The sequence below is a fragment of the Hetaerina americana genome, unplaced genomic scaffold (assembly GCF_022747635.1).
Source record: "Hetaerina americana unplaced genomic scaffold, ioHetAmer1.1.p SCAF_20, whole genome shotgun sequence".
In the NCBI taxonomy this organism is placed as follows: domain Eukaryota; kingdom Metazoa; phylum Arthropoda; class Insecta; order Odonata; family Calopterygidae; genus Hetaerina; species Hetaerina americana.
In genome coordinates, this window is record NW_027286764.1 from 10,357,074 (window position 1) to 10,429,162 (window position 72,089).

Sequence of the window (72,089 nt, forward strand, 5' to 3'; positions counted from 1 at the left end):
AAATTTCCCCTTAGCAGCTTTCTATCCATTCTTCATTTGCCTTCTAGCACTCTCATATGACCTGGTTCCGCGACTGTTCATAGAGGTCTTTTCCACTCTCCTTTCTTGGATTCTTGTGTTTCTTCTTTTGTCTATAAGACCTCTTATTTGAGCTGTTATCTATGGTTTTTAGATGTTTTTGCCTTACTCACAAGGAGCTCGGCTGCAGCTTTGGTAATTATATTCCTTATTTCTTCCCATCGACCGTCAGTGCTGGTATTTTCATTATTTCCTTCTATTTCCCTTTTGGCGGCCTTGGTGAACTTTTCTCTTGCGGTCTTTTCTTGTAGTATCTTGGTGTTCCATCTGGAGTTTTGTCTCTTTCTTCATCTTCTTGGGGATCAAGATGGTGTGGTGGCTACCATACTGGCTTCCCACCCAGAGGGACCGGGCTAAAATCCCGGTGGTGTTGAATATTTTTCAGTGGTATCTCAATCCCTACTCAAGGTGCTTTGTGGAGGGTACTTCGAGTGAGTATGCCGTCCGTTGGATGGGACGTTAAGCTACCTTGGTGCCTTCCGTAGAGAGTAGGCTAATGCCGATGCCGGGTTTCTCTCCACCCTTCATCCTTTCCTGTCCATCCCTAATGATGCAAATGACCTCAGTTGTTGGTCACCTCTCCTAAATACTACTAGTACTCCTCATCTTCTTGTATCGCAGTCTTCTGTCCATGATCATCGGGTTGTGATCACTATTTATATCTGTGTTGAGGCTTACACTTCTTAACTTGGTTCTTGTATCTCGTCCTGATAAGGATGTAGTCAATTTGGTATCGTGCTATGTCCCCAGGCATCTTCCATGTGTATCCTCTTCTAAGATGTTAATCGCAGATGGTAGGCATTTGCTACTAGCTTGTTTTTCTTGTTGCAAAATTCTAACAGCCTGTCTCCCGCAGCATTTTGTCTTCCCTATCCGAAGTATCCCACGCTACTTCCCTCTCGCCCCTTGCCGACCACAGCATTCCAATCTCTCATTACTATGAGGCTTTCCTTTTACTGTTCCTAGAAGCTCTTCCAGTTGTTTGCATACTTCCTCTAATTCCTCATCTGAATGGTTGGACGTCAGCATATACATCTGTGCTATCACTATATCTGTAGGTTCTGCCTCTAACTTTATAATGAGTATTCTTTCATTATATTGTCAGCACACTATCGTTTTCCTTGCCCATTTATTTGCGAGTATGATTCCTGCAATTTTCCGGTCATCTCCCGAGTATGTCACCCAGTAACCGACTTTCCAGAAGGCATTTGCCCTCACCTACTTAATTTTGCTCAATCCCAGGATATCTATCCCCAGCCTATCCATTCCTATCCTTGCATTTTTTAATTTCCCGCAAACCCCTAATGACTTAGTGTTCCATATCCCTATTTTGCATTTATCCACCTTGACTGATGTTCAACTCCCAGTAGTCCGAAACCCGGAGATCCGATTGGGATGCTATTTTACCTCCAGAATACTTTACCGGAAGGAAAGCCATCATGTCACATTTCAATGAAAGGCTGCATCTTCTAGGGACCTAATGTGGTGGTTTCCCATTGGCTTCCACATTGCAGTACTGCGGCCGATACCATGCACTTTACTCTTGCCCGCAGGGTATTTTCTATGCATGTCTATACAAATATTTTGGTTTTTAAACCAAGCATTTTATCATGATTAACCCCATCTCCTGCAGAACTCAATGAATTTCTCCCCTTAGTCATTTCTTGTTCTTAAACAGTATTCTCCCACCTCATCACCCCCTCTTCTTTTGCCTGCCATTCCAGTCTCATATCACTTTTTAATGTTTCCAAGTACAGCCACAGCTTTTTCCTTTTGTTGATCGTATAGCATCGACTTTTTCCCCAAGATTTCCTGGTGGTATGTGGACAAGATCAATCATCTAGGTAATTGATTCAGCTTTTACTTCCATCAACAACATTGTATCACTCACTTAATCTATTTTTACAATTATACACTTTGTTCAATACTATTGGCACCTCTTTTCCCCTCTGCTATATACAAGGGCTGACGAGAAAATAATTTATATTTTGGCCTTATGTGGTGGTGGATAGTGCTAGAGCCATCATCTTGGTGTTTAAACGTCCCTAATCACAGCACGCATCCTCTTTGGTAAATTGTGGACAGTGGCTCTTCTACTTTGCTCACTGCAAACTGTTTGGCCACACTTAAGTTCATGACGAGGCCTGCAGTAGTCAGCCTAGTCTTGTGACAGATGAACTGAGGGTGAAAATCACAAAAAAATTCGTGATAATCACCAATTTAAGATTGCTGATCTCTTGCTAGACTTGCTGATAGAAAAAAAAGGCATTGTGTTGGCATTGATATGTAGATGATGTGTTTTGTGTGTGGGTAGGTTCAATAAGGAAACTGTCTAAATTCATTGAATCACAATTTGGTATTCACTTAAGAAATAGAAGATAACAATTCCCTCAACTTCCTCCACTTGAATATTTCTAAACTGAACAACCACCTGGACCTCTCCATCTAAAGAAAAAATCTTCTAGGTGATTCACTTTAACTCAAGGCTTTGTTTTTCCAAAAAGTTATCCACTTTTCACTCCATGATTCACAGGCTAGTGAACATTCCCATGTCACAAACCAATTTCGAAAAAGAATTAGCTACAATAAAAACAAAGCTGGAAACTGTGGATATAATGAGCAGCTCACAAATGAATTGTATTTTTAAAAACTTAATCAACTGGCAGTCAGAGACATTTATAAATTCTAACCATGACATGACACCACTACCAAATGGCATAGAATCCTATATCTGGATCAATTTTCTACAAGAGTTGGCAAAAAACTGCTGAAAGATTAGTTTAAAATAGCCTATTATAATAAATCAAACCTCAGAAACCTACTTTCCCCACACAAATTTCCATAAAGCGGAGTGTATAAGTTAAGATATGAATGCAACGCAGTGTATGTTGGACAAACCGGCCAAAAATTTCAAGACCCAGTGAAGGAGCACCAAGCCTGTGCGAAGAACAAATAGTCAACGTCAAAGAAACGGAAAAGAAAGGACTTAGACTGGATGCTTTAGAGCTGGTTGATATTTTCAAAAGTGAAAACTCCAAAGAGAATATTTTAATGACCTTTTGTACACCTCCCATTCCCCCCTACTAAACCTAACCCTTCTCCATAACTGTCTTAATGAGGGTAAAAAATCCCTCTACTTCCCCCACACCCTCCCTTAATCTTAGAGATATGTAAAGGGCTTTGTATTTATATCTATGAATCATTTAAAACCCACCCACTTTCCTCTGCCATTAGGAGGAATGCTCCTCATTGGGGGCCTCGTGCTTTCTACCCTTCCCTCAAACTATCATTCCTAACTTCTCTGCCCATCCCACCTTCTCACCTCTCCGCCCCTACCCGAGTGTAGTATAGGTAGATGGATGCCTGTAAGAGTTGTCATCTAAAGATGATGTTGAATGTCGAAACCCAGGTTGTATTGTAATAAATTTTCAGTGGAATTTCAAAGCTACTATTTTTCATTTCCAATATGAATCGTACCAATAATTAACTATCAAGAGAAGAGCTGCCGAATGTATATTGTGAAGTGACATCTGTGATTACGTATCTTCTAACAAAAAATAAATATGAGGGTAGCTAAATTCCAAAGAAGCTGTGGGAGATGCCGGAACAGTAACTTTTAACTGAGTCATCCACTAATGTGCAATTCAATGCAACATTTTCAGTGTAAAAATCACTTGCCTTGACTGGGATTCGAACCCAGATCCCAGAATGATTTTTACACTCTGAAAATGTTGCATTGAGTTGCACATTACTGGATGGCTCCGTTAAACGTTTCTGTTGTGGCGTCTCCCACAGTTTCTTTGGAATTTGTCAAGGTATAAACAGCATAAGAATTTAAAAGTTTGCTTTAACCTTGTGGACTGTGGCACGTCACACACGACTACCAATGCCTGTGACATTGTATGTATGGTATGTCGTCACAACATCTCGTTCCTTTAAAAACCCTAAAATTTCAGAGATTGAGAGGACACCTCGAGAGCTTAACTGGATAAAGCACTCGACCGGATATTGAGGGATCTGGATTCGAATCCCAGTCGAGGCGAATGATTTTTACACTGAAAATGTTGCATGAGGGTTGCTATTTATATTTTCAGCCTTGTTATGAAAAGACAGTAAATTTATTTTTGAAAAAGGCTTTATCGTTTTTTAAAGTAATCTCCATGATAACTAATACACTTTTGCAAGCACTTGGGCAATAACGCACATAATCATCATGACTTTATTTTTACGATCTATAATAAGGTGATGATAATGAAAAAATGCAGTGCCCTCTAAATAATTATCACATTTCAAGTGACTAGTTACCAAATGTATAAGCTAATATATACGTATAAAATCAGTTTTTCCCCATCTGTACATCTAAACGTATCCACAAAGCCACAAATTCAATGTTATGATTAATTATTTTTAAACTTTTCAATTAAATGAGAAAACATTTATTTACTAATAATGTTAATATCTTTACGGAAGAGAAGAAAAGAAATTTTCCCTAATGACGCTACAAAAAATAATACACAATAAAAATAAATCAAACTATTTATGTGGAATATGACAGAACATTCAAAAAACTTGTTATTTTTTATGGAAAATGCATTGATAGATCTTTTTGGTTCTTGAAACACGTATTTGCTACCTGCATTGAATGCATCACATAGATTGCAAATATTCAGACACACACAATTACAAATGAAATTGGAGATTGAATACAAATTATAAGAATCATAAATAAAAAAGGAACAGTAATGGCACACATAAGAATGATATTATTTATTTAGAGAGACGTGAATTCATTCACTGTGTAGACTTGATGTATGCACAGGAACTGATAAAGCTTAAATTTAAATCATAACCACTTTTCCATATCCCTTAGTTTTCCAGAGGCTCACACCAGCATCACAAAAGTTCTTAGCACACAAAGTAATGTACTTTCGGCAATTATTCTGAATCCATTACACCCTCGAGCTGTACCTTTGAAGAGGGTTTGTATAAAAAGTATTGAAAACAGTTTTTTCCTCACATTTGGGTTACCTACAAAATTCAGTCCAACAGTTATTGAGTGTGCATATTATTGATATCGATTGATTAAATTAATGCACACCATTGTCACTTAAAATTTTTCAATGCAAAAGATCTGTACTAAACTCATCCCAAAAGTCTTGACGGACGACCAAAGGCCAAGTGGAGAACATGCTCGTGAAAACTTCCTGCAATGATATTGCAACAATACCCATTTACAGTCCCGACTACGCACCAACTGACTATTTCCTACTCTCAAAAATGTTCCCTCAAAAGACACCACCATGGGACCCTTAGTGCCGTCAAAGAAGCTTACACATGTCCCCTTGAGGACGTGTTTCCATGATCAAGGAATGAACTTTGAAGAATTTTGAGGCAATGATAAAAGTGAATGAGTTACTTTCAGAGGAAAAAACACTATTCTCACTCCATAAGCAGATAGTTCTGTGTTCCTCTTGTACAATTATACATCAATTCACCTATATATCAAAATGGCTGAAAAAAGAAAATTATTGTGATTCGAATAGCCACAAAATTTCAAATGGATCACATGGATTGAAAAAGTAAAGTTTATTCGTTTCCTATTTATATTAACCTCCTTTTTTTAAAACTTTGGATCCACACGAATTGAAATTGTTATTCTATGACCATATTTCCCTGTATTTTGCTAAGCCTCATACATTAGCACCAATAATTGAGATGTTAATGCACTTCCCGAGTAGGAGGCAATACTGCTCAAATGATCCGTTGGATAATTATGGAGAAAAATTTCATTTTTCCACAAAATGGTGAAAAGCCATTTATTATTTCTTCCTGGCAGAGTGAGGGAATTCGTGGGAAGAATTTTTGATTATCAATCAATCCTCAGAGTTCTAGTGAACTTGAAGTCTGTCGCCTTAGCTCTCCTTTGGAGATGGACTCTTTTTGGAGATTCAGTCAGTTATTACCTGTTTGTGCAACTTCTTGTGCCTCATTAGGTCACCTTTATGTTTGAATCCTTTTGAGCATATTCCACATTCATATGGCCTTTCGTCTGTATGTGTCAGCATGTGTCTCTTAAGGCTTGACTTATCTGAGAATGCCCTTGAGCATATTGCACATTTGTGTGACTTCTCCCCATAATGTACCCGAATATGGCGAATCATGGTTTGTTTGAGAGCAAATGATTTTGAACAAAACTCACATTTGTGTGGCTTTTCACCAGTATGTTTCAACACGTGCTGCTCGATGTGTATTTTTTGATGAAAGCCTTTAAGACATACATCACATCTATATGGTTTTTCATCCGTATGTGTCAACATGTGTATTCTAAGGTTTGACGGATATGAAAACGCTCTTGAGCATATTGCGCATTTGTGTGACTTCTCCCCATAATGTAAACGCATGTGATGCATCATGGTTTTCTTGAGAGTGAATGATTTTGAACATATCTCACATTCGTGTGACCTTTCGCCAGTATGTGTCAACATGTGCTGCTTGAGTTGTCTTTTTTGATGAAAGCCTTTCGAACATATCTTACATTTGTGCAGCCATTCACCAGTATGTGTCAACATATGTCTTTTAAGGTTTGACTTATCAGGGAAGGCTATTGAGCAAATTGCACATTTGTGTGACTTCTCCCCCGCTTGCACACGCATATGACCTGATAGACTTCCATCCCCTTCAGGAATGTCAACTTCACTCTCCTCCTTGATGTCCACTTCGACATTATAAGGCAACCGTAATTCTCCGTCTTCTGAATGGTCCTGTAAGATCAAAGAAAATCATTATAAGGTAGAGCATATCTGCAGAAAACATGAAACAAACGTCCCACCAACTGTCATTCTTAGACTGAAATTGTACAAAGGTATACAATTGATATAAAAATCAGTCATAATAATTTTAGCATTTACTTAATTGAAATGAACTATGTTTCTGTCTTCATAAATATTTCTCATCATGAATTACACCTTATGACATCAAATGATAATAAAATTTCCCACATTTTAAACACAAGTAAACAGGGTTGAAGTACAAGAGAGTTCAAGAATGAAAAGTATATTAAACTATGCATTTCCATAGGATTATCACAATTAAAAGGAGTATTTACATTCTCCAAACCATTACTACAATCACAAGAATAGGTACTGCAGCCCATTACGTTTACTTCAGGTGAAGTTAAGAGGCATGAAAACAAACAACAAAGTATGATAGGGATGGCAAAATGGTGGAGAGAGGGCATTGTTGGTATAAATCTGAACGAGGCAGGAGAGAAGACAGATAGATGCAGAGAGCATATGGCAGTGTGATCCGGAACACTTTGACAAAAGACAATGTTTCACGTTCATCTTACCATTGGTAGTAGTATTAGGTGAAGTATTCGTACTTGTAGTAGTAATTAAGTTTTGTAGGGCCCATCAACATCAATGGTTATTTCCACCACTGTCAATAAATTTATACCCTCAATACTCTAGTAAGGAATAGTAAATAAATACATAAATACAAGGTGTGATCAGAAAAAGACAGGACTGATTTTACAACTTGTTTATTTTGACGGATACACCTTGATCGCACTTGTTGCCCTCAAAGTACGTGCCTTGGCTGACGACACACCATTGCCAACGTTTCTTCCAGCTCTTGAACCCTGCCTGGTAAGCCACCTTAGGCATCCTCTTCAGGTCCGCCATACAATTAGTTTTTCATGTCCACAATACAGCCGAATCCGCACCATTTCAAGGTTGATTTTAACTTTGAAAACAAAAAAAGTCTGATGGAGCCACGTCTGTGTAAGGTGGCCGTGGTATCATGGAAGTTCTTGTTCTGGCAAAAAACTCTGTCACTATCAGCGCCGCGTGTGCCCGTGCGTTAGTGTGGTGGAAAGGCGAAGCACTGTTTCTCTACACGTCTGGCCTCTTTTGGCTCACTGTGACCCTCAGCCTCTTCATAACCTTTACGTAGAAATCTTTGACGGTTTGATGTTGAGGGACATATTCATAATGAATCAGCCCTTGCCAATAGGGCCCAGGGCAGAATCCAAAACTAATTGTTCACTTCATCAGCTTTCTCCCTTAAAGTTAAACGGAGATTTTCCAGCACCAAATCATTCACCAATTTGGCATGCTTGGGGTCTGTGAAAGGTTTGCCAATCATCATTTGTCGAAGTTCTGCCCAATTTAGAAGGACTGTACCGCTCAAAACACTGGCTTCCACTCATAGCTTCATTAACAAAGGCTTGCTGAATCATTCCAAATGTCTCCGTAGCACTTTCACTGAGTTTGAAACAAAATTTCATTCGCACACGCTGTTCCTCTAGCTCCTTCATTGCTGCCATTGCACGCAGCGACGAACAGGTTAAAAAAATACCTACCGCTGCTGCTGTGTATCGACTTGACGTAAACAAAAGCAACACCTCTCGTTTTAGGCCTCAGATGTGACGCTAGATGGTGAACTGTCTCGTTTCGATCCGTTCAACAGTTCGTGCAGAATAAAATCAGCCCGTTATTTTTTTATCACACCTTGTACATAAATAGATAAATACATAAATAAATAAATATGTAAATATTCACAACCAAAAGCCATAAAATTAGGATACCACAAATATACTTGTCCCATCAGACCAGTTTCTCTTAACAATGTCAAAACCTTATTTAGAAGTTGGGATCATCCTTTTATATATGAACCAAAATACCCCTTATTTAAAAATTTTTCTTTAGCCCCCTGGTATTTTTTGTAATGTGTCAAAATATGGTTTACCCTCGGGGACAGGGCTCAATCTTTGCCACAAGGTTAAACTTTCTCCTCCATGAAGAGAAATGTCTGTGAGAAGACACAGTACCCTACCCTCAAGCACATGATGGTGACATCTTCCAGAAGATTTTCCCAGAAGGAAGAGTGCCAAAAGTCAGGTGAACACAGTTTCCGCAAAGATAGGGTAAATAAACACATTTGTTTACTCTGTGGAGAAACAGAAGCTGTTCCCTCGCTACCAGTACCTCTACATATTTAGGGTCACCTGGACTTGCATGAAGGCATTTACGAGCCGTAACGACTAACTAAGTATGGCTAGGTAGTCCACAAAGAGTGATGCCAACACCGGGGCATTGATGCAATCCGTCACATTGTTTATTGCGATGGCAAATAACATCATGCTTAGCACTGATCCTTTAGGTACCCCCTTCTCCTGCATGAAAGATGCGGATAAATACTTGCTCATCCTTACTTTAAAAACACAGCTTGTTTACAGTTCATTAGAAAAAGGGCCATTTTGCCCCTAAATGCCCACATATGCATTTTGTTTAAAATTTTTGTCCCAACACACTACTGTAAGCCTTCTATGGGTTGAACTAGATTAGAGCAACGTGTTGGTAGAGAACATGCCACAACGGTAACTTTTAATGGAGCCACCCAATAATTTGCATTTCAATGCACCAATTTCAGGGTGTTAAAATCATTCACCATGACCGGGTGAAAAAATTTGTGCATTATGAATTATATAACCAACTTCAATACTTGGCTGCTTGAATGTTGCTAACCATAATTATGAAGACATGATTCCATTGATTGCAATGGTTGATGGGAAAGTATATCCACAATTACTCAATGGGGAGTGAGAAAGGACATTAAAGGAAAAGAAATCTAGACAGATTGTCCCTTCAGTAGACAACACACTCAAAGAGACTACTTACAGGTTTCGGAACTCTAATGGATGTTAAATTACACTCACCAAATTCCCTGAATCCTCAATGTCTGAGCAGTGACTGTCACCTTCCTGCATTGATGGGGCAATGGACCAATCTATATCCTTCTCCATTGAAGCACAACATCCACTGGCAGCATCAGTGTCTACCTCTTCTTTGACAATAATCATGTCATCTTGGACATCCACAGCCCTGTTGTCAATAGCGTCACTGGCATTGGTGTCATCACCCACGTCTTTCTTGATCCCACCAGAACACTAATTGCAAAGCATACAATGTTAGCATTTAATTATGGCAGATGGTCAAACATTTCAATATAAGAGCACCGGGGCAACGAATCCTTTGACACAAACTATTTTATAAAATTCTGGCATGAGAAACATTTGAGAGTCCCTGATTTCACAAAAAAAGTACCACTTATGACAGACGGTAGTCAAATTCCTTGCAACTAACATTCATAAAAGGGAATACAGACTATTATATGCTGGTCCACCATTTAGGTTCAGGTTTTGGAATATCCAAAGACATGGAATTCTGTTGCTTTTCTTAACTCTGCCTAAGAAGAAAATCCCCTCACACCATAATTTACACAAACAAACAAATTTGGTGAAAGGCATCGCTTATATTTGCAGTGCATAATTACTTAATTCACTCACCTGAATCTCCACTCCATTCCGATTATTATCCACCATCCAATTCACCCGAGAGCCCGCTGAATAAGTGTCCTCCATCTCAACCGTTGCCCTTTCCACGGGCCTGCTGCATGCCCACACTTTCCCTGACGTACCTTCAACCAACTCCTCTCCAGGCCTCTCAACACCCTTGTTGCCATGGCTCGGGACATCACTCTCCTCCTTATAAACCATAAACAATGTAATCAACTGGAAGGTCGGTTTGGTAGGTGACGGCAGAGTTTACCCCATACTAAGGCCCTAATGGCATTCTATGGCATTGTGTGCAATTGACCCATTAGGAGGGCATTTATAAGAGGAGGGAGGCAGATAATTTCTCTGTGTCATCTATGGTTTTGCAGGGAAATCTATTATGCTGTTAAGTACCACACAGCTCGGGTCAATGGCAGGGAGTGCCCATAAAGGCATTCCAGAAATATAAACCATTCCCTCTGGTCAGTACTGTGATAAGGTCACATAAAAATGATCATGATAGAGTATTATTATTTTATATATATATGGGTGACAGCCTCCCACAGACTAAAACATGACATTATCGAAGGGCTTATCCATTCCGATGACCCCTATAGCTGTGCTGGCGGGAGTAATAATAATTGCTCTTATTAGGGTACCCCATGCCAGATAGGTCGAAGGTTAGGAGCCAGACGATAGTAAGTCCATGCAATGTCCGTTCCTCAGTGAGGTGTCTACAAAGGCATCTGACCCCAGTGGGGCGGCCATCACGTGATGGTGTCACGTTGAAAACACTAAATGGGAAACCCCCTCAATTATCATTTCCAAGATTAAAATGATGGACACTACAGAAAATATGAGTCCTGGCCTCTACATGGCTCAGCCCGATTGCCCGCGTGTCATACCCGGCAGCGGGTGAAGCAAGGCTTCTGCAGTAAACATCCCGCAAAGCCCTTGCAAGGCATAAAAAACAGCAGCAAGACAGAAGCCACAAAAGACCAATTTAGTGAGAATAGGACCTTGGAATGTTAGGACAATGTTGAGGACAGGAAAATTGGAGAATTTCAAAAATGGAAAGGGGAAGTATAGATATTTCAGGCCTATGCGAGGCGAGATGGAAGAAGAGTGGGGATTACAGGAGTGATTGTAATAGAGTATTATACTGTGGAGGGGACGAGAGCCAACGTAGGAAGGCCATTGTATTGAATAAAGAGGTAGTAAGAAGCATAGTAATCATAGAACAACTAACAGATAGGATATTATTGGCTGAGATAAAAGCAGAACCAACGAATTTGGTCATTTTTCAGGTATACATGCCACCAGGAAACCATTGAGAGGATGAGGTCGATAGGATATGCAATCAGTTGGAGGACATAATTGCGTGTGTTCCGGCAGGGAAACATTTTATAGTGATGGGGGATTGGAATGCCAGAGTATGCGAAGGAAGAGATGGCGATGAGGTGGGGAACTACGGTTTAAGCACGAGGAATGACCATGGGGAAAAAGCAGTGGAGTTCTGCAGGAGACGGGTTAGTCATCACCAACACTTGGTTTAGACACCACAAAAGCCAAAAGTATACACAGAAAATTTAAGGTGACTGAGAAAGGTATACTCTAGATTATATCCTCTTTAGGCTAAGTTATAGGAACAGTCTGATAAATACACACAGCTTTCCGAGAGAGGACGCAGACTCTCCTGGACCAAAATTCTAGTTGTTATGAAATGTAGCGTACGTTACCAAAGAATTAGGCAGGGGCAGCAGGTTAGGAAATGGAATGTAGAAGAATTAAATGGATTCACCAGGAAGGAGTACCAACAGGCCGTAGAGAAAATCATGGAGGAGAGTAAATATCTGGGTATTATCAAAGAAATGGGATTGTATCAAGAAAGAGATATCGAATGCAGCAAAAGACACTATAGGAACCCTAAACGGGAAAAGGACAAGGAAACAATTGGATCAAGGTGGAGATGATTACAAAGATGGAGAAGAGAAGAAAATGGAAGAATGCAAACACAGAGATAGGCAAAATGAAGTACCAAGACTTCAATCATAAATTGAGATGGGTAAAATATAAAGCAAAATAAGAATGGTGGAAAATGCAGTGCAAGGATATGGAAAGTTTGGAGAGGGACGGTGAAATTGGTGCGCTATACAGCAACGTTAAATCACTATCAGGAAGTAAGAAGGGAAGATCTATGCTAACAATTAGAGAAAAGGCGGGTAAGTATAATAGTTGACACAGAAAAGATCCAAGAAATATGGAAGGAATATGCAGAAGAACTGTAGGGTAAAGAACTTAGGCCAACAAGGTTAGACATAGAAAAGGAACATTACAGAGATGAAGTTAGCTTAGGTCCAGATATACCTGACGATGAGATAGAAAGGGCTTTAAGAGAGATGAAACTAAATGAGACCGTGAGAGTGGCTAACATTCCTGCAGAACTAGTAAAAGGTTTAGGCAAATTTGGGAGGAAGAGTCTATATTGCCTTATTCGTAGTATCTATGAGGAAGGAATCTGGCCGCAAGACTTTGTGAGATCAGTTTTAGTTCCTATTCCAAAAAAGTTAAAGGCTACATCATGTGAGGACTGCAGGACAATAAGTTATATATCCCACGCAGCAAAAGTTGTTCTCAGGATCATAAACAAAAGGATAGAGAGGAGGGCAAATGATTACTTAGGGGATGACGAGTTTGGGTTTAGGAAGGGAAGAGGTATGCAGGATGCCCTTGCAGTAATGAGATTATTAATCAAGAAGAATATAGAATACAACCAGGATGTATTTGCCTCTTTTGTAGATTTTGAAAAACCATTTGATAGAGTGAATTGGGAAATACTAATGGGTATATTGCAGAAAATAGGAATAGATTGGAGAGACAGGAGGCTAATCTGATATTTGTACATGTCTCAGACTGCTCACGTTCAAGTGGGGCATGGAGAGTCCAGATGGGCAGTGTTAGGGAGAGGTGTAAGGCAGGGTTGCCCATTATCACCGGTGCTGTTTAACATTTATGTGGAGGAAATGATTAAAGAGATATGGAAATAACAGGAAGTAGGAATGAAAGTTGGCGGGAAATTCAAAAAATCAGTTAGGTTTGCTAATGATCAAGCTTTCGTTGGTCAGTAAGCCAAGGGTTTGCAAGCATTGCAGAGTGAATTGGAAATTCAGTGCGACAGGTATGGGATGAGAATCAATATTAATAAAACAAAATTTATGCGATTATCTAGAAATAAAGAGGCTAAGGTATGCATTAAAATAGGAGGGTAAAAACCAGATCAGGTAGAACAGTTTAGACGTATTCGAAGTGATATGTGTTACTGATCAACACCGTCAAAGTAGTAGGGACATAATGAGATTGCACTAGGCAAAGAGGTTTTCACAAGGAGGAGGTAGTTGATGACAAGGATGTTGAGTAAGGATGTTAAGAAAAGACTCGTAAAAACTTTGATATGGAGCGTAGCTATGTACGGCGGGGAAACAAGGTCATTGAAGCAGGAAGATAGACGTAAATTGGAGGCTTTTGAAATGTGGGTGTGGAGAAGAATGGAGATGGTGAAATGGACAGAGAAGAAAACAAATGACAAAGTACTTGGGATGGTGGGCAAAGAGAGGGGCTCGTTGGGAGAAATATTATGGATGCAGGAAAAATGGATGAATGGCGTATGGATCGGCAGTGGGATGTTGGAGGCTACAATAGAGGGGAGAATGTTAGGAAAACAAGGAAAGGGAAGGAACAGGATAGGAATGTTGGGCAGGATGAAGGAAGGAAGTACTCAGAGATGAAGAGAGACTTGACGTAAAGGAGGTTGCTGGATTGTCTTGTTAGGAGTCACAAAATATTTATTTGGTATTTGTGTCCATCCAAAAACCTACCTCAACCGGTAGATTACCTCATAATTATATGGAAGACAGAGGTGACAGAGACATTGAGAAAAGATGTTAAGAGAAAGCTCGTTATAACTTATTAACCAGCATAGTTTCGTAAGGCGTCAAAACATGGTTATAAAAGCAATATGATAGGTGTATATTGGAGGCTTTTGAAATGTGGATGTGGGGGAGGTGAAGTAGACAGATAGGAAAACAAATATACTTATACATTTTTCCTTACCGGTAAAGTGAATATTTCCGCAAAGGTCTAAATGCTTTTGAGTGATCATGAAGATATGATATACGACGTTTTTTTCCCGTATTTAAATCAAAACAGATGCTACGAAATGTCCCTTTTGTACAAATGTCTTCGTGAATGACTTCGTTCAATGGAATGGATGAAACTGACCTCCTCTCGATTGGTTATCCAGCCTTTCGTAGTAGGATTGCACCCCTTTCGGATGCGATTGTGGAAAACGAACAAACACTCGGCACATCGACGCTTAAATAGCCGGAATTCCGTCAGCTTCTCCGTGCAGTTAGAACACACCAACCAGGGATAATTTGTATCCTCCACAACCTAAGAAAATATTTTTAAAAATTACAAATATTATCAACAAAATGATCGATTCTTCTGCTGCGAATATCAATTCAATTTTTCCCAACAGCGTAGGGAATCTATACTCCATCTGCTGATTAATTACACGGAAGATCTCCGACAAACGTTATCAAACCAAGGACGTCACACATGCAACTCAACTTACTTTAACATCTATTAAATCTTCTATTGTCTTTTCTAACATGAATTCCAAGTTATTATCCTGCTCGAAAATATTTATCAACAATCCACTACTGTTTAAACACAATCTGCAGATTTCAAAATCGGTTTTATCACACATTCTGATCGTTTCAAAGTACCCCGAATGATTTTCTGGACATTTTAAAGTGAAAAATGTCAAGTCATATTTCAATATTACGATAAGTAGTATTAAAAAAATGTTAAACTGAGAACTAGTATCCCATACAATTAACTTCACACTTTACCTCTGGCATTTCATTCTTCATCTGTTCCCTTTCTTAGTAGTACTTCGAAGGGCGGATTGGTCAAAAGATTCAAAATTCGATTGGTTACGATGCGTACATGTAATCGTTGTCTTACCAATGGAATGGTATAAAAATAAATTGCGCCGTTATTGCATACAATTCCTTCAGGGCGCTATCGCTCATTAACTCCCTGAAGCAGGATTGCAGAACACTTTCGAAAAAGTTGAGAACTTGTGTAGAAGTCTATTGACATGCCTATGAATGTTTTCGTGTTATCATTGAATTATTCGTAGGTTACATTTTTCGCCTTTATTTGACGAAGGACTTATAGACTGATTTAAATTATGCACCTTCTTATCACGCGATCTCCTTTAAGCCCGATACACATTTACCAGCTTTTCTCCACCTTTTTCTAAGTCACCCAAGAAGTAGGAATTCCGAAGGTACTTTCAGACGTCCTAGTTCGAAGTGAATCTTTCCTCTGAGCCATTCTTTTCAAGTTTGGAAATTTAAAAAGTCACTGCTGTCCAGATGTTGTGAATACAGGGGATGTTGTACTCATTAATGGAAGTTTCATTTCATAATTTTCACCATCAAAACTATGCAAGTCTGCATTGTCCAAAGATCTCAAACCTTCTAGTCACTTCTCTTCTGCATGTGTCCATGCAGTTGTGACAAGCATAGTTAGGATTTACTGAATATTACTCACCTTAAGTGAGGATCAACCGTACATTGGATTTTCTTCATATTGAACCTTGAGTGTGATCATTTTAATGCAGTCATGATGTTGCTTCATTCTTGTTGGCATTTACTGCTGAACTTGAAGAATTTAAAACTATTTTTAAATAAAATAATGAGCCCTTTTCCAACAAAGTGAAGGCTATGCACAACAGAATTGTCGATTTGATCTCTAAAGAGTGGGTGGATAAAATTCCCAAATTTCTCTACTATCCAGGTAATGAAATAAAACATTATTCTGGCTGTCCAAAACTATAAATAACTTTTCCAAACATTTCCCATTTAAATAGTTATCTCTCATACAGGGAGAAGTTGAAATAGATGAAACTCTAACATCATGTTCATATTTTCAGCAGCACTCTCCCCTCAAGTCTTTTAAGCTTGAATTAAAACATTTGACTTATGCCATGCATAAACATGGTATTGATTATCATTTCTTACTTGGAAAGGACTGTAATTCATTTATTTTTCACCATAGACAAAAAGATTTTTTCTCACTAACACAAACAGCTGAAGTGCAGTGATTTGTGGTTGGGAAAAATGGTGAGATTCAATTCTGTTAACCTTGGAAAATCAGGTTGGGAAATCAAGAATATGGTTGAGGATGATTACAGAGATAAAGCAATATCTTAAGCAATGGTACTGGCTGGATGGTCATGGCGATGAATCCTTGTAGATGATTCCTTGTGAATTTCAAAAGTCATGCTTATCACCTTGCAGACTAATTTCAACGTCCTTACCACCTTTGGAGCCAGATCGCCTTTAAAAACCCAATCTTTCGACTGTTCCTTTATCTTTTGAGTATAATAGTGTATTCATGTTTGATCAACAGTTATATATCATGGAGGATAAACTTGTCATGACTGCATTAGAAAAGTTTGCAATCAGCCTTCCTTCGAATTGACCTCACAGAAACATTTATTCTCCCCTTAAAGTCAATACATTGCCTTGGACAACACATTATTAGTTCAAAATTACTATCGTTTTCCTAGTATCTCACAGCTTCTGTCGTATGTTTTGATGGAATATATTAGCATTTCTACAATGCTCTAATTGAAGCAAACTATTTCTAATAAATAATTGTGGGGAAATATTTGTGAGTATAGTTCTTAAATCTTACATGGGATAAAGAGTAATATAATAACTACAAAATACTTAAGGGTATAGGAAAATGTGGGTGGAAGAGTTTCTATGGGTTTTGTTGTAAATTGACATGGGGGATGAATTAAATCCACTGCTCTGCCCTATCTTTCTCATAAGGACACAATCCTTGATGACAACTATATTGTGATCCGAGTCTGCTCCTGGGAAACTGTGCAAATCGACCATACTGTTCCTAAATCTGTATTTAACCATAATGCAAGGTCTGTCCCCAAAAGTAGAAAGAGATATTTTTTCCTGGAGAGATGGAAGGATGGGCGCAGATTCTTTTGCTGGTTTGAGAGAAGGGAGTCTCAGGAAAGGCTGAGCTGGTTCCCAGCCTTGGCAGAGTGCACATCGTTGGTTTGTGAATCCTATATAATGTGACCTCACTGCTCTCCATCATGAACAGGTTAATTGAAATTATACTATGGTATTGAATTTTGCCTAACACTGAGCTAAACCAGGAAAGAGACTGATGACATGCTCAACGCAGTTTAAGAGAATTGTGAGTGAGGACATGGGTATGAGAAAGGTATGTGCAAAATTGGTACCGCCAAAGCTCTCAGAAGAGCAAAAGGAAACAAGCCTTGACGAGGGAGCTAAGCAGCATTCTGGGCGCTGCCTTCCAGGTATGCACAAGGGATGGAAAACCTGCTTGCAGCGGTAAGTGGATGCAAAAGGGTGCTACTTCAAGGACTTTTGAGCAAATGTATCAATTCTGGCAATAGATATTTTTTAATCGACTTAGTCCTGCTACTTTTGTGACTAACCTTGTATTATCTCCAGCTAATATTTTTTCTGAAGCGCTTCGAGTATCTTGAACATCTTATTCCATTCGATGTTGTCGAACTCCTTCTCCAAGTCCATGAATGCCACCTATAATGGCTATATTTATGATTCCCATTTTTTCCACCAGGACCCTCAAGCTGAGAATTGCCTCTCTGGTTCCTTTGTTTTTCTGAATCGGTTATCTGAGAGGTTTCTATCCATCCTTCCTTCTATTTTTGGCTAATTATCCGGGAAAGGATTTTTGATGCTTGACTCACCAGGCTCAATGTTTTGTGTTTTTTGCATTATTTGTTTTTAGTTTCTTCGATAATGAAATCATTATAATTTTCTCAAAGTCTTCTGGAATCTTTCCACTGTTTTAGCTATCCATTCCATTGAGGGCATCCTTTGCTTTGACCCGGAGTGCCTTCAGTATTTCTCCGTTTGTTTTGTCAATGCATGGTGCCTTGTTGTTGTTGTATATGTGTAATCAAGTTGCTGTTGTTTTGTACAAGGTTGGTAACATTGTCTCTTTTGGGCTGGCTTGAGCGATGTTTGTATGTGTTTGCTTTTGTCTTTGTAGAATAAAAGTAGGAAGTCGTTTTTTTAACGTCACTTCCGGCCCCACGTTAAGTTGAACATGTCGTCTCAATAATTGCTAAAGATCCTAAATCCTGTTTCGTCACCACGCTGCAAGAAGATCACAACAGGTTATGGGCCCAGAATGTGGAAATAGGAGTGTGAGATCAGTTTGCATGAGATAATTAGGTTCAATTAAACTGATTCCGGCCTTGTAGTCAACCGAGCTGTACTCGTAAATTGTTGCCTCGTGTTTGGATGACAAGTACAATGGAATCAAATGTCATCAACAACATCACGTACGGAGGTTCATTGCCTCAAATTGATAAATTGCGAGGATCGGTGAATTACGAGCAGTGGAAAATGGACGTGGAAATGTACTTGCTTCACGAAGACCTTTGGGACTACGTGGAGAGTGAAGTAGCAATGGACGCGTCAGCTCATGAACGAAAGCAGTCACAGCGAGCAAGGGCGAAAATATATTTGCTACTAGAACAAGGACCGAAAATGGAAGTCATGGAGTGCAAGACGGCCAAAGGTATGTGGGACAAGCTGCAGCACACCTATGAAGATAAGGGTGTGAACAGGCATGTCGCCCTTATAGACCAGCTGTTCGACATCAATTTGGGAACGTGCACAAATATGGAGGACTATGTTCAACGTTTCACAACAGTCGATGCGAAACTAAAAAGCATTGGCAAGAAGATTGACGACGAGCTGCTCGCGGTTTTGATGCTGCGGGGCCTGACGGTTGAGTACAGACCGTTTCGAATGGCTCTAGAGAATACAGTCACAGGGGTCATCAAGTCTGACCTAGTGAAGCAGAGGCTACTGCAGGAAGGGTACAAACGGGCCACAGATTCCAAGGAGCAGCAGGTTGTATTCTATGCCAAGCGGAACCAGAGGCATCAGGGAGAGTGCTCATCGTCCTCGGAGCAGAGTTCGAGTACGTCCGGGGCCAGAGGTAAGCAGAACAAGAAGTCCACCTTCGATCCGAGAAAGGCCAGGTGCTTTAAGTGCGGAGTGATCGGGCACATCAAGAGCGATTGTCCCGAGGAAGGGGCAAAGGTGTCGTGCGGGAACAGCAAATCAAGTGGGGGTGCCAAGAAAGGGAATCCAGTTGCCTGGTTGACAGCCCTTCGTTGTGAAGTGGGGAGTCATAAATGGTACATTGATTCTGGGGCGAATTCCCATATGGCAAGAACTACGGAGTACTTTTCAGATTTTCAACCAGATGCAAGTGACGAAGTAACAGTTGCTAACCATGACAAAATCAAAGTGTCAGGTATTGGTAGTGCATCAATGGTTTTGATTCAGGGAAGTACTGCCACCATATCAAATGTTAATTATGTGCCAGATCTTTCAACTAATTTGTTGTCTGTAAATAGGTTAGTGCAAAAGGGTACTGCTGTTTTATTTGATTCATCTGGGTGCAAACTATTTGATGCTGAAACTTTACATGTAAAGGGAGTCATTCAAGCCTCGGGAACAGAGGAGAATGGGTTGTACAGTCTAGATTTAAAACAGTGTACCTCAGGTGACAATGTTGTCAGGGAGGGTGCTGTGGGATTAGCTGCAACTACTGAAGGGAATCATTCTCAGCTATTATGGCACAGAAGGTTAGCGCACTTGGGGCATAAAAATATGCAGACATTAAGGGGGCGTGCCAGTGGTCTGGATTATCCATGTAATAAGCCTCTTCAACCGTGTGTGGCATGTGTAGAAGGAAAGCTTGTTAAAAAACCTTTCACTGTGGGACCGAGAACGGAAAGGGTGAGTGAAAAGCTGAGTTTGGTGCACTCAGACCTGTGTGGTCCAATGGACCCTCCTGGCAATAGGGGAGAACTGTACATGCTCACATTTATTGATGATTGCACTAGAAAAATTTTTGCCTTCTTCATTAAAGGCAAGGAAACACATGTTATCCTAGAATGTTTCGTAACCTTTAAGGCTAGGGTAGAAAATGAAACGGGGAACAGGATTAAGTGTTTGCGGACAGATAATGGTAGTGAGTACATGGGGCGGGCTCTGCAAGAAGAGCTTAGAGCAAAGGGAATAAAACATGAGACAACGATACCATATAATCCTGAGCAGAATGGGCTAGCTGAAAGGGCAAATCGCGTCATTATAGAGAGGGCTAGATGCATGTTATCCGAGTGCAAGTTACCTAAGAGCTATTGGGTTGAAGCATGTAAAACAGCTGTGTATTTAAAGAATAGAGTACCAGCTAAGGGAATTGGGAATGAATTACCTGAGGAGAGATGGACAGGTCATAAGGTTGACCTTAGTCATTTGAGGGTGTTTGGTTGTATTGCCTATGCTCATGTGGCCAAGGCCATGAGAAAAAAGCTAGATGCCACATCCAAACGGTATTACTTTGTCGGATATTGTGAGGAATCCAAAGGTTATCTCCTGGCGAATCCTGAAAACATTGGACGAGTAACAAAAGCGAGGGATGTAGTGTTTTTTGAGGACAGTTTCAGGGAAGAGCATTTAACTGGGAAAACATTGAGGAATACAATTATTCTGCCTGAACTTTTAGGGGGGGGCGTGTGTTTCACCTCCCAGCCCCAGACAGAGGTCAGCATAAATGATCAGGCTGAAACTAATGAAAACACTAGCACAAGTAGTGAGGGTAATAATGATACCTCAAACATTGAGACTGAAGGAAGTGGTCGTGTCTATTGTGGGCAAAATTCAAGCTCAGGTGATGATAGCCAGAGGGAGGAGAGTATTGATCCGGGAGAAAGTAGGTATCCTGTTAGGAATAGAATACCAAAGGAATTTCCAGATCATGTTTTATTTTTGGCATCAATTAATTCAGCCTGTAATCAACCAATGTCTTTGTACTGTGATCCTCAGACTGTTCAAGAAGCTTTGTCTTCAAATGGGGATGAATGGAGGAAGGCCATGCAGGAAGAATGGGAAGCTTTAGCAAGGAAGGGCGTCCTTTCTTTAGCTGATTTGCCTGAAAACAAAAAAGTTGTAAAATGTAAATGGGTTTTCAAGCGAAAGGTGAATGCAGCTGGGGAAATAGAGCGTTTCAAGGCAAGGCTGGTAGCAAAGGGTTATTCCCAGGAGTATGGTATTGATTACCATGAAACATTCTCTCCTGTAGTAAGTTATTCTGCCTTGAGATTGTTGATTGCATTGTCTGTGGAGCTAGATTTAAATATCACTCATCTAGATGTGACTGCAGCCTTCTTGAATGGTGATCTTAAAGAGTCAATTTACATTGAGCAGCCTGAAGGTTTTGTAATTGAAGGGGCGGAGAGTAAGGTGTATTTGCTGCATAAGGCAATATATGGTTTAAAACAAGCATCCAAGGCATGGTATGACAAATGTCGGAGTATTTTTAAAGGTCTTGGTTTCAAGAATTTGACAACAGAATCATGTATTTATGTTAAGGGTATTGGACTTGATATTTGTGTAATAGCTGTATATGTGGATGATTTTTTGGTGTTTTGTAAGAATGGTGACACTGTGAACAAGTTAGTTTCATCATTAAAAAAACATTTTGAGCTGAAAAATCTTGGAGAGGCCAAAAGTATTCTAGGGATGAGGTTAACTAGAACCAGTGAGGGAATTGAACTGGATCAGGAAGAGTACATCAAAAGCATGCTGGTTAAGTTTAACATGTCTGATGCTTGTGCAGCCTCTACACCCATGGAAGTTGGGTTGGATGTAGCTCCTGGAGATCCAGATAAATGTCCTGATGTACCTTATCAAGGATTAATTGGTTGTTTAATGTACGCAATGACCTGTACTAGGCCTGACATTGCTTTTGCTGTTTCAAAATTAAGTAAGTTTAATAATAGCTTTAATATGGAACATTGGAAGTTGGCAAAAAGGGTTTTGAGATATTTAAAGGGCACATCAACGTATCGCCTTGCCTACTCAAAATCTGGTGGGTTCCTTGAGGGCTATGCTGATGCAGATTTTGCCAGTGATAAGATTGATAGACTATCTCGTACAGGGTATGTTTTTAAATTTGCTAAAGGGGCTGTAGCATGGGAAAGTAAAAAACAATCCTGTGTGGCTTTATCCACAACGGAAGCAGAGTATGTCAGCCTAACTGCTTGTACCAAGAAAGCTATTATATTGTGTCGAATCCTGAGGGAAATTTTGAAACAGGATTGCAGAAAAATATTTGGCACAGAATCTGTGTGCATGTATAATGACAATCAGTCAGCAGTTAAGAATGCCAATTGTGTTGATGTAAAGGAAAGATCTAAGCATATAGATGTAAGGTTCCATTTTGTAAAAACAGCTGTGACAGATGGTAAAGTGTTTGTGAAATTTAAGTCAACACATGAGATGCCTGCAGATATGCTAACTAAAAGTTTATCTAAGAAAAAACATTTTAACTGCATGAAGGATGTGAATGTCTGGGGCAACTAGATTAAGTGAGGGTGTTGTATATGTGTAATCAAGTTGCTGTTGTTTTGTACAAGGTTGGTAACATTGTCTCTTTTGGGCTGGCTTGAGCGATGTTTGTATGTGTTTGCTTTTGTCTTTGTAGAATAAAAGTAGGAAGTCGTTTTTTTTAACGTCACTTCCGGCCCCACGTTAAGTTGAACATGTCGTCTCAATAATTGCTAAAGATCCTAAATCCTGTTTCGTCACCACGCTGCAAGAAGATCACAACAGTTGTTCCTCAGGTCTGCCACGGCTCTCTCAAATTCACTTCTTAATATCTGCGGCCCCTGATCATCTTCACTTCTCATGATTCATCTTTAATTAAGCCATCTTCTAGAGGCTTGGGAGCTTGATAAAGTACTTCACTGTATTTTTTTCCATCTACACCCAATGTCATCATCATCAATTAGTATTTTTCCATTAACTACTCGAATGTTGTGTAATTTTGTTTTTCTTTCCCTGAATTGCCTCTTTGCTGGTATATAATCCACCTTGCTATTTCCCTTTTTCATGCTGTCATAAATGGTGGCTAATGTTCATAAATGGTGGCTGGCTAATGTTCATGACAAGGACTGCAGTAGTCAGCCTAGTCTTGTGACAGATGAACTGAGGGTGAAAATCACAAAAAAATTCGTGATAAATACCAATTTAAGACTGCTGATCTCTTGCTAGACATGGCTTGCTGATAGAAAAAAAGGCATTGTGTTGGCATCAATATGTAGACAATGTGTTTTGTGTGTGGGTAGGTTAAATAAGGAAACTATCTAAATTCATTGAATCACAATTTGGTATTCACTTGGGAAATAGAAGATAACAATTCCCTCAACTTCCTCGATTTGAATATTTCTAAACTGAACAACCACCTGGACCTCTCCATCTAAAGAAAAAATCTTCTAGGTGATTCACTTTAACTCAAGGCTTTGTTTTTCCAAAAAGTTATCCACTTTTCACTCCATGATTCACAGGCTAGTGAACATTCCCATGTCACAAACCAATTTCGAAAAAGAATTTGCTACAATAAAAAAAAAGCTGGAAACTGTGGATATAATGAGCAGCTCACAAATGAATTGTATTTTTAAAAACTTAATCAACTGGCAGTCAGAGACATTTATAAATTCTAACCATGACATGACTCCACTACCAAATGGCATAGAATCCTATATCTGGATCGCATTACTACAAGAGTTTGCAAAAAAACTGCTGAAAGATTAGTTTAAAATAGCCTATTATAATTAATCAAACCTCAAGAACCTAGTTTCCCCACACAAATTTCCAAAAAGTAAAAAAAAAAGTGGAGTGTATAAGTTAAGATGTGAATGCAACGCAGTGTATGTTGGACAAACAGGCCAAAAATTTCAAGACCCAGTGAAGGAGCACCAAACCTGTGAGAAGAACAAATAGTCAACGTCACATTTTGCAACACATTTATTGGAATATAACCATGGTGGTGTCTATAAATTTTTAATTTTACATCTAGAAAAGAAAGGACTTAGACTGGACGCTTTAGAGCAGCTTGATATTTTAAAAAGTGTACACTCCAAAGAGAATATGACCTTTTGTGCACCTCACCACCTGTACACCTATCATGCTTTCTACCCTTCCCTCCAACTATCATTGCTACCTTCTCTGCCCCACGCACCCTCCGACCTTCTCACCTCCCCGCCCCTACCCGAGTGCAGTATATATAGATGCATGCCTGTAAGAGTGGTCACCTGAAGTTGATGTTTACCGTCACAACCCGAGTTGTATAGTAATAAATTTTCAGTAGAATCGTTAAGCTTCTATTTTCTTCATTTCCAATATGAATCGATTCCATAAATTTATGCCAGAAACCATTAATTACCAATCAAGTGAAAAGTTACCCAATGTATAAGCTAATATATGAGGGTAATTCCAAAAGTAAGGTCTCCAATTTTTTAGAAATAGAAAAAAAACCTTTTTATTTACTATGATATATACATCATTTTAAATATTGATCAATCATATATTTTTCTACATAATAGCCATTTTGTTCAATGCATTTTTGTAAACACTGTGACAGTTTTTGTAGGCCCTTGTCGTACCAGCTCGCCGCCATTTCCTCGAGGAAACGTTGAACTTCATTTTTCAACTCTTCATCCAAGCTGGATCGCCTACTGGCTAAATATTCTTTCCACTTAGGGAAGGCCAAAGTCGCTAGGGGCCAAGTCCGGACTATAGGGTGGGTGGTTGACAATGTATTACCCTAAGCTAACCTTGCCAACCTAAGTCTAGCAAGAGAACGATGGCTTGGTAGGCAACGTGTGTGCCGAGTATTGTCATGGAGAATGAATACGGCCTTGCTCAAAATTCCTCTTCTTTAGTTCTGAATTGCCCATCTGAGCGTTTTCAATGTTTCACAGTACCTGTCAGCATTTACCCAGCAGGCATGGAGTCAACCAACAAAACACAGTTGCCATGACTTTACCAGCTGACTGTGTTTGTTTAAATTTTTGCAGCTTGGACGAAGAGGGATACAACCACTCAAGTGATTGTCGTTTGGTCTCAGATGTGAAGTGAAATGCCCAGGTTTCATCACCCGTGACAATTGAGTCCAAGAAATCTATCCTTTTCATCTTCATAGCAGTGAAGAAATTTAAATAAAGAATCAACTCGTTCATGAAGCGAGCTGGTACGACATAGGCATACAAAAGCTGTCACATCGTTTACGAAATTGCATCGACCGAAATGACAATTAAGTAAAAAAATAGATAATTGATCAATCTTTAAAATAATGTATATATCAAAGAAAGTAAAAGGTTTTTCTATTTCTAAAAGATTAGAGACCTTAATTCCGGGAATACCCTCGTGTAAGTACTAAGCCAGTTTTTTCCCATGTGAATACCAAAACGTATCCAGAAAGCCACAAATTCAATGTTATTTTTATTTTATTTTATTCAGTATTAGTCCGAAAACAGCGCATTTTTTTGGCCTTTACATCGAACTGTTAACAACGATAACAATGGTCACATTTACAAACACCCAAGCCCTAGATGGAGGGAAACTCACCCAGGCGGGAATCGAACCCGCGACCCTTGAGATGGCAGACGAGGACGTTACCCCGCCGCCACCGGGGTCGGCAATGATTAATTAATTCTTATGATTAATTATTTTTAAACTTTTTAATTAAATTAAATGAGAAAGTATTTATTTACTAATGATGTTAACACATTTACCAAATAGAAGAAAGGAAATTTTCGCAAAAGAAGCTACAAAAAATAATACACAATATAAATAAATTGAACTATTTAAGTGGAACATGACAACATGCAAATAACTTGTTATTTTTTACGGAAAATGCATTGATAGATCTTTATTGGTTCTTGAAACACGTTTTTGCTACATGCATTGAATGCATCACATAGATTGCAAATATTCAGACAGACACAATTACAAATGCAATTGGAGATTGATTACAAATGATAAGAATCACAAATAAAAAAGGAGCAGTAATGGTACACATAAGAATGACATTATTTATTTAGAGAGACGTGAATTCATCCACTGTGTTATCCAGAGGCTCACAGCAGCATAACAACAGTTCTTAGCACACAAAGCAATGTGTTTTGGGCAATTATTCTCAAGCCATTACACCCTCTTGTGCGGTGCCTATGGAGAAGGTTTGTATAAAAAGTATTGGTAACAGTTTTTTCCTCACATTTGGGTTAACTACAAAATTCAGTCCAACAGTTATTTAGTGTATGCATTATTCATATTGATTGATAAAATTAATGCACACCATTATCACTGAAAATTTGGCCATACGAAAGATCTGCGCTACACTCTTCCTGAAAGTCTTGACAGATGGCCAAGAGCCAAATTGAGTGTATGCTTGTGAAAACTTACCGCAAGAATATTGCGACAATTCCTCAACCCCATTACAGTCCTTACTACTCACCAACTGACTATCTCCTATTCTCTTAAGTTAAAACCTCCCTCAAAAGACACCACTATGGGACCCTTGGTGCCATCACAGAAGCTTACACACATCTCCTTGAGGTGGAATTTCCATGCTCAAAGGATGTACTTTGAAGAATTTTGAGGTATTGTAGCAATATTATAAGTGTTACTTTAAGAGGAAAAAACACTCTGCTATTCTGACTCAATAGCAGATAGTTCTGTGTTCCTCTTGTACAAACAACAATATATAACTCCACCCTGGCTAAAATGCTGAAAAATGGCTGAAAAACAGAAAATTATTGTGATTCGATTAGCCACAAAAACTCAAATTGATCACGTGAATTGAAAAAGGAAAGTTCATAAGTTCAAAAGTCCTCACAAAATCATTCAATCGGTAGTAGCGATGGCTGGCGTGCATAAAAAGGGATGAAATAGTTTTTAATGTAATTAATATTATCACACAAGAGCCAATTATACATACAAGGTCTGTCCAATGAATACGCAAACTCATGACGCAGACTATAGCCCTGCCCACTAGCAGCGCTAGTTGCCTGAGACCCAATGAGCCATCTATGCTTGGCGGATTGTCATGCTGTGTGTATGGTGCCAGTTATGTTAGTTTCTGTTGTCCTTGTACTGTTCGTCAAAAATGTAAATTGACAAAATCACAGAGCAACAAATTAACATAAAGTTTTTCGTGAAGGGTGGTTAAAGTTATCAAAAAATTACTGAAATATGGTAATTCTCTGAAGAAAACATCCGCTTTCAAGTGGATTAAGAGTTTTAAAGATGTACGACAAGATTCCATGGATGATGAAAGGGTGAGACGACCTTCAACCACCCCTGTTAACAACAACATTGATTCTATGTGGTCACGTGTCCTTACCAATCATCGAAAAACTTCCCGAATGATAGCTGATGAACTGAATTTAGGAAAATCAACACTAAACATTATATTAACCAAACATTTGGGTTTAAAAAACAGTGCGCAAAAATTGTGCCCAAGCTGCTGATGTCAGATCAAAAGTTGAAAAGAGATAAATGCAATACTGACTGCAAAAATTCACTAGGAACCCATGCTGGATTTCTCAATAGGGTAATCACTGGTCACGAATTGCAGTTTTACAAGAATGGCATTGAAGTAAAAGCGCAAAGCAAAGAGTGGAAAACAAAAGATGAATGTTGAAACAAAAAATGAAGACAAAGCCAATCGAATATCAAAGTCATGCTCCTGGTTTTCTTTGGTATTAAAGGTGTTGTTCATCATGAATTTCTTCCTGAAGGACAAACAGTAAATGCTGAGTCCTACCTTACAGTTCTCAAGAGTTTGAGAGATCGCGTGCATTGTTAGCAACCAAATTTGACTCAAGGTGATGGATGGATACTTCACAATGACAAGATATCTGCACATTCAGCATTGATTGCTCACCAGTTTCTGGCAAAAAATTCAATCACCATCCTTGATCATCCTCCTTATTTGGCATATCTCGCACCCAGCGACTTTTGTTTCCTGTTCCCAAAATGCAAAAATGTGATGAGGAGACATCACTGGGAAGATGTGGACACAATAAAGCAAGAAATGTTGAGAAAACTAAAAAGCCTAGCTGCCGAGGACTTCCAAGGGTGCTTTGAATAGTGGAAAAGAAGATGGAATAAGTGCAAAGCAAAGAATGGAGAGTACTTTAAAGGGGACAAAATCGATGTAGACTAAATTTTGCATAATAAAGTTTTTATAGCCTCAATTCGCGTATTTATTGGACAGACCTCATAGATTGAATGTGTATACATTTTTATTGAAAATTCCTCATGAAAAATAAGGATAATTGTGGAGAACAGTTTTATTTTTCCACAAAATGGTACAAAGTCAATTATTATTGCTTCCTGGCAGAGTGAGGGAATTCATGGGAAGAGTTTTTTAGTATTGATCAATCCTCAGTATTCTAGTGCCCTTTAATTATGTCACCTTAGCTCTCTTTTGGAGATTCAGTCGGCAATTACCTGTGTGTGCCCCTCTTTGTGCAAAATTAGGTCGCCCTTATGTTTGAATCCTTGTGAGCATATTCCACATTTATATGGCCTTTCGTCTGTATGCGTTATCATGTGTCTTTTAAGGCTTGACCTATGTGAGAATACTCTTGAGCATGTTGCACATTTGTGTGACTTCTCCCCAGCATGTACACGCACGTGACGCATCATGGTTTGTTTGAGAGCGAATGATTTTGAACAAATCTCACATTTGTGTGGCCTTTCACCAGTATGTGTCAACATGTGCACCTTAATCCGTTGCTTTTGATGAAAACCTTTCAAACATATCTCACATTTATACGGCCTTTCATCAGTATGTGTCAACATGTGTCTTCTAAAGTTTGACTTATCGGAGAATGCTCTTGAGCATATTACACATTTCTGCGACTTCTCCCCCGCATGTGCATGCATATGACCTGCTAGGCCTCCTTCCTTTTGAGGAATGTCAACATCACTCTCCTCCTTAATGTCCACTTCCTCATTAAATGACAACCATAAATCTCCCTCTTCCGAACAATCCTGTAAGATCAGAGAAAAGCATTATAAGGTAGGTTATATCAGTGGAAAACATCAAGCAAACATCCAACCAACGGTCATTCTCAGATGCTGAAGTTGTGCAAAGCTTTACAATTAATATTAAAATCTGAAATAATAATTTTATTTACTTCACTGAGATGAATTATGTATGTCTTTAAAAATCTTTCTCCTCATGAATTGAACCATCCAACATCAACTGATATTAACACTTCCCACATTTGAAACAAAAGTTAACAGGTTTCAGGTATAAGAGCGTTTAAGGACGAATAGTATAAAAGAATATTTATTTCCATAGAATCAGCATGATCAACAGGAGTATTTACATTCTCTTAACAATTACTGTAATCAGAAGAATACGAACTGCAGTCCTTTAGAGTCACTTCAGATGAAGTTGAATGAAAGAAAAACGAACAACAAAGTGTGAAAGGGATGGTAAAATGGAGGCAAGAGGGCATTGTTGGTATAAATCCAAAGGAGGCAGGAGAGAAGAGGGACAGATGCAGAGAACATATTGATTGGCAGTGTCATGATGAACACTATGACACATGATATGTTTTCACGTTCTCCTAACCATTAGTAGTAGTATTATCAGTCGTGTTAGCAGCAATGCTAGCAGTAGTGTTAGTAGTAGTACTAGTAATTGAGTTTAATTGACATCTATGGTCATTTACCGCCACTGTCAATAAGTTTATAATCTCAATACCCTAGTAAGGAATAGATAATTAATACATAAATAGATAATTACATAAAGAGATAAATACAAAAATAGATGAATACATAAATATTTAAAACCAAAAGCCCTAAAATTAGGATACCACAACTATACTTGTACCATCAGACCAGTTTCTCTCAAAAATGTTAAAACCCTATTTAAAGAGTTGGGGTCATCCCATTAAATATTACCCATATCACCCCTTATTTTAAAATATTTCTCTAGTCCCCTGTTATTCGTTGCAGTGTGTCAAAATATGGTTCACCCTCAGGGACAGGGCTCAATCTTCACAGTGAGGTTCTGCTTTTTCCTCTATGAAGAGATGTGACTGTGTGAGGACACAGTGCCCTATCATCAAGCATGTGATGGTGACATCTTCCGCAAGATTTTCCTAGAAGGAAGAGGGCCACGCCAAAAGGACTGGCTTTATTGCCCTCAGTTTCTTGTTATCCACGGGCCACCAAGCTTCCTTCCACTGGTTTAAAATCGAGTCTCAAAAGGCAGCCTTAAGGTCCTCCACAGCTACCAAAATGGAATCAGTCTCCAACTTTCCCAGGGTTTTCTCGGCTGCTTTGTCAGCTTTTTAATTGACAGGTATTCTTACATGACCAGGAGTCCATATACAAGATACTGTGTTCCCCTTTTTTGAGGAAATGAATGCATTCATTCCTTCATTGCCAGGGGTTCGCATGAAGTACACCAAATTCCCCTTTTTTTGAAGTGAGAGCTAAGTGGAATGGATCTCCTGAACCATCAAGTGCATGGATGAGAATACCAGTCTTGATTGTACGAGTCCAAGCAAATGAGGAAGAATTGTTATTTCCTTTTACTTCACATAGAGCTATCCTGATTGCAAACAGTTTGGCTGTGAAAATACTGCAAAAGGTATTCATTTTTTCTCTCGGGGAGACCACGGCATAGGCACATGCGGATTCTGTCTTTGACCTATCAATATTGATAGGGATGAATTGCGATCAGAGGAAGCCGCTTAAAAGTAGCTGGTATTCCGACTCGGTGATGAATGCTTCAGGGTGCGTGTGTGACATGGTCTTCCCATCAGGCTTTGGTGATAACCAAAGCAGAGATTTAGCATAAAAAACCAGGTATATTTCGGGGAAGGTAAAATTAAATTAATAGATAAAATCATTAAAATGAATGGCCAGGGGTCTAGTGGCCCTTCTCTGTCTGTTCAGCAAGTCAAACAGTGGATTAAAAAGAATGTTGAAACATGGGTGGTTAGTCATGGATAAAACTTTTCAGGGATAATTGACCATCAAAAAGCTCCTGTAGGGTGCCAATGGAGGCTCTCCTGTATTAGCATACATGCTTGAGACTAGGCTGGTCCTAAATGCCCCAAAGGCCACCTGAAGCCTGGTGTAGTGAACACTTGTTGGGGTCTCAAATACGACACTACCTAACCAGGATACTAAAGGAACCATAGCCCAATTAGGAAGGGACCAAGGCACGGTACAATAAAAGCATGCTAGTGCGATCTGTTCCCAAAGCAGAATGACTTAAAAACCTTAAAACATTGATGGTTTGATGACACCTCTCGTGTAATACGCGGATATGCTCCCGCCAATTTAGTTTGCGGTCAAGGACCATTCCAAGGAAATGGGCAAATACAAGAAATGTGAGATTCCTACCAAGCAGTCTTAAAGTTGGTGGTACACAGTGTTTGCAAAGACAGTGGAAATGAACGCATTCATTTTCTCTGTGGAGAAACAGAAGCCATTTCTTCCCTACCGGTATCCCAAAATATTTAGGGTCATCTGGACTTGCATGAAGGCATCTGCCAGTCATGTTTAGTGGCCAAACGTAGCTAGTTTGTCCACCGAGGGTGATGCCATCCCCAGTGCATTGACGCAATCTGTAACATCGTTTATCGTGATGTCAAATAACACTATGCTCAGCACTGATCTTTGAGGTACCCCATTCTCCTGCATGAAAGATCAGGATAAATACTTGCTCATCCTTACTTAAAAAGCAATTAGTCAAAAGCTCCTAATAAAAAGGGCCATCTTGCCCCTAAATCCTCATGCATGCATTTTGATTCTAATTTTTTGGCATCAAATGCTATTTTAAGCATTCTAAGGGTTGAACAAGACTATAACGACATGTTGGTAGAGTAGAAAGGATTCCTGGACAAGATTATCAGTGCACGCCACATGGTCCTTAGTGAATCTCTACCATCGAGAACCATCCTGAGTGATGAAAAGTTGTCACCTATCCAAGCACCAAAAGAGAAGTCAGTTGACCATTCTTTCTCTTACTTTGCAGAGACATCTGGTGAGAAAGGAGGGACCATAGCTATTCGGTTCATTTTTTTTCTTGCCCTATTTAAGATCAGATATCACTATGGACTCCCACCAGGAGCTTGGGAAACTATCCATGATCCAACAATGGTTGATGGTATTGAAGACCTGCACCAATGCCGCTTCCAGAATATGTCTGAGGAAAGTGTTGTGGATTCCATCCATACCTGGCTAAGTGCTATTGGAGTCTGAGATGACAGATTCCAGTAACAATATATGTTTCAACCCTGGGCTCCCACACCCACCACGGAGCCACACACTCGGGATGACACCCTGCTTGATTGGAGTGGTCCCCAGGGCTAACTCGAGGGATATAACACTTCTGGAGTTTTGGGGTGGACCTTCAATGCAAGATCTCACCAAAACCACACCGGAATGAAAGGGTGACAGACGCCAATTGACCCAGAGTAGATAGCTCCCGACATCCCATTTACATGAAATCTGGGACTTAAGAGGGGTTCCCAACAGTGTCCTTCACAAGGCATTGCTGGTTGAGGGTTTGCGATTAAGGTTTTCTCTGCACCCTTTCAGTCGCCCCTAAAGACAAGCAGGGATATGCAGGAGTATCCTCAATCCCCGTACCCTCAGGTATCCTAGCCATTAGTGTACTCGGAAGAACAGGAAGTGCAGTCATTCACCCTAAACTACACCCTACTCACAAAAATTAGTTATTTTATCATTTTGTTAATGTGCATTTCAATGCAACAATTTCAGAGTGTAAAAATCATTCGCCTTGACTGGGACTCGAACCCAGATCCCTCAATATCCAGTTGAGTGCTTTAGCAGATGACTCCGTTAAAAGTTACCGTTGCGGCATCTCCCGCAGTTTCTTTGGAATTTGTCAAAGTATAAACACCATAAGTGTTTAAAGTTGGCTTTAACCTCGTGGACTGTGGTGCCTCGCGCACGAATATGAATGCCTGTGACATTGTATGTACGGCATTTCGTCACAACATCTAGTTCCTTTAAAAGCCCCAAAAATTTCAGAGTTTAAGAGGATGCCTCGGTAGCTTAAGTGGCTAAAGCACTCGACCGGATATTGAGGGATCTGGGTTCAAGTCCCAGTCAAGGCGAATGATTTTTACACTCTGAAATTGTTGCATTCAAATACTAAACAATGTAGAATCTTCACACTTGAAAAGTAAGCATTATAGATTGCATACTTTCTAATCCAGTGTTATTTTTCAATAAACTACCGCCATCTCTAGGTCAGGCAGGGTACTTCTGGGCCTTCCCTTGTACAATGAATACTGAGCATTACAACTATACATATTTAAAGGTCTTTAGCCATAATACTTGCCTGGTCGAAATGAATTTACGAACATATTTTCTTACCTAATTTCTGCAATACACTGACTATAAATATTAACCAAGATTCAGTTCTATTTCCTCAACAATTAAATGTACCATCCTCATTGCCATTGAATCTGTTCTTTCATTAACCAGGCATGTACTCAAGTGCTGACACCTTCAGGCATGGGTCAGAGAGGGCAATTTCTATGTAACTATGCATATAGCTTTCAAATTGCAATAAGATCTAGGCAAGGATGCATCCCTAAACTCTATCTATTCATTGTCATTAGAACTTATTCACATTTATAAACATAGTAAACATTACAGGCAGATGGGGTATATGATCTATAGATGCAATTCCCGGATACATTTATTGTCCTTTACTGAATATGCCCATTTTCATAATGCAAAAATTGGCTTAAATTTTGCCTCACATATTAACAATTCCTACAACTTTGCGGAGCTATGCATTTTATTGCTAAACAATGAGGACTTATTATTTATTTTTATCAAATTTAATATGTTTCCATTTTTTTAACTGTCATCATTTTTGCTTATATCATTCCATCATATCCCCAGGACAATATAGTATGATTTGGTTGGTTGATAAAACAACTGTCTAATAACAATTAGATAACTGATTTCAGTACTCGGCAGGTTGACTGTTGCTGAACATAATTATATAGACTTCATCCGAATGGTTGATTGGAAAGTATACCCACACTTGCTCAATGGGGAGTGACATAGGGCATTAAAGGAATAGAAATTAAGTCAGGCTGTCCCTTCAGTAGACAACATTCTCAAAAGGAACTACTTAAAGGTTTGGGAACACTAATGGATGGTAAATTACACTCACCAAATTCCCTGAATCCTCAATGTCTAACCTACCACTGTCACCTTCCTGCATTAATGGGACAATTGACCTATTTATATCCTTTTCCGGAGCAGCACAGCATCCTCTGGCAGCATCAGCATCATCCTCCTTTTTGACAACGATCATGTCATCTCGGACATCCACAGCCCTGTTGTCAATAGCGTCACTGGCAATGGTGGCATCACCCAAGTCTTTCTTGATCCCACCAGGACACTGATGCAGAGCATTAGCATTCAATTATGGCAGAGGGTCAAACATTTTAAAATAAGAGCACCAGGGCAACAAATCCTTCACACCAAAGTGTTCTATAAAATTCTGGCATGAGAAACAATTTGAGTCCCTCATCTTGCAAAAAAAGTACCACTAATGACAGAGGGTAATTAAATTTTTCAACTATCATTCATAAATGGGAATACAGATTATTATATGCTGGTCTACCATTCAAGTTCAGGTTTAAGTATACTCACAGACGGACTCCACTCACTCACGGACCCTCAAGGGAGACGGACGTGTTTTCAAGCAGCGCATTAGCGACTGCTCGAGAGGATTAGCGACCGCTAGAAGGCACAATCCCGTGGGCAAAATGGGAAAGGGCATGGCAGTGGATGTAAAGTGCATTATTTGCTGTAGAAAATTGAGAAATGGAGTGTAGTGTAGTGGGTGTTGCTCTTGGTACCACTTTAATTGCTCTAAGAGTAAACTGGAGGATTGCGTGAGTGACAATTGGCAGTGCAGTAAGTGTGAAAGTCAGAAGAATTGAAGAGGTTTAGAAGAAAAAGAGGAGGTAATTGAAAAGCTGCAGATGGATTTAAACATCGCTCGAGAGACAATTTTCAGCTTTTCCTCTGAAAATGAGGAACTGAAAGCATCATTAACAGAGATGAGGCGGCGGGTGAAACAGCAAGTCAAGATGATCTCCATTTTGTCCGAAGGTGTGTAAAGAGGAAACCAGAAGATTTAAGGCCAACCAGAAGTGAAACAAGCTCATGTGACACAGATGCCAATCGGGCTGGAGGAATACAGGAAAGCATCCCACGGAGAGAGCAGCCAAAGAAGCGAGGAGATGTAAGGAAGGATAGGATAAATGTGAGACCGAAGAGGGAAGTGCTTCCGATGAGGGAGGTCATAGTGTCAAGGGAGGGGACGTCTCTTGGTGATCCAAGGCCACCTAAAGTGAAAATATTTGGTGATTCCATAATACGTTTCGTCAGAGGTTGTGGCGAAAGTATGAATGAAGGCATTCAGTATTTTCCAGGGATAAGAGTGGAACAATTGGACAACAAAATAGCTAATATGGCTAGTCAAGGTGATGAAAGTGTTGTTATAATTCACATAGGGACAAATGACGTAAAAAGTCCTAAGTCAGAAGACCATCTAATCGGTTTTATTTGGAATTTAGCGACCTTGGCCAAAAATAAGTTCAAAAGTGCTCAAATTGTCATTAGTGGAATTCTTCGTAGAAGGGACATACATTGGAAGAGAATTGACACCATAAACAAAGGAATAGAGTGGGTTTGCGTGCAACAAAGTCTGACATTTGTGGACCCGAATTGTTGGGTCAGTGACAGACACTTGGGTCGCAATGGAGTGCATTTAAACAGGAAGGGATCCCTGGTTATGTCTAATCTGTTTAAAAATGTTGCACTAAAGCTCAGTGAGCAGGGAAACCTGTAATGGGAACAAAAGGTGTACCTCGCAATACCGAAGGAAAGGAAGGTAAGGGCTTAATAGTTTTGCAGGTAAACTGCCGAAGTATTCTAAATAAAGTGTGTCATTTCGAGACGTTGGTTGATGCATGTAATCCAGATATTATGATAGGCACGGAGTCATGGCTAAGTGATCACATTATGTCAAACAAGATTTTTACTCAAAATGTGGCAGTTTACAGAAGGGATAGGGATGGTCGTGGAGGGGGGGATATTCATATGTGTAGATAAAAACTTAATAAGTACATTGGAATGGGTAAGAAATGATTGTGAGATGATGTGTGTTCATGTTAAAGGCAGGAATGGAGGGAAAACTTTAAAAATAGTTGCTATGTACAGAAGCCCCAACGAAGGGATGTACGCAGTCAAGGTATTAGCAGAATTATGCTCGTCTAACCCTGAGGATCATACCCTCATAGCAGGGGACTTGAACCTTCCAGGTATTCAATGGTCGGCAGACGAGGTCACGGTGAGGGGTGGGCAGGCCCAAGAAATCGTTAGTCATCTTTTAAACGAGGAGGGTTTTGTACAGTTGGAGGAAAAAACCACGTGCAGGGGAAACATTCTCGACGTCATACTAGTGAGACTGTAAAATTGGGTAGGGGAAGTCGAGGTCCTTCCGGAATTAAGTGACCATTCAGCTGTGTGCATGTATCTAAACTGGGAGAGGGCTCAGTATAATGGGCTAGCAAACAAAAAGACAGTTTGGCAATATAAACGTGATGTTAGGGAAGGGTTTTAGACCTTTTTAAGGGAAAAGTATTCGGAATGGGTAAATGGTGGGCAGAATTTAGAAGAAATCTGGAAAACATTTAAGGGGATAATGGAGGAGGGATTACAAAAATTTGTCCCGCAAAAAATTCTTAAAGAAAATACTGACCTAGAGTTCTACAACCGCAAAATCAGATATTTGAAGAAAAAACTGAGAGTGATTCACAAAAAATGGAACAAGAGCTCGGAATGGCTTATAATTTACCAAAAATTAGTTCGTGAATTAAATAGAGAAAAGAAAATAGCCAAAGAAAGTTTTTGACAGAAAATAATTGGGATAGATAATGAAAATAAATTTTATAAGTACCTCTGGAGGAGGAAAGACAACAGGGAAAACATAACAGCTTTAAAAAAAGAGGATGGAACATCAATCGTTGACTAAGCATTTAATAATTGCTATGCAAGTTTATTTAAGGTGATGGTAAATAAAAATGATTCTGTAAATACATCGCTGAGTCAACAAGGAGACAAACAAATATTGAATACCAAAAGTATTAAAACAACGAGCGCAGAAATTTATTAAAAAATTATGAAAATGAGGGCAAATAAATCAAAAGGGCCAGATGGTATCTCAATTGACTTGCTTAAAATGGGTGGTACTGTAGTTTCAAATTATATAAATCATTTATTCAGTGTTACCTTAGACAATAATGCCCTGCCAAATGCTTGGAAGGAGGCATTGCCACGCCAATTTTCAAAGGAGGAGATTGGGCACTAGTTGATAATTATAGACCGGTAAGCTTGACATCAGTTGTATGCAAGCCATTAGAAAAGATAATGGCTGATTATCTCTAGGATTTGTGGGAGAGTGAGAATTGGTTGTACAGTCGCCAATACGGTTTTAGAAAAGGTCACTCTTGCGAAACTCAGCTATTAGGGTTCTGCCAAGAAATGTTCGACTCTATGGAGGCGGGAATAGAAGTGGATGCTATAATAGACGACCTGTCAAAAGCCTTTGACAAAGTTGACCATGATCGCTTAGTGCTTAAGATGGGCCAATTGCCACTACACACAGATGGAAGAGTAATCTCTTGGGTCAAAAATTTCATGGAAGGTCGAACACAAAGGGTCAAATTAGGAGAAGTGTATTCTGAAAAAGCAAGGGTAACATCGGGAGTCCCACAAGGAAGCGTACTTGGCCCGCTCTTGTTTTTAATACATATAAATGATCTCCCAATAAATATTAATTCTCAGATTAGACTTTTTGCAGACGACTGTATTTTCTATAGGAAAGTCGAAAATGACAGAGACCGTGACAAACTTCAAAGGGACATTAATAAAATGGCAGATTGGGTGACAAAAAATGGGATGGATATTAATGTTAGCAAATGCAAATCCATCACTTTTAGCAATAAGGTAAATGGAAACAATAGGGAATATAAATTCTCAGAAAATGTTATTCCTAGAAGTGATACTGTCAAATACTTAGGTGTATATTTAACTAAGGACTTAGGGTGGGGGCTAAATGTGGAGTACATATATAAGAAAGCTTTCAAAACTCTTCATTGGGTAATGAGAAACCTCAAAGGGAGCGTTAGAGCAACCAAGGAGAAGGCTTATCAGACCCTAGTAAGACCAATTTTAGAGAACGCTTCTCTTGTATGGGACCCTCATGAAGAAGGTCATATTAAAAAACTGGAAAAGGTGCAAAGAAAGGCTGCCCGATATGTTCTGGGGCAGCATAGGAGGATGGAAAGTGTGTCTGACAAGCTAAAAACGCTGGGCTGGGAACCTCTACAAACTAGAAGGAAAGTAAGCAGACTTGGTGGAATGTTCCGCATTCTGAATGGGGAGAGAGCTTGGGCAGATTTTAGGAAAGAGGCGGGGAACCCAAATTTTATAGGGAGAAATGACCACAAATTTAAGGTAAAATGCCGGGCACAAAGAATGAATAAAAAAATTCTTTTCTAAATAAAACAATTATTTATTGGACCACCTTACCTGCAAAAATATTTGAGCCCTTTCCTAACAGAGTGCATACTTTTAAGAATATATGTAAGGAATATATGTAATAATTTGATTGATGTGTGGTGTAAAATTATATGTAACAGCTTAACTTTTTTTTATTTGTCTTTTTTTTCTTGCTGATTGATTGATGTAAATGAGATGGGGATTCTCTTGTTTTGTTAAAGTGATTTTAGTTTGGAAGTTTCCTTTAAGTGAACTTTTGTTTTAATGACTGATTTTATCAATGATCTTTTCTAATTACTTGGGACTTGTGCACCAACTGACACTGTCTATCAGCACATGTGGATATTTAATGATAATAACATGGAATGCTGTTGCATTTTTTAACTCTGCCTAAGAAGAAAAACCTCACACTCTTAACACACTATAATAATCAAAATTGGTAAAGGCATCGGTTATGATTGCAATGCATAATTACTTAATTCACTCACCTGAATCTCCACTCTATTCCAATTATTATCAGCTTTCCAATTCACCCGAGAGCCCGCGGAATAAGTGTCCTCCATCTCAACCGTTGCCCTTTCCACGGAACTGCTGCATGCCCACACTTTGCCTGACGTACCTTCAACCGACTCCTCTCCAGGCCTCTCAACACCCTTGTTGCCATGGCTCGGGACATCACTCTCCTCCTTATAAACCATAAACAATGTAATCAACCGGAAGGTCAGTTTGGTAGGTGAAGGTAGAATTTACCCAATACAAAGCCCACTATGGCATTGTGTGAAATTCACCCATTAGGTGGGCATTAATAAGGGGAGGGAGGCAGATAATTTCTCTGTGTCATCTATGGTTTTGCAGGGACATCTATTATGCTGTTAAGAATCACACAGATCGGGTCAATGGAAGGGAGGGCCCATAAAGGCATTCCGGGAATCTAAACTTTCCCTTATGGTCAGTAGTTTGTAAAGGTCACATAAAAAATGATCTTGAATGATTTGTATTACTTTTTATATATGAGAGACAGAGATTACAGGGACATTAAGAAAAGATAACTTATCGTTAAAACTCATTATCCAGCATAGTTTTATATAGTACCAAAATATGGTCATAATAGCAAAATGATAGGCATACATTTGAGGCTTTTGAAATGTGGGTTTGGGGGAGGTGAAATAGACAGAAAAACAAATATACTTTTCCATATTTCCTTACCCTAAAATTGAATATTTTCGCTAAAATTCTGAATGCCTGTCATTGATCATTATGATATGAGATACGGGAATGGCTGTTCTCCTTACAAATCAAAACAAATGTAATGAAATATCGCTTTTCAGCAAAACATGTCTTCGTAAATGACATCATTCACTTTAATGGATGCAACTGACCTCCTCTCGATTGGTTATCCAGTCTTTCGTTGTAGGATTGCAGCCCTTATAGATGCGATTGTAGAAAACAAACAAACACTCGGCACATCGACGCTTAAATAGCCGGAATTCCGTCAGCTTCTCCGTGCAGTTAGAACACACCAACCAGGGATAATTCGTATCCGCCACAACCTAATGATATATTTAAAAAAAACAAATATTAACAACATAATGCTCAATATTCCTGCAGCCCAAATATCAATGTACTTCTTCCCAACAGTGTACGGAATCCATTAACCACTTGCTGATTAATTTAACCGAAGATCTCCAAAAAACGTAATTAAACGAAGGGTGTCACACATGCAACTCAACTTACTTTGACATCTATTAAATCTTCTATTGTCTTTTCCAACATGAATTCCAATTTATTATTCCGTTCTAAAATATTTATCAACAATCCACCCCTGTTTAAGCACAATCTGCAGAGTTCAAAATCGGTTTTATCACACATTCTGATCTTTTCAAAGTACTCCGAATTATTCTTTGCACATTTTAAGGCGAAATATGTCATGTAATCTTTCAATATTACGTTAAGTAGCATTAAAAATTCTATACTAAAGACTTACACATCACACTGAACTTCGGCATTTCATTCTTCACCTGTTCCTTTTCTTGGGTCGACTGCCCGAACCGCGGGATGGGTCAAAAGATTCACAATTCGATTAGTGAACATGTATGCATAACTATGAATATAAGCATGTAAATACTGTGCCGTTGTTCCATTCAGATCCTTCAGGGCGATATCTCTTATGAACGCCCTGGAGCTGGTTTTAAGAACACGTTCGAAAAATTTTAAATCCTGTGATGATGGCTATTGACATGCCAATGAATGTATTCATGCTAATATTATTATTGTTTGGTAATCTACCGGTTAAGATAGTATTTTTGGATGGACACAACTACTAAATAAATATTTTGTGACTCCTAACAAAACACTAAATCCAGCATCCTACTCTTCATCAGGTCCCTCTTCATTTCTGAGTGCTTCCTTCCTCCTTTCATCCCGTCCAACATCCCTATCTTGTTCCTTCCCTTTCCTCGTTTGCCTAACATTCTCCCCTCTTTTACAGTATTCAACATCCCACTATTGCCCATCAACACGCCCCTTCATCCGCTTCTCCTGTCTCCATAGGATTTTTCCCAACAAACACCCCTCTCTTCGCCCACCATACCAAGTACTTCCAAATTTGTTTTCCATCTTTCGGTCCATTTCAACTTCTCCATTCTTCTCCAGACCCACATTTCAAAAGCCTCCAGTCTACGTCTATCCTCCTGCTTCAACGACCACATTTCCGCACCGCATCCATACGCTACGCTCCATATCAAAGTCTTTACAAGTCTTTTCTTAATATCCTTACTCAACGTCCCTGTCATCAACTCCCTCCTTCTTGTGAAAGCCTCTTTGCCTAGCGCAATTCTTCCCCTTACGTCCCTACTAATTTGATACCGTGTTGGTCCAAAACACTTCTGAGATACGTAAACTGTTCTACCTGCTCTAATTTATGCCCTCCATTTTAATGTTTCGTTTAGCCATTTTCTTTCAGGAAAATCGCAAAACCTTTTTTTTTATTAATATTGATTCTCATCCCGTACCTGTCGCACTGAATTCACAATTCACTCAGCAATGCTTGCAATACCTTGGCTGACTGACAAACGAAAGTTTGGTCATCAGCCAACCTAACTGATTTCACAAATTCCCTGCCCACTTTCATTCCTACCTCCAGTTCTTCCCATGTCTCTTTAATCATTTCCTCTGAATACAGGTTGAAAAGCAACGGCAAAAATGGACAACCCTGCTTTACACCTCTTCCTAACACTACCCAAACCGACATACCATTCCCCACTTGCACCTGTGCAGTCTAAGACATGTACAGGTTGCGGATTAGCCTCCTTTCCCTCCAATCTATTCCTATTTTCTGCAATTTTCTGCATTAGTTTTTCCCAATTCACTCTATCAAACGCTTTTTTGATATCTATGAAACAGGCAAATACCTCCTGGTTGTATTCTATGTTCCTCTCGATTAATGATCTCATTACTGCAATGGTATCACGCATACCTAAACCCAAACTGGTCATCCCCAATGTAATCATTTGCCCTCCTCTCTATCCTTTTGTTTATGATCCTTAGAACAACGTTAGCTGCATGGGATATCAAACTTATTATCCTGTAGTCATCACATGAAATAGCCTTTACCTTTTTTGTAATAGGAACTAACACTGACCTCACAAAGTCTTCAACTACTACTAGATACTACGAATCAGCCTATTTAGCCTCTTCCTCACACATTTTCCTATACATTTCAGAAGTTCCACGGGAATGTTATCTACCCCCACGGCCTTATTTAGTTTCATCTCCCTTAATGCCCTTTCTATCTCATTGTCTAGTATGCCTGGACCTAAGCTGTCTTCCTCTCCGTCATTTTCTTTTTCCATGTCTAACTTTGTTGGTCTGATTTCTTTACTATACAGTTCTTCTATATACTCTTTCCATCTCTCTTGGATCTTTCCTGCGTCAACTATTATCTTACCCGCCTTATCTCTAACAGTTAGCACAGATCTTCCTTTTTTACTTTCCGATAGAGATTTAACTCTGCTGTACAGTGCACCGATTTCACCTTTCCTCTGCAGACTTTCCATATCCTCGCACTGTGTCTTCCACCATACTTCTTTTACTTTATTTGTTGCCCACCTCAATTTATTGTTTAATTCTTTGTTCTTCATCTTGCCTAACTCTGCATTTAAATTCTTGCATTTTCTCCGCTCATCCATCTTTGTAATCATCTCATCCGTGATCCATGGTTTTCTAGTCCTCTTCGCGTTAACAGTTCCAATAGTGCCTTTTGTGGCTTTAGACAACCTTTCCTTGATTCTTTCCCATTTTCTTCAGTAGTACTTAGCTCTTTACCATCCTCCATGATTTCCTCTACAGCCTGTTGCTACTCCTTCCTTTTAAATCCATTTAATGCTTCGACATTCCGTTTTCTAACCCGCCACCCCTGCCTTATCTTTTTGAAACGGAAGCTACATTTCATTACAACAATATTGTGGTCAGAGTCCGCATCAAATCCCAGGAGGCTGTATGAATTTATTACATTGTTCCTAAACCTGTGTCTAACAAGAATACAATCTAGCTGATACCTTTCTGAGTCACCTGGCATTTTCCATGTATACCTGCATCTTTTGTGTTGTCTAAACCAAGTGTTGGTGATGACTAACCCTTGTCTCCTGCAGAACTCTACTGCTTTCTCCCCACGCTCATTCCTCGTGCCTAAACCGTAGTCCCCGACCTCATCAACATCTCTTCCTTCACTTACCGTCGCATTCCAATCCCCCATCACTATCAATGTTTCCCTGAAGGAACACACGCGATTATGTCCTCTGATTAATTGTATATCCTATCAACTTCTTCCTCTGCATGGTTGCTCCGTGGCATGTATACCTGATAAATTACCAAGTTTGTCAGATCTGCTTTTATCTCTACTAATAGTATTCTATCTGTTACCTGTTCTATGTTGACTACGCTTCTTCCTACCTCTTCATTTAATACTATGGCAACCCCTAATTGGCTTTCATCCCCGCCGCTGTATATTATTCTTTAATTATCACTCCAGTATTCCCCGCTATCCTTCCATCTCACCTTGCATAGACCTAAATATCTATTTTTCCCCTTTCCATCTCTTAAATTCTCCAATTTCCCTGTCCTCTTCATTGCCCTAACATTCCACTTTCCTATTCTAACTAATGTGGTCTTCTTCTCCTGCGTCTTCTGTCCTGCTGCTGTCTGTGTTCCCTTGCATGGGTTTCATGGGATGACGACTGCGAAGCCTTGCTTCCCCCGCTGCCGGGCATGATACACGGTTGATTGGGCCGAGCCTTGTAGTTGCCAGGAATCAAAATCTCTGTATTGTCCATCATTTAAATATTGGGAATGATAGTTGAGGTGGTTTCCCGTTGCCTTCCTCAATAGTGTTTTTAACATGACACCATCACTTACTGGCACACTGGGGTCAGATGCCATTGCAGCCGCCTCACTGAGGAACAGATGCTGTGTGGACTACCTTTCGTCTGGCTCCTAACCTTTGACCTATCTGGCATGGGTGACCCTACCAGGAGCAATTATTATTACTTCCGCCAGCACAGCTCTAAAGGTAATCAAAATACAGAAGCCCTTCCACCACGTCAAGGTTGTAGTCTGGGGAGAGCATGCTAATATTAATAATTAATATATTTTAGGTTAGCACTATTTATGGTCTGTCCTTCGGGCAATCAATCCATGTAGATGATTCCTTGTGAATTTCAAAAGTCATGTTTATCACTTTGCAGACTAATTTCAACGTCTTTACCTTCTTTAGAGCTGGATTGCCTTCAAAAACCTAATCTTTTGACTGTTCCTTTATCTTTTGAGTATAATAGCATATTCAGGTTTGATCAACAGGTATGTATCATGGAGGATAAACTTGTCATGACTGCAACAGAAAAGTTCCCAATCAGCCTTGCTTCGAATCGACATCACAGAAATATTTATTCTCCCCTTAAGTCAATACATTGCCTTGGACAAAAGATTATTAGTTTAATATTCTCAACGGTTTCTTAGTGTATCACAGCTTCTGCCACATGTTTAGATTGAATATATCAGCATTTCTACAATTCTCTAATTGATACAAACTATTTCTGATATATAATTCTGGTGAAAATATTTGTGAGTATAGTTATTAAAACTTTCAAGGGATAAAGACTACTACAATAACCACAAATTACTTAAGGGTATAGGAAAATGTGGGAGGAAGAGTTTTTATGGATTTTGTTGTAAATTGACATGGGGATGAATTTGCTCTGCCATATCTTTCTCATAAGGACATCCTTGATGACAACTATATTGTAATCCGAGTCTGCTCCAGGGAAACTGAAAATCGATCATACTGTTCCTAAATCTGTATCTAACCATAATGCAAGGTCTGTCCCCAAAAGTAGAAAGAGAAATTTTTACCCGGAGAGATGGAAGGATGGGCAGCAGATTCTTATGCTGGTTTGAGAGAAGGGAGTCTCAGGAAAGGCACAGCTGGTGGTGATTAGCTCCCAGCCTTTGCAGAGTGCAGATTGTTGGATTGCAAAACCTCTATAATGTGACCTCACTAAGCTCCATCATTAGCCAATCAATCGGAACCATACTATGCAATTGAATTTTGCCAGAAACTTAGCCAAAACATGGGTTGCGGTAGTCCAGTGGGTAGAGCGTTGGACTGCTGACCAAAGGGTCCCGGGTTCGATTCCCGGGCAAGGCACTCTGGGCACCTGTAGCTCCACCCAAGCTAAAGTGATTTTTCGGGTACCAGGTCTGCCTGGGAAACCATAACCAGCAAAGGGAAAGGAACTGGCCCCCTACCCTGATGTGTGAATTTTTACACGCCGTATAGGGCTTAGTACTGGGTGATCTCTACCATCACCTACTAAACCGACCTTCGGGTTGATTACTGTGTTTATGGTTTTAGCCAAAACAGAAAAGAGGCTCATGACATGCCCAATGCAGTTTATGAGAATTGTGAGTGAGGACATGGGCATGAGAAAGCTTATGGAGATAATGCCATGGGCACATCAGTATTTTTGAGTCCCACAAGTTGTATCAGGAGGGTAGAGAAGATGTTGAAGATACCGAAAATTCAGTACCCCCTTGGACCTCAAAAAAAGACAAAAATCTTTTAAGAGTGAAGGATTTTTTGAGAAGGTGTACAGATTAAGTGTCCGCAAGGTATCTGATGAACTTGACATCATTAAAAGTGATCTACATCGAATTGTGAGTGAAAACATGGGCATGGGAAAGGTATGTGCAAAGTTGGTGCCGCCAGTGCTCTCAGAAGAACAAAAGGAAACAAGCCTTGATGAGGGAGCTTATCAGCATTCCAGGCACTGCCTTCTAGATGGAGTACGAGGCATGGAAAACATGCTGGCAGTGATAAGTCTATGGACAAAATGGCTACTTGGAGGACTTTTGAGTGAATGTATTAATTCTGTCAATAAATATTTTTTAATTGACTCAGTCCAGCTACTCTTTGACAGACTTTATAATCTCCAGCTAATATATTTTCTAAACACCAAGATATTTTCCATATATGTCTATACCAAATTTCTGGTGTTTAAACCAAGTATTTTGTTACAAATTACCCTCAGTCTCCAGCAGAAGTCTATTTATATCTTTCCCACAGTCATTTCTTAGATATTAAATGGTTTTCGCCCACCTCTTTCCCCCCCCTCTTCTTTTGCCTACCGTCGCATTCCCATATCACTTTTTAAGGATTCCAGCCAGAAAATGGCTTTATCTTTTTTTGAAGTATTCTCCATGATAATTAATACAGTTTTGCATGTGCTTGGGCAATAATGCACAAATTCATCAAAATTTTATTTTTATGATCTATAATAAGGTGATGATAATAAAGAAATGCAGTGCCCTCTAAATAATTATCACATTTCAAGTGACTAGTTACCAAATGTATAAGCTAATATATAAGTATAAAGTCAGTTTTTCCCCATCTGTACATCTAAACGTAACTACAAAGCCACAAATTCAATGTTATGATTAATTATTTTTGAACTTTTTAATTAAATGAGAAAATATTTATTTACTAATACTGTTAATATATTATTACCAAATAGAAGAGAAGAAATTTTTGCTAATGATGTACAAAAATTGATACGCAATGTAAATTGAATAATTTACATGGAACATGCCAGAACATTCAAAAAACTTGTTACTTTTTGAATAAAATAAATTGATAGATGTTTATTGGTTCTTGAAATACGTTTCTGCTACAAAATGGAATAAACTGCATAAATAGCAAATATTCAGGCAGACACAATTACAAATGAAATTGGAGGTTGAATACAAATGATAAGGGTCACAAATAAAAAAGGATCAGTAATGGCACACATAAAAATGACATTATTTATTTAGAGAGACGTGAATTCATCCACTGTGTTTTCCAGAGGCTCACACCAGCATAACAAAGGTTCTCAGTGAACAAAGCAATGTGCTTTGGGCAATTATTCTGAAGCCATTACACCCTCTTGTGCTGTGTCTATGAAGAAGGTTTGTATAAAAAGTATTGGTGACAGTTTTTTCCTCATGCTTGGGGGAATTAATGAATTCAGCCCAACGGTTACAAAGTGTGTGTATTATTGATATTGATCGATAAAATTAATTCACACAATTGTCACTGAAAATTTAGCGATGCAAAATATCTGTGCTAAACTCGTCCCAAAGGTTTTGACAAACAACCAAGCAGCAAATCGCATGCACGCTTGTGAAAACTTTCTGCAAGGATATTGCGACTATTCCCCAACCCCATTACAGTCCTGACTATGCACAATCAGACTATTTCTTATTCCCAAAAATCTTCCCTCATAAGACAACACCATGGGACCCTTAGTGCCGTCAAAGAAGCTTACACATGTCCCCTTGAGGACGTGTTTCCATGCTCAAGAAATGTACTTGGAAGAATTTTGAGGCATTGCAGCAATATCATTCGTGATTGTATTAATTTCAGAGGAAAAGCACTCTGCTATTATCACTCCATATTTCTGTGTTCTTCACCCAAATGAATTGAAATTGTCAAAATATAACCCTATTTCCCCCATATTTTGCTAAACCTCACACAATGGCACGGATAATCGAGAGTTAATTGTACTTCCCAAGTTAAGAGGCAATAGTGCTGAAATGAGACGTGTTGGTTGAACATAGTAATATTCATATCACAAGTAGCTACATTTGCAAGGAGAAATGCAGCTGACATCAGTAGGCTGTAGAGAAAAATGTTTCCAGGACACCACAGCTTGGCAGAGAAGAGTTAGTAGTATTTAAATGATGTTTGCAAACTTAGACACTATCTCTGGCCATGGAATTCCAACTGAATCTGCAAATCACAGCAGATGGCTTCAAAGGTTCGTCAAATTGCTAATGCATATGGGATAAAAAGGGATGAAATAGTTTTTGATGTAATTAATATTATCACACTAGAGCCAACTATACATATATTGAAAATGTATCCATTTTTATTTAAAATTTCCCGTGAAAAAAATAAGAATAATTGTGGAGGACAATTTCATTCATCTACATCTTGCTTCCTGGCAGAGTGAGAAAATTCGTGGGAAGAGTTTTTGAGTATCAATCAATCCTCAGTGTCCTAGTTCACTTAAATTCTGTTGTCTTAGCTCTCTTTTGGAGATGGACTCTTTTTGGAGATTCAGTCGGCAATTACCTGTGTGTGCCCCTTCTTGTGCCTCATTAGGTCACATTTATGTTTGAATCCTTTTGAGCATATTCCACATTCATATGGCCTTTCGTCTGTATGCTTCATCATGTGTCTTCTAACGCTTGACTGATCTGAGAATGCCTTTGAGCATATTGCACATTTGTGGGACTTCTCCCCAGCATGTACACGCATGTGACGTATCAGGGTTTGTTTGACAGAGAATGATTTCAAACATATCTCACATTTGTGCGGCCTTTCACCAGTATGTGTCAACATGTGCACCTTAAGCCGTTGCTTTTGATGAAAACCTTTCAAACATATCTCACATTTGTGCACTCTTTCACTGGTATGCGCACGCATGTGCCTCGTCAATTTTGCCTTGTTTGAAAAATCTTTCAAACATAATGCACATTTGTACGACCTCTCACAAGTACGTAACAAAATGTGCTTGCTCACGTCTCTCTTTCTCGAGAAAACTTTCAAACATAACTCGCACTCGTACAACTCTTCAACTCTGTGTGTTGCCATGTGCCTCTCAAGGCTTAGTTTTTCTTTAAAACTTATCAAACATATATTACATTTGTGTGGTCTCTCCAAAGTATGTTTCAAAATGTGCCTTTTAAGAAGACCATTATAACGGAAACCTTTCGAACATATATCACATTTCAATTGGCTTTTCCCAGTATGTGTCGACATGTGGATCCTGAGTTCACTTGGATTTTGGAAGTATCTGGAGCACTGTTGGCATCGGTGCTTCTTTTTCGCCGCGTGCACCGATTCCAGATGTCCGTCAAGGTCACTTTTGCACTCAAATGCATCTGAACAAATGCCACATTTGAGTTTCATTTCCTTCACTGGGTGCACACGCATAATGTGAGCTTTAAGATACCTCTGTTTTGCAAATAGCTTGTTGCAAAATTGACACAAGTGGAAGACACTCCCTGCACCATCACTGACTGCAGCAACATGCCCTCGACCACCATCTGAAAGAGTTGAATAATACCATTGGGTTAGCTCTAAGTTTGTGCTCTTCAGGCTCTACGTAAACATACAAACACATTCATGTGTGAGTGTATGTGTGTGTGTGTGCAAGTGCATGAGTGTATGTGGATGAGTGTGTGTATCTACAGGGTACAATGCTTAAATCCAGACGAGCATGCATTTCCTCAAATGATATTTCCTCGTCGGGTTAGAAAAACATTCCCCAGACTTCTCTGAAGCAGTATACTTAGCCACAATATCGTAAAAAGTTGATCTGGGGAACCAGAAGAATCGAACTATTTCAAAATATAATGCCAAGGACAAACACTTTTGATAATAGAAGCTCTTCGATTGTACACTGCAATAGTAAGTAACATCTCGACCATTTTGAGGCAATGACTGTTTAATAGATACCTATAGCTTGCGAGACCATATATTACGACCTTAAGTGGAATTACGACATAGCAGGAAATGCAAATTAAAATTTGTTCAGATTTAAATGCCAGACCCTGATATATATATATATATATATATATATATATATATATATATATATATATATATATATATATATATATATATATATATATATATATATATATGTACATATATATATATATGTACATATATATATATATATATATATATATATATATATATATATATATATATATATATATATATATATATATGTATGTACATATATATATATATATATATATATATGTATATATATATATATATGTATGTACATATATATATATATATATATATATATGTATGTACATATATATATATATATATATATATATATATATATATATATATATGTATGTACATATATATATATATATATGTATATATATATATATATATATGTACATACATATATATATATATATATATATATGTACATACATATATATATATATATATATGTACATACATATATATATATATATGTATGTACATATATATATATATATATATATATATATATGTACATACATATATATATATATATATATGTACATACATATATATATATATATATATATGTATGTACATATATATATATATATATATATATATGTATGTACATATATATATATATATATATATATATATATGTATGTACATATATATATATATATATATATATATATATATATATATATATATATATATATATATATATATATGTATGTACATATATATATATATATATATATATATATATATATATATATATATATATATATATGTACATATATATATATATATGTATGTACATATATATATATATATATATACATATATATATATATATATATATATGTATGTACATATATATATATATATACATATATATATATATATATATATATATATATATATATATATATATATGTATGTACATATATATATATACCACGATTGTACGGAAAAACTCACACGAGTGGCACAATAATGGGCTGACACAATATAACACAAATAGAAAAGAATAGACACATTTAAAAGAACACTCACACGGTAAATTGTTCGAGCTTTCGGCCCTCTCAGAGGCCTTCTTCAAGAGAGACTGAAAATATGCTATGGCTGAGGAGAGGGGAAAGAGCTATGTGCGTGGAGGGGAGGTGTGGAGGGAATGCTGGGAGGGAAATTAAATATGGCGGTTTAGGGTGGGAATTTTAAAGGAACGGAAGGAGACGTATAAAAATTTCGACAGGATGGTTACTAGGAAGGGGTTTTGGCTCATGAGTTGAAGCCATTGATTGAGTTCATTGTTGCAAATTTAAATCCATTTCTGAAATTGTAAAAAATCGCCAACACACACAGAGATAGATGTACTCTTGGCTACGTAACTTTTGCAAATGTCAAGTTATGACACTAAGATTTAAAGGGAATATCAACAACAGATGTACCAATTTAACAAAAAAAAACAGAACTCGAATCGGAACGATGGGATCGCCACACGGTGGTTATTCCGGGAACTTTTTGATCAAGGTAGTATAACACAAATAGAAAAGAATAGACACATATAAAAGAACACTTACACGGTAAATTGTTCGAGCTTTCGGCCCTCTCAGGGGCCTACTTCAAGAGAGACTCTCTTGAAGAAGGCCCCTGAGAGGGCCGAAAGCTCGAACAATTTACCGTGTAAGTGTTCTTTTATATGTGTCTATTCTTTTCTATTTGTGTTAGGTTGCGTCAGCCCATTATTGTGCCGCTCGTATGAGTTTTCCGGACAATCGTTATATATATATATATATATATATATATATATATATATATATATATATATATATATATATATATATATATATATATATATACATATACATATATACATATATCGGAATTCTCTCCCCACCTTCCCCTTCCATCCATCGCTCCGGCCCTCGTATTCCCTTCAGTTCTGTCCCTCTCTTCCTTGATAAAGGTGGCAACGACCACCGAAAATTCGAAAAATAGTGAGTCTCTTTTTTGTGTGTTTCTGTGTTTTTGTCTGTGTCCATTAGTGCTAAGTGTTATACATTATTATTCACGTCCGTGAGACTTTCAAAAAGTGTTATATATATATATATATATATATATATATATATATATATATATATATATATATATATATATATATATATATATATACATATATCTATATATATATATACACACATATATATTAATATATATATATATATATATATATATATATATATATATATATATATATATATATATATATATATATATATACTCATTTATATAGAAACAGATATAAGGAAAAGGGATAGGAACACAAATAAAGGACGAACACAGGAGAGGTGGGGAAGGCGGAATCAAGGAGGTCTCAAACGTAAAAGTATTTCCTAGACCGGGATTTGAACTCCAGATGTTTCCACTTGCCGGGCTGAGGCTCTTAACCACTTGAGCAATCCAGGAAACGTAATTTACACTGAGATCTGCAATGCTTTATGCAACCAAGTGCCCCGATTCTTTGGCCAAGAGATGGCGTTAGGGAGCTGTTTCAACCACCAAAGGAGAAATAGACAAGACACACAGAGGAAAGGGTAGTAGAAAAGGAATCATACAACATCATAAAGGATAAGAACAGTGCGTTTCGTGGCACGCATAGCCAGAAGAATAGACGAGGCACATTGGCCTAATACACAATCAAACACGAAATCCGACCAAACGGGGAACAAATACTCATTTATATAGAAACAGATATAAGGAAAAGGGATAGGAACACACATAAAGGACCAACACAGGAGAGGTGGGGAAGGCCGAATCACACAGATCACGAACGTAAAAATATTTCCTAGACAAGGATTTGATAGGATATAGGATAGCTCAAGTGGTTAAGACCTTCCACATGGCAAGTGGAAAGATCCAGTGCTCAAATCCCGGACTAGGAAACATTTTTACATTTACATAATCGCGTGTGTTCCTTCAGGGAAACATTTGATAGTTTAGATGGTTTAGGCATGAGGAATGAGCTCTGGGAGAAAGCAGTTGAGTTCTGCAGGAGACAGGGGCTAGTCATCACCAACACCTGGTTTAGACACCAGAAAAGAGGCAGGTATACATGGAAAATGCCAGGTGACTCAGAAAGGTATACGCTAGATTATATCCTGGTTAGACACAGGTTTAGGAACAGTGTGATAAATTTGCAAAGCTTCCCGGGAGTGGATGCGGACTCTGACCACAATTTAGTTGTAATGAAATGTAGTGTCCATTTCAAAAAGATAAGGTAGGGGCGGCAGGTGAGAAAATGGAATGTAGAAGCATTAAATTGTTTGAAAAGAAAGGAGTACAAACAGGCGGTAGAGAAAATCAAGGAGGATGGTAAAGAGCTAAGTACTATCGAAGAAAAATGGGAAAGTATCAAGAAAGGGTTGTCTAAAGCCGCAAAAGACACTATTGGAACCGTTAACGCTAAAAGGACTAGGAAACCATAGAACACGGATGAGATGATTACAAAGAGGGATGAGCGGAGTAAATGGAATAATGTAAATACAGAGTTAGGCAAAATGAAGTACAAAGAATTAAACAATAAATTGAGGCGGGTAACAAATAAAGCAAAAGAAGCATGGTGGAAGACGCAGTGAGGATATGAAAGTTTGCAGGGGAAGGGTGAAATTGGTGCGCTCTACAGCGAAGTTAAAACTTAATCGGGAAGTAAGAAAGGAAGATCTATGCTAACAGTTAGAAATAAGGCGGGTAAGGTAATAGTTTAAACTGGAAAGATCGAAGAGAGATGGAAGGAATATACAGAAGAACTGTATAGCAAAGAACTTCAACCAACAAAGTTAGACATTGAAAAGATTATGATGTAGAGGAAGATAGCTTAGGTCCAGGCATATAGGGGATGATCAGTTTGGTTTAGGAAGGGGAGAGGTACGCGTGATGCCAGTGCAGTAATGAGATTATCAGACTCAGACTGCTCAGGTGCAGAAAAGGAACGGGGAGTCCGGATGGGCAGTGTTAGGAAGAGGTGTAAGGCTGGGTTACCTATTATCACTGTTGCTGTTCAACCTGTATGCAGAGGAAATGATCAAAGAGGCATGGGAAGAACTGGAGGTAGGAATGAAAGTGGGCAGGGAATTGGTAAAATCAGTTAGGTTCGCTGATGACCAAGATTTAGTTTACCAGTCAGCCAAGGGGTTGCAAGCATTGCTTAGTGAATTGGAAATTCAGTGTGACAGGTATGGGATAAGAAACAATACTACTAAAACGAAGGTTATGCAATTTTCTAGCAAGAAAAAGGCTAAGCTAAACATCAAAATAGGAGGGCAAAAACTAGAGCAAGTAGAACAGTTTACGCATCTTGTTAGTGTTTGCATATCTTGTTTGTGTTTGACCAACACGGTCAAAGTAGTAGGGACGTAAGGAGAACAATTGCGCTAGGCAAAGAGGCTTTCACAAGGAGGAGGGAGTTGATGGCAGGGACGTTGAGTAAGGATGTTAAGAAAAGACTCGTAAAAACTTTGATATGGAGCGTAGCTCTGTACGGTGCGGAAACATGGTCAATGAAGCAGGAGGATAGACGTAGACTAGAGGCTTTTGAAATAGGGTGTGGAGAAGAATGGAGACGGTGAAATGGACAGAGAAGAAAACAAATGAGGAAGTACTTGGTATGGTGGGCGAAGAGAGGGGTTTTTTGGGAGAAATCCGATGGAGGCAGGAAAAGTGGATGAAGGGGGTACTGACCGGCAGTGGGATGTTGAAGGAGGTGATAGAGGGGAGAATGTAGGGCAAACAAGGAAAGGGAAGGAACAGGATAGGGATGTTGGACGGGATGAAGGGAGGAAGAAGGTACTCAGAGATGAAGAGGGACCTGATGTAGAGTAGGATGTTGTGTTTTGTAAGGAGTCACAAAATATTTATTTAGGAGCTGTGTCCATCAGTACCCCTAAACTGATGGATTCAGACATCTCTTCCATCTAATCGCATATGCCCAAAGCATCTCCAACATTCCATACTAACAGATGAAACCATGACAAAGAAACTACCTTCATACATCAATCAATATTCACAGAAGTGAATAAAAGGTTAGAGACCAGTACCGAGGTGACATTTACAAGTTATCAACCAAAAGGCGGCAATTGCAATATTAACAAACCGAACGGTATTAGGGTTAACCTTATGAAATTTATCACTGATGGAAAGGAAACAAACTATGCAAATTTCACTTGAATAGAGATTTATTCACGACCGGGGTTTCAAACACTTAATGTCATCTTCAGGTGAAGATGAAATTAAGTGTTTGAAACCCGGGTCGTGAATAAATCTCTATTCAAGTGAAATTTGCATAGTTTGTTTCCTTTCCACCAATTGCAATATTGTTTTACACATATTTTTGTGGATTATTCACAAACAGTTCTACATCAACAGAAATGGGCAAGAGTGAAAATGCAGCAGAATTCTGAGCCCTCCTTACCTTGCGACACATCACCTCCCAGGTCTTCTTCCTCTCGAGAAATGTCAATGTCACTCTCCTCCTTAATGTCCACTTCCTCATTAAAAGTCAGCCATAATCCTCTGTCTCCTGAGTGGTCCTAGAAAGATCAGAGAAAAACTTATAAAGCAGAGCGTATCAATGCAAAATATCCATCATATGCTTCACCAAACTTTCAAACTTTTTGAAAAAGTAAATATTAAAAATTGACATTAAAACCTAAAATAATAATTTTAGCATATTTTTTAATAGAAACAAATTGTTTATCTCTTAAAAAATCTTTCTTCTCGTGAATTGAACCTTCCTTAAAGTTAAAATTTCCTTCCTTTGAACTTAAACAAAAGTTAAGCCGGAGAGAGTTCAAGGATGAAAAGTATAAAAAATTATTTATTTCTATAGAATTACCATGGTCAACAAGAATATTTACATTCTCCTATAAACTACTGTAATTAGAGAATAGGAACTGCAGTCTTTTTGGGTCACTTCAGGTGAATTTGAATGAAAGAAAAACAAGCAGCAAAGCTCGAAAAGGCATTTCCATTTCATATAAGTTTCCATTATTTTTATTATCATAACTTTGGCTTATATCATTCCATCATATCCCCAGGACAATATATGATTTGGTTGGTTGATAAAACAACTGTCTAATAACAATTAGATAACTGATTTCAGTACTCGGCAGGTTGACTGTTGCTGAACATAATTATGGAGACTTCATCCGAATGGTTGATTGGAAAGTATACCCACACTTGCTCAATGGGGAGTGACATAGGGCATTAAAGGAATAGAAATTAAGTCAGGCTGTCCCTTCAGTAGACAACATTCTCAAAAGGAACTACTTAAAGGTTTGGGAACACTAATGGATGGTAAATTACACTCACCAAATTCCCTGAATCCTCAATGTCTAACCTACCACTGTCACCTTCCTGCATTAATGGGACAATTGACCTATTTACATCCTTTTCCGGAGCAGCACAGCATCCTCTGGCAGCATCAGCATCATCCTCCTCTTTGACAACGATCATGTCATCTCGGACATCCACAGCCCTCTCGTCAATAGCGTCACTGGCAATGGTGGCATCACCAAAGTCTTTCTTGATCCCACCAGAACACTAATTGCAAAGAATACACACTTTAGCATTCAATTATGGCCGATGGTCAAACATTTTAAAATAAGAGCACCAGGGCAACAAATCCTTCACACCAAACTGTTTTAGAAAATTTTGGCATGAGCAACATTTGAGAGTCCCTCATTTAACAAAAAGATAACCACTTATGATTGAGGGTAGTTAAATTGCCTTCAACTAGCATTCATTAAATGGAATACAGATTATTATATGCTGGTCTACCATTCAAGTTCAGGTTTTGGAATATTCAAAGACATGGAATGCTGTTGCATTTCTTAACTCTGCCTAAGAAGAAAAAACCTCACCCTCTTAACACGCTATAATAATCAAAATTGGTAAAGGCATCAGTTATGATTGCAATGCATAATTACTTAATTCACTCACCTGAATCTCTGCTCCATTCCAATTATTATCAGCTATCCAATTCACCCGAGAGCCCGCGGAATAGGTGTCCTCCATCTCAACCATTGCCCTTTCCACGGGACTGCTGCATGCCCACACTTTGCCTGACGTACCTTCAACCGACTCCTCTCCAGGCCTCTCAACACCCTTGTTGCCATGGCTCGTGACATCACTCTCCTCCTTATAAACCATAAACAATGTTATCAACCAGAAGGTGATGGTAGAGTTTACCCAATACTAAGCCCCCTACGGCATTGAGTGAAATTCACCCATTAGGAGGGTATTAATCAGGGGAGGGAGGCAGATAATTTCTCTGTGTCATCTGTTGCATATGGTTTTACAGGGACATCTTTTACGCTGTTAAGAATCACACAACTCAGGTCAATGGCAGGGAGTGCCCATAAAGACAATCCAGGAATCTAAACCTTCATATCTAACATAAATGATCTTAAATGATTTGCATTATTTTATATACATGGGAGACAGAGATGACAGGGACATTGAGAAAATATGTTATGGAAAGGCTCGTTATCAATTATTATCCGGCATAGTTTTGTAAAGCATCAAAACATGGTCATGATGGCAAAATGATAGGCGAACATTTGAGGCTTTTGAAATGTGACTGAGGGGAAGTTGAATGAAGCAGGGAAACAAATATACTTTTCCGTGTTTCCTTACCCTAAGAGTGAATACTTTCGTTAAAATTCTGGATGCCTGTCATTCATCATGAGCATATGAGATACGGGAATGGCTTTTCTGCTTGTAGATCAAAACAGATGTAACGAAATATCGATTTTCGGGGATATCTTCGTGAATGACATCGTTCAATTTAATGAATGCAACTGACCTCCTCTCGATTAGTTATCCAGTCTTTCGTTGTAGGATTGCACCCCTTTCGGATGCGATTGTAGAAAACAAACAAACACTCGGCACATCGACGCTTAAATAGCCGGAATTCCGTCAGCTTCTCCGTGCAGTTAGAACACACATACCAGGGATAATTTGTATCCTCCACAACCTAAGAAAATATTTTTTTAAATTACAAATATTATCAACTTATTGATCGATACCACTGCCGCCAACATCAGTGTAATTTTTCCCAACAGCGTACGGAATCTATACACCAATTGCTGATTAATTACACGGAAGATCTCCGGCAAACGTTACTAAGCCAAGGACGTCACACACGCAACTCAACTTACTTTAACATCTATTAAATCTTCTATTGTCTTTTCCAACATGAATTCCAACTTATTATTCTGTTCAAAAATATTTATCAACAATCCACCACTGTTTAAGCACAATCTGCAGAGTTCAAAATCGGTTTTATCACACATCCTGATCGTTTCAAAGTACTGCGAAATGTTCTCTTGACATTTTAACGTGAAAGATGTTTTGATACATCGCAATATGACGTTACGTAGTATTAACAAACGTTAAATTGAGAACTAGCGCCCCTTACAATTAACTTCATACTTTACCTCTGGGATTTCATCATTCATCTGTTCCCTTTCTTGGAGTAGTACTTTGAAGGGCGGGTGGGTCAAAAGATTCACAATGCGATTCGTTACGATGTCAGCATGTAAAAATAACTATGAATTTAAACATATGATCGGTATCCTACCACAGGAATGGTATAAAAATATACTGTTCCGTTATTCTATTCTGTTCCGTCGGGGCGATATGTTTCAGGAATGCCCCGGAGTGGGTGTGAAGAACACATTCCCGGAATGTTTTAAAGTCTGTGATGAAGTAGTTAAATGAACTTATCCACGAAGAGCTAGCCCACGACTATCTACCGGCCGTTGGAGCTCTGGATTTTTCTGTCATCCCTATGTTAACATTTTTGCACGAAATAACTAAGTAAATCCCCTAAACCAATGCAGTAATTTCACCACAACGGGCATATTATACTCAGTGATACTCCCTATAATCACTTGCAATTGTAATACCGGGATGAGTTATGTAGTGTATGATATACGGCCCTAGAAATACGTCTACACTGAAGTTAGCCCCAGTGGGAGGTCGTCTTTTATAGCAAATACTAAGAGGTCGTAACGAAAACGTTTTCGAAAATATCTGCTCAACTAGAAAAGTTCTTTTCTTGAAAATCACCAAAAACACTCAGCACTCCCTACGCTCTCACGACGTATGCATAAAACCTACATCCATTGCCTAATTTAGCGTACAGGGCCAAGTACAGTCACCAGAATCGCCCTTTCACACAAAAAATAAGAAAGTACATAACAATATCTCCTAAACTAGAACATTTTTTTTCTAAAATATGGCAAAAAAACACTAAACCCTGTTTCCTCTGTCAGCAACCTTTCGCTTACCCCATTCTTATGGCCTAGTTTAGGACCCAGGGCCCACAATCGTCACCAGAGTCGTCCTTTAACGCGAAAAAAACAAAAGTACTTCTCAATGTCTCCTAAACCTGAACATTTTTTTTCTAAAATTTGGCACAAACACTAACCCCTCTTTCCTCTATATTCAGCCTTTTGCTTACCCCATGCTTAAAGCCTCGTTTAGGGCCCAGGGCCCATTATCGTCAAGCGTCGTCCTTTCACACGAAAAAAAACAAACTACTTCACAATATCTCCTGAACTAAATCATATTTTTTTCAAACATTTGGCATAAACATTAAACTCATTATGCTCTATCTGCTGCCTTTCGCTTACCCCATGCTCATGCCCTAGTTTAGTAACCAGGGCCCACCAAAAGTGACTACGACACAACACTGAATTTGGCCCATGGAGTTAAGTTTTTTTCAAGTTTGTTCTTTTATGTACTCAATTTATTACACTTTTTATTGTAATTATGCACTCTCTAATACGACCGTTTTTTTCTTCCTCAGTGTCACATAGTAGACCAATTTTTTTATGAAAAACACACCATTTCAGCAATTTGTTTCTTAATTTATTACTTACAGGTTTTTTTTCCATTTTTGCACCAATTTCCGGCCACGGATTCCTCATTTTCACAGTTCCTCCTGATTATTCACTTGTTTCCATTTTCTTTCTCCGATGTCTTAACCTGCGAAGGGGGTTTTGATGGAAAGTTTTAAATGGTATGTATGGATAACTTTTTTTGTATTATTAGTAGTATTCATTAATACATCACGGTTTTAGTATATCTGCTAGTTATTCCACATCACCCGAAGAGGTTACTCGCTAGATGCGTTTCTCTTTGTGCTTGGAGAAGAAACGAGCTAAAAAGAGATCCCCGGGAGGCATATGAGAAACCGCTCGCTCTTTCCCTAAATTAAAAAGGGAGCGTCTTCCGAAACCTACGGTAAAATAGAGGAATTTTTTCAACATTTGTTTTTAGTTTGATGTGCGCCTACTGTGGCCAAAGCCCGCTCCGCAGAGCGAAGACAATTCAAATCTCCCGGCAGCGGAGAATCTTCCCCTCCACCCGCGCTCCGATGCGAAAGGGGGAGAGTCTGCTACGTGGCGAGCGCGACGTCACACAGTCACGTGTTCTCCCCTCCCCCGGAGTCCCCTCAGCGCTCGCCCATTGGCTACCGCCAGGGCATGTGAGCGATACGTCACAATGTCACGTGGTCTCCCCTCCCCCGGAGTCCCCTCAGCGCTCGCCCATTGGCTACCGCCCGGGCCAGGGCAGGTATATAAGGAGGGGCCTGAGACTCGAACAGACAGAGTCGGAGGTGGGAGTCCATCAGGGAGAGACCGCAGAGAGCACATCCTCGGTCAACTCCGCTCCCCTCTCGAGGAAGCGATCGCAGAGAGAACATCCTCGGTCAACTCCGCTCCCCTCTCGAGGAAGCGACCGCAGAGAGAACATCCTCGGTCAACTCCGCTCCCCCTTGGAGGAAGCGACCGCAGAGAGCACATCCTCGGTCAACTCCGCTCCCCTCAAGAGGAATTCGAGGCAACCAGGACCAAAGCAACCGGACGGATGCCGCGTCCACCGCGCCGCCTCCCAGCGCCAACCGAGCTCGACGCCGCACGGAGGACCGACCCGCCGCTCCGACACTCTGCCACCAGCACCTCCGACGACCACCCCGGGATCATCGCCGACCCTCGAGGACTACCGGACCTGGTTGGCCGAGGCCGCCCTTACTACGTGGCCGGTGCTGAGTCTCCTGACGCCGCCCACCCCGCAGTACCGCCTCCGGCCCCTGTACTCTCCAAGGACGCCCTACGCAGAGGTGCCGAGGCTGCCCCTATTTGGCTCGCCGGACCGTCGGGCTCCCGCGACCAGCCAGAAGCCGGACAGGACCCCGGCCGCCATCCAGCTGCTGGAGCTGCACCGGACTCCACGCGCCCTTCAGGCAAACGACACTCGACCTTCTCCCTGGGAGAAAGTCCCCTTTACTGTAATCCTGTACTGGACGGAATAAACGCCCTTCGGGGTAATCAACGGAACGGCAGGGAAGTTTATTTTCTCCAGCAACCCCAGCCCTTGCCTGGGCAGAATGCTCACTCGCTCTCGCGTTTCGGGGCGGGTCGCACAGCCAACCCCGGACGCCAGCGACGCGACAAGTTTTTTACCCTTATGAAATCCTATAATATTTCAGTAGCAAGAAATTTTCTTGTTGTAAATAAGCATATTTAGTCTTCCCAAGTCATATCCGACCCCCGCTTCTTCAGATAGACGGAAAGCACCTCAGTGCCTGTGATAGTAGTTTAACGTATATACTGTTGGTTAACCTTTCTATTGGAGGAAATTCAACAAAATATATTCGCCCGTCAACTTATATGTGCGTTCAAAGCTAAAACGATGCACAACCAAGGGATAGCCACAAGGCCAATTAATCAGCTGTCTACCATATCTTGTAATTGAATATCTAATGTTATCCATTTAGTGCACAGTATACACGACCAAGCCATATTTTCGTAATCGGAAGCGGGGGCAGTTTTATCTACGCAAGAAAGATGATACCATCGGGAACACACATCGCACGCGACCGATGTACTTCCACGGATTTTACCCCGATCACCCTAAGGATATATTTCGTCAACTTTAGGGAGGGACTGTAATATATTTGTTTTAATTTGGTTCCGGTACTCGTCGGCATCAAACTTTTGTTCAGTTCCCATATTTTTTGCAATCCGATTTATGAAAAAACACGTATGCACCCCACAGTTATAGCTATCTCTATGTTTGCCGAATGGCACCCTTATTGCTTCCAGTTTACTGGGACGTATTTGTTCCTTACTAAACGTATTCCGCCTCTTTAAGAAAGTCGTGAATAAATTGTAATGCCTGGCATAATCCATATCCGTGCTGCCCAATGGATCGAAATAACTGAATAACAACTCCCGGAAGTTTACGACGAATAGTCACCAGTGATTTTGATCTTTATTGAACGGCATTAATATAATTTTCTCTTTAAAATTAAGCTTGGCGACTAAACCCTCGGACGTGAAGTTCCCTCGTAGGGCATAACTGGAATTTTCGCAAGGGATATAAATAATGTCCCTTTTGTTTTTTTCAAGAATTACGGTGGCGAAGATATCTATAATGAAATTACAAAGCCATTTTTTTGGGGACAGCGAAAGGCAGTCTTCCAAGTACACGCGGGTATCTTTGCCAACGTATCCTGAAACGTATGACCTTCCTAATCCCGAACAGTTATCAAAGTAACTATTATCAGAAACTGTGCTATTTTCGTGGAAAGTAAGAGGCCGATGATTTATGGCTACCCTGTCACCCTTCTTAACCCAATAACTGGAATCACTTGCCTCCTCCATTGGTCCCCCTTGATCTATAAATAGTTCGGGCTGCTTCACGGTCTCCACTTTGAAATCAGTGATCCCTTCTTCAGTAAAAGAAGTTACTCTTAATTATCCTGTTCTTCGTTTCCGTTTTCTCCGCCATAACATTATCGAGACTTTCAAATTTACTGGGCTTGCGGCGTTTACTTTGTGCGGGGGGAATTTGTTATAAAATTTCCTTTGCTCGAGAGAAGGCATGGGGTTTGATTGCCCTCAACGGCATATGTAAATAATAAACAAGAATCGTGTTTTTCACGATTCCGAACCACCTTTTCACGCTTGCGTTACTATATCGTGGTCCAAATGAAGATAATTCATCTCTGCCCTTCAAAATGTTCGACCAAAGAGGTACAAACGGTAAGAAATGCTGCAAAAAAGTAGATAAAAATTTAGGACTGAAAAAGAGATTTGGATCCCCACAGCACTCAACGTTTGCATTTTCCGCAATGACAGTGAAGAGGAGATAAATAGGACTACTCTTATAAAGGCTGTTTTTACGGACCCGAGGAATGGAAAAATCTTTCCTGATAACGGTTGAAGGAGCCATTGAGCTCTACGTAACAATCACTTGGATTTCACACACAGCTGCATCCACCGCCTCGCCACGCCTCTAACATTTCAATATAATGGAGATATTTTTAAAAATATTTTCCAAGACGCTCAAGGAATTTGACGGAACCATCATACCAATTACAGCTGCCAAGAATTTCCTGAATTTAATGGGGGGAAAATGTTTGTACTGGCGCAGGTTTGACCTTGAAACTCAAACCCAGAAGTATCGGTCGCAGAGAACAACAAATGACGTCACGTGAAAGAAGGGGGCATTTTTCCTTCATATGCAATCTAATTGAATCACGTCAACCCAACCCATGCAGGAAAAATCATGACCCAAGGCCATCGCCTCTTATATCTCAACAACTATCGGTTGTATAGAAAAAAACGGTGCCACGCAAAAGAAAAAGCAATTTTACTTCAGATAAATGCCTTACAGTGTCCCCTTTATATTGAGCAACATATAGATTTCATCAATTATCTCGTTAAATAATAACGATAACAACAAATTCACGATATTAATCAAATGACAACATAATTTTACGTAAACAAGTCCCCTTCAACTTTTTGATAGCACTTTAAATAAACCCATAAAAAATTAATTAAAGTTCTCAAGACATACATTTAGAACATCCCGCTTATTCTCTTCAATTCCGCTTCACTATTCTCTCATTCTATCCCGATTATTCACAGTCTCCTTCTCCTATTCGGAAATTGACATTTAAAGCGGGGGTCATGAAGAGAGAGTAGAATTGCGTTAACCGGGAAACGCCCATTCCTCACCCCACAGCTTTTATTGTTTTTAACCTCGCATAGACTAGTCCATCCTGATTCATGGTCGAGAAATGACCAACTACTGGCGACGAGGATGACATCAAGTTCTCCGATGCGTTCATACCGACGGTTGGAGCGAGACTGATTTCAAAAGGGAGCGCGAACCATTAGAAATATCTCTACTTGATCGATGAAGTGCGCATGCGCGTAATACGGATGGTCTTTGTCCCTTGATCGACTGAAAATAAAGATAACCGACCAATCGCATGTAAACCCAGCAGTCCGGCATAGGAACCGGCTTCAAGAAAATCCAAGATGGTGTGTTTCAGGAACGGCTTTTCCTATCTACTACCTTAGTGCTGCAATATCCCATTGGCAGTTACCAGGATCTAAACACGCGCGGTTACAACGTGACTCCTCCCACCTCCGTATATAAATGCCCTCGCCCGAAAAGAAACTCATTCTCCGTCAACATGAGCGTGAAAATTGACTTTTTATGTGCTCGCTTGGGTGACGCATATCTGCGCGTAGAGCGAATAGAAGATAAGAATGCATAATCAATATACAACCCGAGAGAAACAATCGCAAATACCGATTTTATACTATCAGTTTCTTTCCTAACTACGTACTATTGTGTGTTCCGACACCAGAATAGTAAGTTTGATGTCGTCGGTTTAAAATGTGAAATATTCCGGCTTTCAAGATGGAAGTGGGAGAGTTGTGAGATTCTACATCACCCAGGCATCTGACATCTCCGATCTTGAGAAGCGTCAAAAGGCCGAGGAGCAGCTTCCCTTAATTTGGCTGGAAGTGTACGAAGCACACCACCCGCAATTGAGAGTAAATGGAGGATATGTTCCAGAGCGTCGAGGAAGAACTGAGTTTCACTTTGTTAGCAAAGGAGAGCGCGTGGAAGTTGACGGGGTGAAGCCAGTTTGCTACACGGACTATATGGAATCAAAAGTGCGTTACTTAACCACAGACCATATCAGAGGCACCCGCCTGAGAGTGACCAAATTTGTACTCAAATTTGAATATGAAATGTTTATACGAGGGTCATCCGGAAAGTAGTACCCGTTCGTGAAATAAAGACACAAAAGTAAATATTAACAAACATAAAAAATTTTATTTGAAAGAGGATACTTTAAACTACTTCTCAACATAATCTCCAAGCAAATTAAGGCATTTGTCATAACGTGTGACAAGTTTCTGTATTCCTGCTGCATAGCCCTTCGCCGCCAGCTCATTGAGATACGCGAGGGACCCATCTTGCACAAATTTTTGCATAATGCAGATGGTGTTTAACAATTTCATGAACAATTGTTCGAGAAACATTGGGAAAATGCTCACAGATGTCATCAATTGTGACGCGCCGATCGTTCCTCACGAATTCGTCAACTGAGCTCACCAGTTGGTCTGTAATGACAGACGGTCTCCCCGAACGCTCATCGTCGTGTGTGTTCCCCCTCCCCATGTTGAAGTTGCGACACCACCGCCGAACAGACGACTCGTCCATTACATTGTCTCCATACACCTCCTTTAATTGGCGATGAATATCACATGGGCGAACGTTTCTTGCATTGAGGAATTTAATCACTGCCCTCACTTCACAACTGGCGGCGTTCTCAATTTTTTTAAACATTGTAAACAATCACAGAAACAACACAGGCAATGCTAGCGTCACGCAACTTGGCTCAGAGAAGGCAGACAAGCCACTGAAGCTATCTGACCTCGTCCAGCGGCTACTCGCGTCGTCAGCACTTCATGCGGCACGAACGGGTACTACTTTCCGGATGTCCCTCGTATATTAAAGTAAATAAACATTTATTATTGAACAGTGTGTGTTTTATTTCTCATTTTATGGGATATAAGGTTAGAAATAAAACACGGATACGGCTTTTACAATTTCTTAAAGCATAAATACATTTTTACTGGTTTTGATCACAATTATAATAATTTTACATTTCTTATTTACAAATTTTATTTTGAATACACCATTCAGCCAACTTGAAACAGTTTTCTCTTGCACATTGTGTGGTATTCTGGTGTGCAGGTAACAAGCATCCCTCATTCGTAGTTGATTTCTTGAGGGAGGGACAGCCGTAAAGTTCGAGGTTAGCAACACAAATTCCCTCGGGAAGAAACGGGTTAAGAAAGATGCCTTTTGTGCACCCTCAGTAAATAAATATTTATATCGCCTCGTATAATTGGATAATACACTCTCAGATTCAGAATAATCCACGTCTCCAGAATATTCCGTCAAGCCGTGATAATTGTTTCGCAGCCAAGTCGACTAAATTATAAAGAATTCTTGCCGGTGATTTAAATAACCACGTATTGCAACATTTGTTCTGGACAGCAATAATTGCCAATTCCTTGACAATAAATTTTCCTACGATTGCCATAAATCCTTGAAATTCGATAATGGCACTCATCGCGATGTATGTCCAACTTACAACGTTTGTACACCCGATGCCATGGGTTGAACTTACATCAAGACCTTTCAACCTACTGAACATTCATTCGTGCCAGAGGTTAAAAAGCCTTACATTTACACACAGGCTGCCAATTTTTTTAGTCATCGACCGAATCATACGTTATGAGTACCATCTCCAATTCAAGCCTCTATATATCACAATTTGTGAAATTATTTCTAATTTAGTTGCGATAAAATGTTTGATTTTTTCACGACTATCCAAAAGCCTCTGGAGTAATAGATTGATCAGTTTGGAGAGTTGTATTACACCCCCCCACTCATCACCATTCAAGTTGAAGGTGTTTTTCGTTAAATCGCTTTTCACAACCAAATGTCTCTTCCCTAAGTAATTTCCATTAGCCAAGCAGGGTGATGTGAACACACCTTTTTCTCCATTATAAAAGTACACATTTACAGTCTCTATCGAATTCAAGATGCTTTCCCATTCACTTTGTGAAAATGTTACACTTTTTACTGTTAAATTGAACCACTGATTCAAAGTCACTTCCGTAACCAATGCACACGCTCTTCGTCTTTGCCTCGTTCCAATAATACACCGTTTGAAGGAGTAAATTGTTCAAAAGTCGGGGCGGAGAGCTAGTCGAATGTCCTGCAGGTCTCTTTCTCTTCCTTTAGTGGTGACTGGAGAACCGCATCCACTGACGGCTGCATCACGACTGAAGTCTCGCGTGTATTAAAATAGCTTAAGAGGTCGGTGATGGAAGAGGGGATGGGGAACAGTCATCTGGGCAGGGCTCAACCTCAGCCTTGAGGCGGTTGTATTGGAACCACTGCGCCAGAGAGTGCGCGTTTCTGAGGGCACAAACGCTACTGCGCAATTTATGACAGGGATTCAGGCAGGAAAATGAGGGGAAGGTACATTTCTCGGGATGGGGGCAGGCCAGCTCCTTTTCCATGCAAACGAACGTGCGCCCCGTGAGATCAGAGAGAAATTTGCACTCTGTCTCGCTAAATGCGTAAAGTCCCGTGGCCCCCTCTATTATGGCTTCCAAAGCTGTGGCCAACTCGAAGTGAGAGATGAAGCCGTGCTCAAACGAGGTCTCCTAGTTGCAATGCAGTGGATCTTGAAATCGAAGCTTCTTTCCTGCAGCTGTGAGCTTTCCTTGACGACGAAAGCTTCCCCAGAAAAGGCGATTGCTTTCCAAATCGACGGCTGCCATCTCCGTCACTCCCCTCTGTGAAAAGCACACGGTCACTACGATCTGCATCCTTTGGCTTTCTCTTCCGCAATGGATGTTTTCCTCACCATTGGGTCCTATTTATTCTGGAACAGCACCGTTGAGCTCTGGGGTGACTTCTGGCGCGTCGTAGTCGGTTGAAGGGCAGACGGAACAGCTTCAAGGCTCGGCAGTCGTTGAGATGGGGAATGGTTTGGTGGAATTGGTTGAGGAATTTGTGTAGTTTGTGTCCTAAAGATTTACTCGCGTTATAGACACAGCAGTATTCACCGCAAATATCCGAATGAAAGCTTTGAATTTATACGCGATTTTGCGTGACTGAGAATGGTTTTAAAAATTGGCGTACGTTCGCTACAAAGGGAGGCAGACCATTAGAATCAAAAACTCGGCTAAATGATTGTCAAAGTATATCCCCACCAAGTGAGAACCCGGTAAATTAGAAGGATCTAAATTAACTATGTAAACTCCATTTTGAGGTGATTTAGGTAACCTATCAGATGCATATACTCCGCGGAATATTTTTAATTGTCTTAATAACCTATCTATCTGCACGCCATCCATGACTAAACGTTTCGATAATGTTCCTGTCTTTATCTATTTCCAATGTAGCGTCATACTCTGCAAAAAGCAGACACGTGACATTTTTTGTCAACTCTCGCTCGAATTTAGCGTCTAATCTCACAACCTCTATCTCCTAAACTTACATAATCCTCATTCCCAGAATTGTCAGGGGTTAGATCAAAGACTAGCATGAATTAACCGTGTTTTTAAAATTTTCCGAACATGTCGTACGTGATCGTGCGTAACGTGTCGTACGTAACCTTATTACACTGAGAATTTAAAACCGACAAAAAACTGTGCAGTTGTCTTACAGTGTGTCTAACAGTGTGTTATCAAGTTTACGTGTGAAAAAGAAAATGAAGGAAAACTAAGTTTTCTTGACGTTACAGTTACTAAAAGGGAAAAAGGATTCGAGTTTCAATTATATCGCAAAACCACCACTACAGACCATGTAATTCCTGCTGACTCCCGCCATCATATATCCCAAAAGTTATCCACATTTCACTTCCTACTGAATAGACTACTTAATATTCCCCTCTCGATAGGAAAATTTAACGAGGAATTGGTGACAATCAAATCTATAGCAACTACAAATGGCTACAGTGAAAAAATGGTGGACAAAATGCTCGGCAAGAAACGCTCCATAAGAGCCCAACGGCTACTTTACAATTCAGGGATAACTATTAAGGGAAAACTTAAGTGGGTAAAATTGCCCTATTATGGTGTCCCGTCCGAAAAAATTAGCAAATTGTTCCCGAAAGACAAATTCAGAATTGCTTTCTATAACAAACAAAATCTAAAAATGTTCATAAATAAAACTAAAGATAAAGTTGAGCCACTGGAAAATAGTGGGATATATGAAATGGTTTGCGGGGATTGCAGTGCGAGGTACATCGGACAGAGTGGTCGAGCGGTGCGGACAAGAGCGGAGGAACACAAGAGGTGCTACAAGAAGTGTAACCTAGCCCAATCCCACTTTGCCAAACACCTGTGGGAGGAAAATCACACCAGTGATTTCATCCCCAAAATTCTACATCGTGAAGAAAAAGGGAGGAGGATGGACAAGAAGGAAGAGTTGGAGATCCGGAGAACAATGAAGAAACATCCTTTACTCAATGACATTCTGTTTGAAAACGTATCACCTCTCCTGGAAGCCTCCCTAGCAATAACAGAAAAACAGAACCTCTAACCCCTTCCCCCTAACTCCCATTGACTCCTAACCCGTACCTTTATCCCCATTAGCCATTGACTCAAATTATACCGACCAATGAAATTTTTCCCCTCTCTTAACCCACCTTCCAATCCCCCCCACTCACTAACGCTTGTCCTGGTGTTTCCTACCCTCTCCCACATTATTTCGTACCTACCCCCGTACTCCCCTCCCCGCCCCCTCTTCCCACAACTCCCCCACTCTTTCCAGAAGAGGATATATATACAATGATTGTGACTTTCAACTTTGTACCTGAGGATGACGCCGTAGCGTCGAAACTAGTCGTACCTGTAATAAAGTGGTGGATTGGAACAAAGTGTTTCTTTTTCATTTATTAAGTGTAACACTATTATAGAGCTTTGCTCACCACTAAGAAAAGATATGGGCTCACCGAGTTAATCACTCAGTAGAATTCCGATGCTTCCGATATGTTTTCTCAACGGGGAAATAATATATCGGATTGAATGTTTGATACTCACAAATTTTAGTATTCAAGATGCGTATGCATCGACTAAGCGAATCACCATTAAACTGCGGTTTGATTATATCAGTGTAGACATATATGTTGGAAGAAGAGTGTGCTGTGCTTCTTTTTACCACACCGCTTTTGTTTATCGCATGTGCTTCTCTAGCATAATCAGTAATACTCTTGGGGGGGATGTATCAATGTTTTTATTAGTTATTTCCCTTATTTCCTCCGCTGCTAGCATGAATATTATTCCTGATAAGTCTCTACGTATGTAATTTTTACTTGTCGTACAAAAATCCGACAGAGTAGTAATAAATAAATCTCGAAACGAATTTTACGTTCCCGGAAGTAAAGTGTAAGTAACTTTTTTAGCAATAATTAACACGCCAGGTTCTATACGCCCACTCAATCCTGATACGTTTTCAGTTAATGGAAGATTTTCCTTTTTCGCATTAATGATTTCCGTTCGTACTGCTTTACGTTTCGCTTTATCTAGTTCGAGAAATGGTTTGACAAAGGCCTTGCCTAGTGATTCGTATGCGCCAGTTGGTACCACAAAGAACGAACCATCTTTTAACCTGATTTTTAACCTCACTAGATGCATCCTGTGGTCCTCCTATTTCTCCGCGAACTAATCCCTTTTCATTTTGCGTTCTGTAATCTTTAGAAGACGCTTCTTCTTCTTCCTCCAAAGTTCCAGCATCTCCAATTTCCTCTGTAACTTCACGAGAAAGAATATGAATAGATGGAAGGGAAATTTCCGCCACACTTACGTACTAATCATCATTCGTCAAATCGATATGATGACTCAATTTAGTAAAAGTTAGCTATCGTATTTCTCGGATAAAAATCCCTCGAACTGTCGCTAGGTAGTGTTAGATAAAATTCGTTCATTAAGTACGCACGGACGAGGCAGGAATCCAAGAATTAAATGAGGATGGGTATCCTTCCCACTTGAGAAAGTATTCCAATTTAGGTCCACTCCCTTTACGTCTCAAAACTTTTTCTATCCTATATTCCGTCTCGGAGGAAACCTTCACCTTGACTAGTTCTTCCACATAGAAACTACCCTTTACATCCTCACCGTTAAGGTCCTTCAATTTATATGTCGGTATTGACCTCGATCGATCCACGTCCGTGATTTTGAATATTTCACTAGTATAGTTTGGAGTGTATCCTTTGGTAAATGGAAGTTGCTCCTTACTGATTCTCACATAATCATTGGCGTTGAATTTAAAATTTTTTCTATTAAGTGGTTTCCTCATGTGACTAGCGATTAAAAATGCATTTTTTGCATTCACTTTGGAGGGTGCGATACCTGTGTTAGAATGAACGCTATTGTTATAACTACTAATGAGTTTTGGGAGCACATCGACATATTTGTAGGTTGGGTATTCCGTGAAATACTTTCTGTGCTAATTGCTTTCTTTGCTAATATGTCTATGCTATAGCCCCCCTCGCTCATTAAATCATCAATCACGTACAACGTTGGCACACCACCAAATTCTTCGAAAGGGGGTATTTCGATTCGAAATTGAACGGGTAAACTAATGCTTGGTTCACTTCCAGGAGCACAGCACCATACTCTTTCACGTATCGGGCTATTCACCATATAATCTAAATTTTCCAAGAACTGCGTGACAAATGTGGTTTTTCCGCAGCCTTGGGAACCCGCGCAAATGCAGGTAAACGGATGCTTCCAGGCTAACGTCATAGTTAACACTGGAATTTAGATTAAAAAGGTCATTCTTTTATAATTTCAATCGTCGTTAAAAGCATCATTATGCATACATTTTCGTGGAATTCTATAGTGACCCCACGCAATCGTTTTTATCCCGTCTTCGCAAAGGTATCGCTTATCGTCAGTCGCATTCAGCGTGACTGTATTCATCTCCATGGTGTAAATATTGTGCATTTTACTCCGAATCACGTTGA

General features: G+C 39.5%; 2 protein-coding genes across 2 annotated transcripts; both read right to left on the bottom strand.

Annotated features, from left to right (window-relative positions):
* Positions 1–4,627: 4,627 nt before the first annotated feature.
* On the bottom strand, positions 4,628–15,230 carry LOC139688533 (zinc finger protein 250-like). Its single transcript, XM_071586063.1, has 5 exons — positions 15,048–15,230; positions 14,693–14,863; positions 10,427–10,624; positions 9,797–10,027; positions 4,628–6,839 (listed from the first exon to the last, which is right to left on the bottom strand). The coding sequence occupies exons 1-5, from the start codon at positions 15,180–15,182 to the stop codon at positions 6,027–6,029; spliced, it is 1,548 nt and encodes a 515-aa protein (XP_071442164.1). The 5' UTR covers positions 15,183–15,230; the 3' UTR covers positions 4,628–6,026.
* Positions 15,231–26,317: 11,087 nt separating this feature from the next.
* Positions 26,318–58,609, bottom strand: LOC139688575 (zinc finger protein 271-like). The gene is made up of 12 exons (XM_071586128.1): positions 58,372–58,609; positions 58,017–58,187; positions 57,152–57,349; positions 56,522–56,752; positions 55,623–55,740; positions 48,698–49,680; positions 41,055–41,265; positions 40,771–40,970; positions 40,416–40,586; positions 39,525–39,722; positions 34,631–34,861; positions 26,318–29,436 (listed from the first exon to the last, which is right to left on the bottom strand). The coding sequence occupies exons 1-12, from the start codon at positions 58,504–58,506 to the stop codon at positions 28,876–28,878; spliced, it is 3,408 nt and encodes a 1,135-aa protein (XP_071442229.1). The 5' UTR covers positions 58,507–58,609; the 3' UTR covers positions 26,318–28,875.
* Between the last annotated feature and the right edge of the window lie 13,480 nt (positions 58,610–72,089).

What these genes read in the sequence shown, in the direction of transcription:
- LOC139688575 (XM_071586128.1), bottom strand. Translation starts at nt 58,506, where the DNA reads ATGTGTGATAAAACCGATTTTGAACTCTGCAGATTGTGCTTAAACAGT. An exon ending in GGGAGGTGATGTGTCGCAAG is followed by an intron (nt 49,681 to 55,622) that starts GTAAGGAGGGCT and finishes CAACTCTTTCAG; the next exon opens with ATGGTGGTCGAGGGCATGTT. An exon ending in TTGAGGATTCAGGGAATTTG is followed by an intron (nt 29,437 to 34,630) that starts GTGAGTGTAATT and finishes CTGATCTTACAG; the next exon opens with GATTGTTCGGAAGAGGGAGA.
- LOC139688533 (XM_071586063.1), bottom strand. Translation starts at nt 15,182, where the DNA reads ATGTGTGATAAAACCGATTTTGAAATCTGCAGATTGTGTTTAAACAGT. An exon ending in AAGATTTAATAGATGTTAAA is followed by an intron (nt 14,864 to 15,047) that starts GTAAGTTGAGTT and finishes ATATTTTCTTAG; the next exon opens with GTTGTGGAGGATACAAATTA. An exon ending in TTGAGGATTCAGGGAATTTG is followed by an intron (nt 6,840 to 9,796) that starts GTGAGTGTAATT and finishes TTGATCTTACAG; the next exon opens with GACCATTCAGAAGACGGAGA.